General features: G+C 44.0%; 3 protein-coding genes and 1 long non-coding RNA gene across 5 annotated transcripts; 1 reads left to right on the plus strand and 3 right to left on the minus strand.

Moving 5' to 3' along the window:
- Positions 1-22924: 22924 nt before the first annotated feature.
- Positions 22925-30316, minus strand: LOC127313819 (putative disease resistance protein RGA4). Its single transcript, XM_051344283.2, has 3 exons — positions 28937-30316; positions 26638-28767; positions 22925-23161 (listed from the first exon to the last, which is right to left on the minus strand). The coding sequence occupies exons 1-3, from the start codon at positions 29996-29998 to the stop codon at positions 23111-23113; spliced, it is 3243 nt and encodes a 1080-aa protein (XP_051200243.1). The 5' UTR covers positions 29999-30316; the 3' UTR covers positions 22925-23110.
- A 4717-nt stretch (positions 30317-35033) lies between these two features.
- Positions 35034-39331, minus strand: LOC127313823 (protein phosphatase 1 regulatory inhibitor subunit PPP1R8 homolog). Of its 2 annotated transcripts, XM_051344288.2 has the most exons (4): positions 38668-39331; positions 37361-38282; positions 35545-35700; positions 35034-35217 (listed from the first exon to the last, which is right to left on the minus strand). In XM_051344288.2, exons 1-2 carry the CDS (start codon positions 39096-39098, stop codon positions 37481-37483), a joined length of 1233 nt encoding a protein of 410 aa, XP_051200248.1. In that variant the 5' UTR covers positions 39099-39331; the 3' UTR covers positions 35034-35217; positions 35545-35700; positions 37361-37480. The 2 variants fall into 2 exon arrangements, with proteins under 2 accessions (XP_051200248.1, XP_051200247.1); XM_051344287.2 differs by lacking the exon at positions 35545-35700.
- Positions 39332-39432: 101 nt separating this feature from the next.
- Positions 39433-48914, plus strand: LOC127313826 (uncharacterized). The gene is made up of 3 exons (XR_007859214.2): positions 39433-39606; positions 39948-40093; positions 48488-48914. It is a non-coding gene; the product is annotated as an uncharacterized lncRNA (long non-coding RNA).
- Positions 40103-44023, minus strand: LOC127313824 (uncharacterized). The gene is made up of 2 exons (XM_051344289.1): positions 40966-44023; positions 40103-40716 (listed from the first exon to the last, which is right to left on the minus strand). The coding sequence occupies exons 1-2, from the start codon at positions 44012-44014 to the stop codon at positions 40331-40333; spliced, it is 3435 nt and encodes a 1144-aa protein (XP_051200249.1). The 5' UTR covers positions 44015-44023; the 3' UTR covers positions 40103-40330.
- Positions 48915-72089: the final 23175 nt, after the last annotated feature.

Below are 72089 nucleotides of genomic sequence, written 5' to 3' on the forward strand. Positions count from 1 at the left end.
TATGGAGTGAAGAGTCGATAAATAAAATACGGACAAGAAACATCACATTTATTAATTCACACAAGACATTCTAGTAAACAACTTCCTCATATAACTCAACTTGAGACAGGTAAAGGGAAATCACAAATAAAGGTGCATAGGAAATCATAATTGGTGATGGCAAACTTCGTTCTTGGTCAAAGAACAATTAACAGATTGTACTTATCTTTTGAGCAGAGCCTTTATATTAGAGCTTATATGGCAGATCTTACATGCTCAATCATAACAATCTCCTCATAATCATTAATAACCTTCAAAGTCATATTCATTCAGATAAAATTTGTACTCAACAAGAAAGAATAAAAGACATGATTAAATAGATCACAATATAAATGGTTGGATCACAACAACTCAATTGCTTGCTTGAGATGGAGGGAAATAGGTTACTGACTCAACATAAAAGTAAAAGATAGGCCCTTCGCAGAGGGAAGCAGGGATTAAATCATGTGCTAGAGCTTTTCAAGTTTTGAAAAGAGAGCATAAAAGTAAAGTTTTGAGTGGTGTTTGTTGTTGTCAACGAATGGTAGTGGGCACTCTAACCCTCTTGTCAAACAGACTTTCAAAGAGCATCTCCCATGAAGGACGTTATCTCTACCAGCAAGGTAGATCATCCCTCTTCTCTTTTGTTTACACATGTACTTTAGTTTTATTTATGGATGACACTCCTCCCAACCTTTGCTTTCGCAAGCCATGGCTAACCGAATCCTCGGGTGCCTTCCAACATTTCACATACCATGGAGGAGTGTCTATTGCAAAATTAAGTTGCTTACTGATAAATCAGGGCAAAACATGTGAAAAGAATTATTAATGAAAGTTATTAATTGGGGCTGGGAACCCCGTTGCCAGCTCTTTTTGCAAAATTATTGGATAAGCAGATGTATATGCCACTAGTCCATTGGTGAAAGTCTGCCCAACAAGATTGAAAGATAAAACACCACATACTTCCTCATGAGCTATAAAACATTGACACAAATAAGAGATAATAACTTTTGAATTGTTTAAAGGTAGCACATGAAATATTTACTTGGAGTGGCGCAAAGTACCACATAGTAGGTAGTTATGCTGGACACACATGGCATGGGTTTGGTTTAAGGTTTTGGATGCACGAGAAGCATTCCCTCTCAGTACAGGGCTTTGGCTAGCAAGGTCGGTTAGCAAGCATAAGAGTTGAGGGAAACAAACAAATATACATGTGATAGAAATAATCATGCATTTTCCTTGTGAGCACAAACAATTTTAACTTCAGAATACTAAGCTCTTTAGCTAACAAGAAAGAAAGATAATGAAATAATATATCTACATGTATTTCCCTCTTTTCTACTTAAGCCTCAAAGTATTGTTGCTGTTGACCAATGCTAAGTTTGCCAAAACCAAATAGATTTACTTGATGCTCCCAAAGTGATACCAATACTAACAACAAGATTAATCATATAACAGAAATTGCAAACTAAAATAAGGTGTGCAAAAAGTAAATGATAAAACTTCTCATTAATATTCCATAACGATAACTCACACCAAGGGATACATAGATAAACAACTAAAAGAGAGATACTTCCACACTACAACCATCTTATATGATAACTTCCCTACTCATGATATGACACTACTTGATAGTAAAAAGGTAAAAGATAGTGATGATGTGATACCGTGGCACTCCCCCCAAGCTTGGAACAAACCAAGGGGGTGCCAATACCAACGATGAATTACTCCTTCGGTGGTGATGGTGAATTCTCCCCGTCATCAGACTTCCAAGGAAGAGGCTCTCCATCAACAAACGATGTCTTGGTCTCAGGAATCCAGAAACTGGCAGCATAGCTTATGTGTTTAAACCTGTTTTCATACTCACAGTTTTGATTCTGAACATCATAAAGTTGCGCTTGGAGTTTGTTGGTAGTGTTGTGAAGCGAGAGGATATCGTCCCACAGCTTTGTAGTCTCCTTCTTGTGTTCATCAATAAGTTCGGATACAATTTTGTGGAAGATGTCCACTTCACGTTCAGCCATATTCTTGTAGGTGAAGACCTCTTGTTCTAGCTTCTCCATCCTGTCCTCCAAGCTTTCTTCTCCTTTAGGACCCCGGACATTGATACGTCCAATTTGCATCAACATTTTATATCATAATTTGCTGTTATTCATTGATATATTTCATATTTGGATACAATACTTATGCTATTTCATCTATTTTGCATGTTTCATCATTATTGGAGGATCAAGCACCGGAGCCAGGATTCTGCTGGAAAAAGCACCGTCAGAACGCAATATTTCGGAAGATCAACTATGGAAGGAAATTATACCAAAAATCCTATTTTTCAAGATGACGAAGGAAGCCAGAAGGAGGAGCCAGCTGGACCCAGGGTGGGCCCACACCATAGGGCGGCGCGGCCCATGGCCTGGCCGCGCCACCATGTGGTGTGGGGGCCCCACAGCCCCTTTTGCCTCCTTTTCTTCGCGAAACCCTTCGTCCCAAAAACCTAAGCCACAGAGGGTACCTTGCGAAGAGTTACAGCCGCCTATGCGGGGCGGAGAACACCAGAGAGAAAAGAGCTCTCCGGCGGGCAGGAATCCGCCGGGGAAATTCCCTCCGGGAGGGGGAAATCGACGCCATCGTCACCGTCATCGAGCTGGACATCATCTCCATCACCATCATCATCATCTCCACCATCATCACCGCCGTCTCCACCGCTGGACACCGTCACCGCCGTAGCAATTTGGGTTTGATCTTGATTGTTTGATAGGGGAAACTCTCCCGGTATCGATCTCTACTTGTTGTTGATGCTATTGAGTGAAACCATTGAACCAAGTTTATGTTCAGATTGTTATTCATCATCATATCACCTCTGATCATGTTCCATATGATGTCTCGTGAGTAGTTCGTTTAGTTCTTGAGGACATGGGTGAAGTCTAAATGTTAGTAGTGAACTATGGTTGAGTAATATTCAATGGTATGATATTTAAGTTGTGGTGTTATTCTTCTAGTGGTGTCATGTGAACGTCGACTACATGACACTTCACCATTTATGGGCCTAGGGGAATGCATCTTGTATTCGTTTGCCAATTGCGGGGTTGCCGGAGTGACAGAACCTAAACCCCGTTGGTATATCGATGCGGGAGGGATAGCAGGATCTCAGAGTTTAAGGCTGTGGTTAGATTTATTCTTAATTACTTTCTTGTAGTTGCGGATGCTTGCAAGGGGTATAATCACAAGTATGTATTAGTCCTAGGAAGGGCGGTACATTAGCATAGGTTCACCCACACAACACTTATCATAACAATGAAGATTATTTAGCCGTATGTAGCGAAAGCACTAGACTAAAATCCCGTGTGTCCTCGAGAACGTTTGGTCATTATAAGTAAACAAACCGGCTTGTCCTTTGTGCTAAAAAGGATTGGGCCACTCGCTGCAATTGTTACTCTCGCACTTTACTTACTCGTACTTTATTCAACTGTTACATCAAAACCCCCTGAATACTTGTCTGTGAGCATTTACAGTGAATCCTTCATCGAAACTGCTTGTCAACACCTTCTGCTCCTCGTTGGGATCGACATTCTTACTTATCGAAAATACTACGATACACCCCCTATACTTGTGGGTCATCAAGACTATTTTCTGGCGCCGTTGCCGGGGAGTGAAGCGCTATTGGTAAGTGGAATTGGTAAGGAAAATCTTTACTGTTTGTGCTGATTTTATTTCTGCCTGCTGCTATAAGTCATTATGGAGAGATCTTCTCTTCAATTTTTATTTGGGAAGTCTACTACTACTGCAATGGTAGTGGATGAGGCGCCAGGTGAGGAAGTGATACCATATAAAATACCTATGAAAATTATTGAACGTGTTATGGATAACCGCTATGAAGGGGATGGAACTGTCCACCCTGGAGATCATTTATTGTTCTTACATGAATTATGCGGTTTATTCAAGTGTGCAGGTATTGCTATGGATGAAGTGAGGAAGAAACTATTCTCTTTATCGCTGTCTGGTAAGACGGCGCATTGGTATAAATTCTTGGATAATGGGGATTCTCTTGAATGGAATGATATTGTGCCCCGGTTTTATTCTAAGTTCTATCCTCCAAGTGAAATTCACAAGGATCAGAATCGCATATATAATTTTTGGCCTCATGATGGAGAGAGTATTGCCCAAGCTTGGGGGAGATTGAAGTCTTTAATGCTCAAATGCCCCATTCATGAGCTTCCTGGTAATGTTATTATTGATAATTTCTATGCAAGACTTTCTTTTCAAGACAAGACCTTGCTGGATACTTCTTGTTCTGGATCATTTACACGCAACAAAGAAGAGTTTAAAAGGGACCTTCTTGATCGGATCCAAGAAAATACCGAAGGTTGGGAGAACGACAAGGATAGAGAATCGTATAATTTATGATTATAAATGCATTGAAGCTTTTATGGATCTTGATAAATTTCGTAATATGAGTGCTACATATGGTCTTGATTCTCAAGTTGCTGCAAATCTTTATAAAGCTTTTGCCTCTCATTATGAATTGCCAAAGAAGAATTTTGATAAGTATCATGAACCGTATAAAGATAAAATTGATTCATCTATTAATAAATGCGTTATAGTTGAAACTGCTGATCATGTTATTCCTGAAGCTTATATTGAAAAAACCCCTTTCCCTGCTAAAATGAAGGAGTACTCTGTTATAAATAGTGCGGTTCATAAAAGTGAAAAGAAACCTGTAGAACACGAAGAACAAATAAAAGTTGAACCTGTTGTTGCAATAGTTAAAGATCTTGTGACTGAAAATGTGGAGGATGGTCATATTATTCTCTGTGAAGATGCTTCTAATATTGTTTCACATCCTAATAAACCCAAACAAGCTAGTGTTCCTATGCTATCTGTTAGAATTGGTGATCATTGCTATTATGGTTTATGTGATATTGGTGCAAGCGTTAGTGCTATTCCTTATGAGCTTTACACGGAGATTATGCACGAAATTGATTCTTGTGAACTTGAAGATATTGATGTGGTTATTCAGCTGGCTAATAGAGAAACTATTTCTCCAATTGGTATTGTTCGAGATGTGGAAGTTCTATGTGGTAAGATTAAATATCCTGCTGACTTTTTGGTACTTGGTTCTGCTGCTAGTGATTATTGTCCTATTATTTTTGGTAGACCTTTTCTAAATACTTGTGGAGCTATTATAGATTGCAAGAAAGAGAAAATTTTGACTAAATTTGCTGGTGAATCTTACGAGTTTAACTTCTCTAAATTTACCAAAACTCCTTATAAAGCTGATTTGCCTAATAATGATTTTAAAATGGAGCAGTGTGCATCTATTGTTCTTGTTCCTAATAATCCTTTGCAGCAACATTTGGAGAATAGCGAGAGTGAAGTTTTTAGGAAAGAAAGAGATGAGCTTGAGGAAATTTTTCTTCGCCAACCTATTCTTAAGCATGATTTACCGGTGGAAGATCTGGGTACAACACCGCCACCAAAGGAAGATCCTGTTTTTGATTTAAAGCCTTTGCCTGATAATCTTAAATATGCTCATATTGATGATAAGAAAATATATCCTGTTATTATTAGTTCTAAGCTTTCAGAGATTGAGGAAGAAAGGTTATTGGAAATATTGAAGAAACACCGAGGAGCTATTGGCTATACTCTTGATGATTTGAAGGGGATTTCTCCTTCTATTTGCCAACATGCTATTAATATGGATGATGATGCAAAGCCTGTTGTTGAACATCAGCGTCGTCTAATTCCGAAGATGAAGGAAGTGGTAAGGAATGAGGTATTAAGACTTCTTGAAGCTGGTATTATATATCCTATTGCTGATAGTAGATGGGTTAGTCCTGTGCATTGCGTTCCCAAGAAAGGAGGAATGACTGTTGTGCCTAATGATAATGATGAGCTCATCCCTCAAAGAGTAGTTGTAGGGTATAGAATGTGCATTGATTTTCGAAAAGTTAATAAAGTTACTAAGAAAGATCATTACCCTTTACCATTTATTGATCAAATGCTAGAAAGATTGTCTAAAAATACTCATTTTTGTTTTCTTGATGGTTATTCTGGGTTTTCACAAATTGCTGTTAAAGCTAAAGATCAAGAGAAAACCACTTTCACTTGTCCCTATGGAACTTATGCTTATAGACGTATGCCTTTTGGTTTATGTAATGCTCCTGCTACTTTTCAAAGATGCATGTCTGCTATTTTTCATGGTTTTTGTGAGAGTATTGTAGAGGTATTCATGGATGATTTTTCCGCCTATGGGAATTCTTTTGATAGTTGCTTGTGAAACCTTGATAAAGTTTTGCAGAGATGTGAAGAAACTAACCTTGTTCTTAATTGGGAGAAATGCCACTTTATGGTTAATGAAGGAATTGTATTGGGACATAAAATTTCTGAGAGAGGTATTGAAGTTGATAGAGCTAAAGTTGAAGCAATTGAGAAGATGCCCTATCCGAGGGACGTTAAAGGTATTCATAGTGTTCTTGGTCATGCTGGGTTTTATAGGAGATTTATTAAAGATTTCTCCAAGATTTCAAAGCCTCTTACTAATCTTCTTCAAAAAGATGTACCATTTGTTTTTGATGATGATTGTAAGGAAGCTTTTGAAACTCTAAAGAAAGCTTTAACAACTGCTCTATAGTTGAACCTCCTGATTGGAACTTACCATTTGAAATTATGTGTGATGCTAGTGATTTTCTTTGTAGGCGCCGTTCTTGGACAAACAGTAGATAAAAAACTGAATGTTATTCATTATGCTAGTAAAACTCTTGATGCTGCTCAAAGAAATTATGCTACAACTGAAAAAGAATTATTAGCTGTAGTCTTTGCTTGCGATAAATTTAGATCTTATATTGTTGATTCAAAAGTTACTATTCATACTGATCATGCTGCAATTAGATACCTTATGACAAAGAAAGATGCTAAGCCGCGGCTTATTAGATGGGTACTTCTTTTGCAAGAATTTGATTTACATATTGTAGATAGGAAAGGTGCTGATAATCCTGTTGCTGATAATTTGTATAGATTGGAAAATATTGCTTATGATCCTGTTCCTGTTAATGATAGTTTTCCAAATGAACAATTGGCTGTAATAAAGGTGAGCTCGCGAGACAGTCCTTGGTATGCTGATTATGCTAACTTTATTGTTTCCAAGTACTTGCCTCCAACCTTTTCAGCTCAGCAAAGGAGGAAATTCTTTTATGACTTGAGGCATTATTTCTGGGATGACCCACACTTATACAAAGAAGGAGTGGATGGTATTATGCGAAGATGTGTTCCCGAAAATGAACAACAAGAGATATTGAGTAAATGTCATGGTAGTGCTTATGGAGGACATCACGCCGGAGAAAGAACCGCGCAAAAGGTTCTACAATCAGGTTTTTATTGGCCAACTCTCTTCAAGGATGCGAGAAAGTTTATTTTATCTTGTGATGAATGCCAAAGGGTTGGTAATATCTCCAGACGTAATGAAATGCCTATGAATTATACTCTTGTTATTGAACCATTTGATTGTTGGGGATTTGACTTCATGGGACCTTTTCCGTCTTCAGAAGGTAACACTCACATACTTGTTGCTGTTGATTATGTTACTAAATGGGTGGAAGCAATACCTACAAAAAGTGCTGATGGTGAGACCTCTTTAAGAATGCTTTTAGACATTATTTTCCTAGATTTGGAGTGCCTAGATATATTATGACTGATGGAGGTTCTCATTTTATTCATGGAGGTTTTAGAAAAACTCTTGCTAAGTATGGTATTAATCATAGAATTGCTTCCGCTTATCATCCTCAAACTAGTGGTCAAGTAGAATTATCAAATAGAGAGATTAAATCTATTTTGGGAAAGACTGTTAATAAAACTAGAAAGAATTGGGCTAGTAAATTGAAGGATGCACTATGGGCTTATAGAACTGCTTATAAAAATCCCATGGGAATGTCACCTTATAAAATGGTTTATGGGAAGGCTTGTCATTTACCTTTAGAACTAGAACACAAAGCTTATTGGGCAGTTAGAGAATTAAATAAAGATCCTAAACTTGCCAGTGATAAGAGGTTGTTGCAATTAAGTTCTCTAGATGAATGGAGAAGTGAAGCTTATGAAAATGCTAAACTCTTTAAAGAGAAAGTTAAAAAATGGCATGATAGAAGGATTATTAAAAGAGAATTTAATATTGGGGATAAAGTCCTATTGTATCGGTCTCGTCTCAGATTCTTTGCAGGGAAATTACTCTCAAAATGGGAAGGACCATATGTTGTCGAGGAGGTGTATCGTTCAGGAGCAATCAAAATTAGCTCTCTCCAAGGCAATGCCACGCAAGTGGTGAATGGACAAAGACTCAAGCATTATATCTCGGGTGATTCTTATAATGTTGATGTTGATATTATTCAAGTGGAAACACCGGAGGCTTTCATCAAAGGGCAAATTGACAGTCCGCCAGAACTCGACTTTGAATAGGTAACAGTACTGGTAATGAAAAGTACGCAATTTACTTTCCGAACAATATTTTTGCTATTTTTGGAAAATATGAAAAATTACGAGATCGAAACGGAGTGGAAAGGACGCACGAGGGCGTGCCACCATAGGGCGGCGCGGCCTGACCTGGGCCCGCGCCGACCTATGGTCTGGCCGCCTCGTCGCCCCTTTCCGACTCTAGTTCGATCTGGTACTTTCCTTGTGTCGTGAAATTTTTTGCTATATAATCCCCCGGACCCCTGGAGGTCCGTATATCGTTTTCTCGACGTGTTTTGTTTTGAGCTGTTTCTGCCAGGATCTGTTTTCGGTCTAAAAGCACCATGGTCTCCAACAACAAGGGCAAGGGGCTTTCGGAGGAAGAAGTGAAGAGGGTGCCATCAAGACAAGAGCAGCAAGCCGTTGGGAGCAAGCAAATCTTGGTGGGATCTGTTGACACTCGACGTTCTTTTTCTCATAACTTGCAGGGACCTTTACCACCCGCTCTTAGCCTCGACTACTTCCCTGTGTTGGAAGAAGTTCTACGAACTACCGATGAGTTTTGTGATCAATATCGGGCTCTAAGAAGAGAAGTGGAGATACTCCAGGAGGAGAATTGTCGCCTCCGAAGAATGCTGGAATACCACTCGATTCACATCACAAGGTCATCACCGCCAACTTCAGATAACAATGAATCTCTTCGAGACTTAGTGCAGAATTGCCAAGCTGAGAAACTGAAGTTGAAGGAGTTTTGTAAGAAGCGCGGGAGGAGTTCATCACCATCATCGCCAAAGGAGTAATTCATCATCGGTATTGGCATCCCGGAGTGCCGCGGTATCACATCATCACTATCTTTTACTTTTTATTGTCAAGTAGTGTCATATCATGAGTAGGGAAGTTATCGTATAAGATGGGTTGCAGTTTGGAAGTATCTCTCCTTTAGTTGGTTATCTATGTATCCCTTGGTGTGAGTTATCGTTATGGAATATTAATGAGAAGTCTTATCATTTACATATTGCACATCTTATTTTAGTTTGCAATCTCTATTATATGATTTACCTTGTCGTTAGTATTGGTATCACTTTGGGAGCATTGAATAAATCTATTTGGTTTTGGCAAACTTAGCATTGGTCAATAGCAACAACACTTTGAGGTTTAAGTAGAAAAGAGAAATACATGTAGTTGTTTCATTGTATTTCTTTCTTGTTAGCTCATAGCTTATTATTCTAAAGTTAAAATTGTTTGTGCTTACAAGGAAGATGCATGATTGTTTCTATCACATGTATATTTGTTTGTTTCCCTCAACTCTTATGCTTGCTAATTAACCTTGCTAGCCAAAGACCTGTACTGAGAGGGAATACTTCTCGTACATCCAAACCTTAGACCAAACCTATGTCATTTGTGTCCACCAGACCTACCTACTACACGGTATTTTCTGCCATTCCAAGTAAATACTTCATGTGCTACCTTTAAACAATTCAAAACTTAGTATCTCTTATTTGTGTCAATGTTTTATAGCTCATGAGGAAGTATGTGGTGTTTTATCTTTCAATCTTGTTGGGCAACTTTCACCAATGGACTAGTGGCTTCATCCGCTTATCCAATAATTTTGCAAAAAGAGCTGGCAATGGGATTCCCAGTCCCAAATTAATTAAACTAAATAGACACTCCTCCATGGTATGTGATTGATGGACGGCACCCGAAGGATTCGGTTAGCCATGGCTTGTGTAAGCAAAGGTTGGGGGGAGTGTCATCATCATAATAAAACTAAAATAAAAAGGCACTCCTTCATGGTATGAGATTGTTGGCAGGCACCCGAGGATTCGGTTAGCCATGGTTTGTGAAAGAAAGGTTGGAAGGAGTGCCACATAAAATGAAAATAATATGGGAGCCGCTCTTTGGAGGTTGTCTGGCAAGGGGGTTAGAGTACCCGCTACCAGTCGTTGACAACAACAAACACCTCTCAAAATGTTACTTTTATTCTCTTTATATGATTTCAAAACTGAAAAAGCTCTAGCACATGATTTAATCCCTGCTTCCCTCTGCGAAGGGCCTGTCTTTTACTTTATGTTGAGTCAGTAAACCTATTTCCCTCCATCTCAAGCAAGCATTTGAGTAGTTGTGATCAAACCATTATATTGTGATTTGCTTCATCATGTCTTTTATTCTTCTTTGTTTAGTACAAGTTTTATCTGAATGAATATAACTTTGCAAGTTATCAATGATTATGAGGAGACCATTATGATTGAGTATGCAAGTTGTGCCTTATAAACTTTAACATGAGAGCGCTGCTCAATGAGATAAATACAATCTGTTAATTGTTCTCTGACCAAGAACGAAGTTTGCCATCACCAACTATGATTTCTTATGCACCTTTATTTGTGATTACCTTATACTTGTTTCAAGTTGAGTTATATTAGGAAGTTGTTTACTATAATGTCTTGTGTGAATGAATATGATGCTTCTTGTCCGTATTTTATTTATCGACTCTTCACTCCATAAACATGTGGTCCTGTTTACTGAGTTCATTTTCGCTTGGGGACAAGCGAAGTCTAAGCTTGGGGGGAGTTGATACGTCCAATTTGCATCACTATTTTATATCATAATTTGCTGTTATTCATTGATATATTTCATATTTGGATACAATACTTATGTTATTTCATCTATTTTGCATGTTTCATCATTATTGGAGGATCAAGCACCGGAGCCAGTATTCTGCTGGAAAAAGCACCGTCAGAACGCAATATTTCGGAAGATCAACTATGGAAGGAAATTATACCAAAAATCCTATTTTTCAAGATGACGAAGGAAGCCAGAAGGAGGAGCCAGCTGGACCCAGGGTGGGCCCACACCATAGGGCGGCGCGGCCCATGGCCTGGCCGCGCCACCATGTGGTGTGGGGGCCCCACAACCCCTTTTGCCTCCTTTTCTTCGCGAAACCCTTCGTCCCGAAAACCTAAGCCACAGAGGGTACCTCGCGAAGAGTTACAGCCGCCTCTGCGGAGCGGAGAACACCAGAGAGAAAAGAGCTCTCCGACGAGCAGGAATCCGCCGGGGAAATTCCCTCCGGGAGGGGGAAATCGACGCCATCGTCACCGTCATCGAGCTGGACATCATCTCCATCACCATCATCATCATCTCCACCATCATCACCGCCGTCTCCACCGCTGGACACCGTCACCGCCGTAGCAATTTGGGTTTGATCTTGATTGTTTGATAGGGGAAACTCTCCCGGTATCGATCTCTACTTGTTGTTGATGCTATTGAGTGAAACCATTGAACCAAGTTTATGTTCAGATTGTTATTCATCATCATATCACCTCTGATCATGTTCCATATGATGTCTCGTGAGTAGTTCGTTTAGTTCTTGAGGACATGGGTGAAGTCTAAATGTTAGTAGTGAACTATGGTTGAGTAATATTCAATGGTATGATATTTAAGTTGTGGTGTTATTCTTCTAGTGGTGTCATGTGAACGTCGACTACATGACACTTCACCATTTATGGGCCTAGGGGAATGCATCTTGTATTCGTTTGCCAATTGCGGGGTTGCCGGAGTGACAGAAACCTAAACCCCCGTTGGTATATCGATGCAGGAGGGATAGCAGGATCTCAGAGTTTAAGGCTGTGGTTAGATTTATTCTTAATTACTTTCTTGTAGTTGCGGATGCTTGCAAGGGGTATAATCACAAGTATGTATTAGTCCTAGGAAGGGCGGTACATTAGCATAGGTTCACCCACACAACACTTATCATAACAATGAAGATTATTTAGCCGTATGTAGCGAAAGCACTAGACTAAAATCCCGTGTGTCCTCGAGAACGTTTGGTCATTATAAGTAAACAAACCGGCTTGTCCTTTGTGCTAAAAAGGATTGGGCCACTCGCTGCAATTGTTACTCTCGCACTTTACTTACTCGTACTTTATTCAACTGTTACATCAAAACCCCCTGAATACTTGTCTGTGAGCATTTACAGTGAATCCTTCATCGAAACTGCTTGTCAACACCTTCTGCTCCTCGTTGGGATCGACATTCTTACTTATCGAAAATACTACGATACACCCCCTATACTTGTGGGTCATCAGACATCTTATATCTGCAACTCTCCATCTACTAGCAGCAATTCCTTGGGATGCATCTTCAGCTCGTTCATATACGGGTTGATGACGTTCTCAAAGAAGCTATCCTTTGGAGTTCCCGCCGAAGACATGGTGGCTCTAGATCTGAAAGCAATATCTGGCAGAAAACAGCTCGAAACAAAACATGACGAGAAGACGATATACGGACCTCGGGGGGTCCGGGGGATTATATAACAAGAATTTTCACGACAAAAGGAAAGTACCAGATCAAACTCGAGTGGGGGAGGGACTCCGAGGAGCCGTCCCCATATGGCGGCGCGTCCAGGGTGGGGCCCGCGCCACCACGTGGGGACGCGCCCTCGTGCGTCTCCTCCGCTCCGATTCGATCTCGTAATTTTTCATATTTTCTAAAAATAGCAAAAACATTGTTCGGAAAGTTAAACGCGGACTTTTTACTACCAAAACTGTTACCAATTCGAAGTCGAACTCTGCAGAACTATCAATTTGATCTTTGATGAAAGTTTTCGGAGTCATCACTAGAATAACATCAACATCTTCATTATAAGAATCTCCAGAAATATAATGTTTGAGTCTTTGTCCATTCACCACTTGTGTGGCATCACCTTTCAGCGAAGCAATTTTTATTGCCCCTGAACGATACACCTCCACAATGACATATGGTCCTTCCCATTTTGAGAGTAATTTCCCTGCAAAAAAACTGAGACGAGACCGATACAATAGGACTTTATCTCCAACATTAAATTCTATTTTAATAATTCTTCTATCATGCCATTTCTTAACTTTCTCTTTAAAAAGTTTAGCATTTTCATAAGCTTCACTTCTCCACTCATCTAGAGAACTCAATTGTAGCAACCTTTTCTTACCGGCAAGTTTAAAATCTTTATTAAGTTCCCTTACAGCCCAATAAGCTTTGTGCTCTAGTTCTAAAGGTAAATGACAAGCTTTTCCATAAACCATTTTATAAGGAGACATACCCATAGGATTTTTATAAGCAGTTCTATAGGCCCACAACGCTTCCTTCAACTTACTAGCCCAATTTTTCCTAGATTTATTAACAGTATTTTGCAAGATAGATTTAATTTCTCTATTTGATAATTCTACTTGTCCACTAGTTTGAGGATGATAAGCTGAAGCAATTCTATGGTTAATACCATATTTGGCAAGAGTTTTTCTAAAACCACCATGAATAAAATGAGAACCTCCATCAGTCATAAGATATCTAGGTACTCCAAACCTAGGAAAAATAACATCTAAAAGCATTTTTAAAGAGGTCTCACCATCAGCACTTTTTGTGGGTATGGCTTCCACCCATTTAGTAACATAATCAACAACGACAAGTATATGAGTATTACCTTCTGAAGAAGGGAAAGGACCCATGAAGTCAAATCCCCAACAATCAAATGGTTCAATAACAAGAGTATAATTCATTGGCATTTCATTGCATCTAGAGATATTACCAACTCTTTGACATTCATCACAAGATAAAATAAACTTTATTGCATCTTTAAAGAGAGTTGTCCAATAAAAACCTGACTGTAGAACCTTTTGTGCGGTTCTATCTCCGGCGTGATGTCCTCCATAAACACTACCATGACACTTACTCAATATCTCTTGATGTTCATATTCGGGGACACATCTTCGCATAACACCATCCACTCCTTTATATAAGTGTGGGTCATCCCAAAAATAATGCCTCAAGTCATAAAAGAATTTCCTCCTCTGTTGAGCTGAAAAGGTTGGAGGCAAGTACTTGGAGACAATAAAGTTAGCATAATCAGCGTACCAAGGACTATCTCGCGAGCTCACCGTTATTGCAGCCAATTGTTCATTTGGAAAACTATCATTAACAGGAACAAGATCATAAGCAATATTTTCCAATCTAGACAAATTATCAGCAATAGGATTATCAGCACCTTTCCTATCTACAATATGTAAATCAAATTCTTGCAAAAGAAGCACCCATCTAATAAGCCTTGGCTTAGCATCTTTCTTTTCCATAAGGTACCTAATTGCAGCATGATCAATATGAATTGTGACTTTTGAATCAACAATATAAGGTCTAAACTTGTCATAAGCAAAAACTACAACTAATAATTCTTTTTCAGTTGTAGCATAATTTCTTTGAGCAGCATCAAGAGTTTTACTAGCATAATGAATAACATTTAATTTTTTATCTACTCGTTGTCGAAGAACAGCACCTACAGCAAAATCACTAGCATCACACATAATTTCAAAAGGTAAATTCCAATCAGGAGGTTCAACTACAGGAGCAGTTGTTAAGGCTTTCTTAAGAGTTTCAAAAGCTTCCTTACAATCATCATCAAAAACAAATGGTACATCTTTTTGAAGAAGATTAGTAAGAGGCTTTGAAATCTTGGAGAAATCTTTAATAAATCTCCTATAAAACCTGCATGACCAAGAACACTACGAATACCTTTAACATCCCTAGGATAGGGCATCTTCTCAATTGCTTCAACTTTAGCTCTATCAACTTCAATACCTCTCTCAGAAATTTTGTGTCCCAATACAATTCCTTCATTAACCATAAAGTGGCATTTCTCCCAATTAAGAACAAGGTTAGTTTCTTCACATCTCTGCAAAACTTTATCAAGGTTTCGCAAGCAACTATCAAAAGAATTCCCATAGACGGAAAAATCATCCATGAATACCTCTACAATACTCTCGCAAAAACCATGAAAAATAGCAGACATGCATCTTTGAAAAGTAGCAGGAGCATTACATAAACCAAAAGGCATACGTCTATAAGCATAAGTTCCATAGGGACAAGTGAAAGTGGTTTTCTCTTGATCTTTAGCTTTAACAGCAATTTGTGAAAACCCAGAATAACCATCAAGAAAACAAAAATGAGTATTTTTAGACAATCTTTCTAGCATTTGATCAATAAATGGTAAAGGGTAATGATCTTTCTTAGTAACTTTATTAACTTTTCGAAAATCAATGCACATTCTATACCCTACAACTACTCTTTGAGGGATGAGCTCATCATTATCATTAGGTACAACAGTTATTCCTCCTTTCTTAGGAACACAATGCACAGGACTAACCCATCTACTATCAGCAATAGGATATATAATACCAGCTTCAAGAAGTTTTAATACCTCATTCCTTACCACATCCTTCATCATAGGAATTATACGACGCTGATGTTCAACAACAGGCTTTGCATCATCTTCCATGTTGATGGCATGTTGGCAAATAGAGGGAGAAATCCCCTTCAAGTCATCAAGAGTGTAGCCAATAGCTCCTCGGTGTTTCTTCAATATTTCCAATAATCTTTCTTCCTCAAAACCTGAAAGCTTAGCACTAATAATAACATGATATGTTTTATTATCATGAATATAAGCATACTTAAGATTATCAGGTAATGGTTTCAAATCAAAAACAGGATTTTCCTTTGGTGGTGGTGTTGTACCTAGATCTTCAACCGGTAAGTCATGTTTAAGAATGGGTTGACGAAGGAAAATTTCATCAAGCTCATTCCTTTCTTCTCTAAAGACTTCACTCTCATGATCCTCCAAATGTTGCTGCAAAGGATTATTAGGAGTAAGAGCAATAGATGCAAGCTGTTCAACTCTAAAATCATCATTAGGCAATTAAGCTTCATAAGGAACTTTGGCAAATTTAGAGAAATTAAACTCATAAGATTCACCAGCAAATTTAGTCACAATTTTCTCTTTCTTGCAATCTATAATAGCTCCACAAGTATTTAGAAAAGGTCTACCAAAAATGATAGGACAAGTCTTACTAGCAGCAGAACCAAGTACCAAAAAGTCAGCAGGATATTTAATCTTACCACATAGAACTTCCACATCTCGAACAATACCAATAGGAGAGATAGTTTCTCTATTAGCTAGCCGAATAACCATATCAATATCTTCAAGTTCAAAAGAACCAATTTCATGCATGATTTCTCTGTAAAGCTCATAAGGAATGGCACTAGTAATTGCACCAATATCGCATAAACCATAATAACAATGATCACCAATTCTAACAGAGGGCATAGGAACACTGGCTTTCCTACACTTACTAGGATGTGAAACAATATTAGAAGCATCTTCACAGAAAATAATGTGACCATCTTCTACATTTTCAGTCACAAGGTCTTTAACTATTGCAACAACAGGTTCAACATTTGTTTATTCCTCAGGTTCTATAGGTTTCTTTGCACTTTTGTTAACCACACTAGTTATAACAGAATACTCCTTCATTTTAATAGGAAAAGGAATTTTTTTCAATATAAGCTTCAGGAAGAATGTGATCAACAGTTTTAACTTCAATACATTTACCTATAGGTGAATCAGTTTTATCTTTGTAAGGTTCATGATACTTATTAAAACTCTTCCTAGGCAATTCAAAATGAGAGGCAAAAGCTTTATAATAATTTGCAACAACTTGAGAGTCAAGACCATAAGTAGCACTCATATTTCGAAATTTATCAGTATCCATAAAAGTTTCAATGCATTCATAATCATAATTTATACCTGAATCTCTACCTTTGTCGTTCTCCCATCCTTCAGTATTCTCCTGAATCCGATCCAGAAGGTCCCATTTAAACTCTTCTTTGTTGCGCGTGAATGATCCAGAACAAGTAGTATCCAGCAAGGTTTTATCTTGAAAAGAAAGTCTTGCATAGAAATTATCAATGATGATATTACTAGGAAGCTCATGAATGGGACATTTGAGCATTGAAGACTTCAATCTCCCCCATGCTTGGGCAATACTCTCTCCATCATGAGGCCAGAAATTATATATGCGGTTTCGGTCTTTGTGAATTTCACTTGGAGGATAGAATTTAGAATAAAATAGAGGCACAATATCCTTCCAATCAAGAGAATGCCCATTCTTCAGCAGTTCATACCAATGCGCCGCTTTACCAGACATCGACATAGAGAATAGTTTCCTCCTAACTTCATCCATAGAAATACCTGCACACTTGAATAACCCGCATAATTCATGTAAAAACAGCAAATGATCTCCAGGATGGACAGTTCCATCCCCTTCATAGCGGTTATCCACAACACGTTCAATAATTTTCATAGGTATTTTATATGGAATCACTTTCTCACCTGGCGCCTCATCCACTACCTTTGCAGTAGTAGTAGATTTTCCGAATAGGAATTCAAGAGAAGATCTCTCCATAATGAATTATAGCAGCAGGCAGAAATAAAAACAGCACGCACAGTAAAAGTTTCCCTTACCAATTCCACTTACCAATAGCGCTTCACTCCCCGGCAACGGCGCCAGAAAATAGTCTTGATGACCCACAAGTATAGGTGGTATATCGTAGTACTTTCGATAAATAAGAGTGTCGAACCCAACGAGGAGCAGAAGGTGTTGACAAGCAGTTTCGATGAAGGATTCACTGTAAATGCTCACAGACAAGTTTTCAGGAGGTTTTGATATAGCAGATAAATAAAATACAAGTAAGTAAAATGCGATAATAATAATTGCAGCAAGTGGCCCAATCCTTTTTAGTACAAAGGACAAACCGGTTTGTTTACTTATGATGACCAAACGTTCTTGAGGACACACGGGAATTTAGTCTAGTTTCGCTTCATATAGTTGATTAATCTTCATTGTTTTGATAAGTGTTTTGTGGGTGAACCTATGCTAATGCACCGCCCTTCCTAGGACTAATTCATACTTGTGATTAAACCCCTTGCAAGCATCCGCAAAAACAAGAAAGTAATTAAGATAAATCTAACCACAGCCTTAAACTCTGAGATCCTGCTATCCCTCATGCATCGATATACCAACGGGGGTTCAGGTTGCTGTCACTCCGGCAACCCCACAATTAGCAAACGAATACAAGATGCATTCCCCTAGGCCCATAAAGGTGAAGTATCATGTAGTCGACGTTCACATGACACCACTAGAAGAATAACACCACAACTTAAATATCAAACCATTAAATATTACTCAACATAGTTCACTACTAACATTTAGACTTCACCCATGTCCTCAAGAACTAAACGAAATACTCACAAGACATCATATGGATCATGATCAGAGGTGATATGATGATGGATAATAATCTGAACATAAACCTTGATTCAATGGTTTCACTCAATAGCATCAATAACAAGGAGTAATTAACACCGGGAGAGTTTCCCCTATGAAATACTCAAGATTCAACCCTAGATGTTATAGCGGAGACGAGGTGCAGCGGTGGAGATGATGGTGTCGGTGGTGGAGATGATGATGATGATCCCAATGAAGTCCAGCTCGATGACGGTGACGATGGCGACGATTTCCCCCCTCCGGGAGGGAATTTCCCCGGCAGATTTCTTCCTGCAGGAGAGCTCTTTTCTCTCTGGTGTTTTCCGCCTCGAGGAGGAGGCGGTGGCTATCCTCGATGATCTCTCGCACCTTCGGGTTTTCGGGAGATGAAGTACGAGAAAGGGCGATGGCCGAGGGGGTCGTGGGCCCCCTCCCCACATGGCGGCGTGCCAGCCCTGGTGGCCGCGCCGGCCTATGGGGAGGGCCCATGGCGGCCCTCCTCGGCCTCCCCTTTTGGCTGGCTCCGTCATCTGGAAAAATAGGAGCTTCGGTATATTTTCCGTCAATTGTTGATCTTCAGAAATATTGTATCCTGACGGTGCCTTTTCCAGCAGAATTCTGACTCCGGTGAGTAATTCTCCAATAATCATGAAACATGCAAAATAGGTGAAATAACATAAGTATCATCTCTAAATATGAAATATATCAATGAATAACAGTAAATTATGATATAAAATAGTAATGCAAAATGGACGTATCACCATCCCGGAGCTATGTGACTGCTTCGCTCATATGATGCATGGCGGCCACGTGTGGGGCTTCGCTGTTCTGGCAACCTGGCATTTGGCATCTCTTCTGTTGTCGGCCGGTAGCGTGAGGGCTACTAACTCGGCTACGAATAAAGGTGGTTGTCCTAGGGTTTCAATTCACGTGAAGGTGATGATCTGCCGGATGGGCATTTTCATTGATCTGGCTAGAGTGTTGTGTTTCGAAAGGCTCCGCCATTGAACTTCATTGGAATATTTATGCATGGAGTTTACTGGATTGGGTGGGATTCTGTTGGGCGTACCTGTGTTTTACTCTGCCCGTTTGGTTTCAGAGGGAGCGCTGCGAAGCTCTGCTGGGTATTACCATTATGGGGCACACTTTCTTGTTCCATTGTGAAGTCAGCTAGCGGAGAAGGTCATTTGAAGCCGAGATCTTTGGACAATGGTGGTTCTGGTCTTAATTTTCCGCGATGACAAATTAGCGTGGTGATTCGTGACTTGAAGCAGAAGATGAAAGTGGGGAAGACTGCACATGAGAAGTTCATAGCCTACCTTTGAAGGTGAAAATTCAATGTCTAACCTTAGTTGATTGTGCGTGACAATGTTCTTGTTGACGACATTGTTTTAGGAGGGAAGACTTTCTTCAGGGTGAAAAACACAATACGTAGAAAGGGACCGGCGATCCAAAGGATCACTCTCCCATATAGCATCGGCGTAGGACTGGAGCTGTAACGAGCTGGAACGAGGAAAGAAAAGATAAAAAGAGATAGTTCCACGTAATAGTGTAGAACACAAAGAAGGTGACTGTAGTGGACCGAAGTGGGAGTAGAGACAAGCTGGCTAAGAATATGGACATGATAAGAAATATCTAGGCGAGTAACAACCAAATAGATGAGACCAGATGAGAGAGAGGACCACCATCACAGGCATGAAGAGAAATATTGAGCTTCATATGAGTCTCAACAGTACGCTCATCCATAAGAGCGGCACGATCAAGAAGGTCCTGAATATAACGTTCTTGGGATATAAAGAAATCATCAGAGGTGGACGAAACCTCAATCCCAAGAAAATAGCGAAGTATACCAAGATCCGACATAAGGAACTGCTCACTAAGATGTGCTTTGACAAAGGCAATATACTCAAGGTAATCACCGGTGATGATCATGTCATCAACATATAGAAGAAGGAGAGTGCGACCACGGGGAGAACAATGAACAAACAACGTCAGATCATGTGTACTGAGCGGATAGCTTGGTACGTTCACGAGGAGCTAGAAGAACATAGAAAACACAACCAGACAGACGAAGACCATAATAGTCAGGAAAGCGATCATAGAGCCCCTCGAGAGGAATGCCACCCTAAAGGGCGGCAAAAGGCTGGATGGTAATGCGATAGGTTGAGGTAGTGATAGCCTCAGCCAAGAAATAAGGCGGAAGAGAGGAAGAGATCATCATCACATGAGCAGTCTCAAGAAGATGACAATGCGTACGCTCAACAACGCCATTCCGAGCATGCACACCGGGACAAGGGAACTGAGTGAGAGTGCCCTCCTCAGCAAGAACACAAAGCAAATGCTTAGAGATATACTCACTAGCAGAATCAACACGAAACACACGAATAGGTCTAGAGAAACCGAGTGTGAACCGTGGCAACAAAGCGCTTATAAATGGAGAGAAGCTCACTAGGAGAAGATATAAAGTAAATCAAAGTGTAGCGAGAGAAATCATTTATACAAGATAATATAGTATCGATGACCCCCTTTCGAGACGAAGGGAGCTGTACCCGAAACATCTGAATGAACAAGATCAAATAGACGCGCATACATAGAGTCACTATGAGGATATGGTAGTTGAATCTGCTTACCAAGCCGACAACCCATACAACCCAAAGAGGGGTTGCCAGAGACAGACCCAGAACACCACGATGAACTAGAGATGAGAGACGAGAACAACATAAATGGCCAAGACGATGCTGCCACTGCTAAAAAATACATGGTGGCCGGATGCGGCAACAGGGGCCGAAAGACTCGCGGTGGCGGTAGAGGAAGGAAGACGAAGCCAACCAAGCTCACAAAGGCCATCAGGGCGCCGGGGGCCAACACCATGCAGAGTGCCCGTGCAACAACAACATGAATCAAATTTGAGAGTGACCCTACAATGAGAGTCGACAATATGACTACCAGAGACAAGATTCTTGGTGAGTCGAGGAATATGAGCAACAGAAGGAACATGAAAAACGGAACTACTAAGAGTGCCGCGACTAGCAACTGGGAGGGCAGAACCATCAACGGTAAGAACAGAAAACAAGGGGATCGGTGGGGCGAACAGAGCTTAAAGCGGAAGAATCATGAGTCATATGAAAATATGCTCCAGTATCAAGAATCCAAGAGGATGTACCTGAATGAGAAGAATGTGGTCTCTTAGTGCAAGAAAAGTCAGTCACAAAACCAACAGAACTAGTCGGTGAAGAGTCCCAAAAGTAACAAGTAGGCATCGGAGTTGCTCAATCTCACGCGCATAGGCGGACCTAGCATCCCTCCAGCCCGGGCGGCCGCCCAGGCTTCCGGCCGGCCGACAGGCTTATTTTCATCCCTATTTTACATGTATTTGATACAAAATTAGCACATTAAGCCTATTTGCCCAGGCTTCAAAAAATTTCTGGATCCGCTTATGCTCAGGCGTACTCAGAGACGCAATTGAAGAGGTTGAAGCTTAAGCCAAGGAAGAGCAAGCGTAATCGCCTGTGAAAGCCGCATGAATAGTCGATGTAGAGCGGTCGCAAACGCGTGCACAAGCCGCGGGAGGTGTTGATGTAGAGTGGCGAGGTGGCGCAGACGAAGTCGATGGAGAGCGTCGACAACCATGTGCAGAAGCCACGAGAGGCGTCGATGTAGGGTAGCGAGGGGACATATATAAAGTCGACGGAGAGCGGCTACAATCACATGTAGAAGCTGCGGGAGGTGTCGTTGTAGAGCGGCGAGGCGCCATACCCGAAGTCGACGTAAAACATCCACAACGGCAAGTATCGACGTAGAGAGGCGGGTCCACATACCATTGTCACTGCCACGAGAGGGGACTGCGAGAGGTGTAGATGTAGAGCAGTCACCATCAATCATCATGTGTGAAAACCGACCAAGAAACCGAACGAGCACCAAGTACCGATGGATGGGACGCAACACCGTCACCATGCTGAAAGAACGTTTCCTGTTTTTTTAATTTCATTTTGAAGAGATCTGGATCGGGTTAACTCTTCCACATCAAACCAGGGAGGCCCGACTGGACAGACCACGACAGGAAAAGGAGAACAAGCGCCTCAGTTCGTGTGCGGAGACAAAGGCGGAGCGGCAGCAGCTCCAGTCAACCGGCGCGCGGCCGAGACGGGACCGGGACCAGGACCGGGGCAGCTACGGCTGGGACGGGTTGCGGTGAAGAAGCTCACTCAGCGGAGAAGATCAAGCCTCTCCTAAAGCAGCCAACCAATATTGGTGGTGGCGGCGCAGCGGAAAACAACCCTAGTTGCGACGCGTAAAAAACTTAGCTTCTGATATCATGTTAAGAATAATCAATTTGTATTTCACGGGGGTCAAAGGTCACAATATATAGTAGATGTATAGGTGTGCAATATGCAGAAAACCTCTAACTACTGAAGAAAATACAATATACAAATAGCTCGCTAACAACTCGTAATGTAGATGACACTGAAGCAACAAGTGACGATAAACTTCATGCTTCAAGTTTCTGCAAGCGTGGGATGGAAGACCACCTAGAATTATTTCTCCTGCCTCTGTTCTTGTTTGTATGCCATGTTCCTCTTCGTACTCTGAAACAACATATTTAAGGGAAATGAGAAGATAAGAAATATCCTAGCTAAAAGTCCTATACACACTACGGGAGAGATGGAGTATGCCGACGGCCGCTAGCCGTCGGCACAGCCCAGAAGGCCGTCGGCACAGGCTATGCCGACGGTGACCGTCGGCACAGTTCTGGTTGGGGACTGCCCAATCACCGTCGGTACAGACTGGCCGTCGGCACAGATTGTTGTGCCGAAAACCGTCGGCATAGTATTTCAAAATTTTCAAAATTATTTTCGAAAAAATATTCAAATTTTTTTTTGAAAAAAAATATTTTTTATTATTTTTTTCACTTTTCTTTTTCTACTTTTTTCCTTGTTAATCTTTCACAATCACACTTAGTACACTTAATCTTAGGTCAAATTGCACTTGTAGTCAAACTTCCCAATTGGTCACCCATCCTCACACTACTCCCACCCCGGCACGCTTAACTTCTTGGTTCTCTTCGGATGAGCTTCCATGAAAGAAATGACACATTGATATTAATATTATCATATCTATCATATTAACCATTTGACCGTGATGTCACACTTCTATATTTTTGAATTCTAAACAATTACTTAAGTAAACAACAATGAATATATATATATAATATAGAATTTGAAAAACAATTAAATGATTTTTTGTCTTTTATTTAATATGGAATAATTAATATCAGTAAATGCGAATTTGGTCAATAATATGTCTAAATTAATCAGAAAAATGAGAGGAATACAAATATGATATCCATATCATCTTTTGAACCTACAAAGTTAACTTACCCAAAAATCATGAGCATTAGATCAAGTACCTCTAGTTTAAATTTGACTGACTTTATCGAAAATGAGGTGGAAAACGGCCTCGACATGGCATAGTTTGCCGAAACAAGGTCATATTTGGCACGTGTGTGGACCCTAGGATGGGAAGCAAGACCCCGGACACGGATTGCTAATTCCACCCACGGACAGCCATCTTTTCATTTTTAGCGTGCCCAAACGATTTTTATTTGTGAAGCAGCTACATGAGGCGCATTTTAGTATGACGTGAAACCTCCGTGCGATGATAGTAGACCACCTACGGACCACCTATCACATGACATGTGCACGCGTTAGCTTTTTGGAACCCATGCGGCTTCCGGCGGTGTCCCGCCGAATTCGCTGGAAACTGACCGGATTTGAACTAGGGGTGAACTATCCGTCGCTCCAGAAATTCCGAAAAAAAAACATTTTAGTTCAACGACGCATCATTATATGTGCTAATTTTTGTCCTTTTAGTTTGTTCGCGAATGGATGCACCCGCACGCGACGATACCGCATGTCCCGGGGGTCCTGTTTTGACCATATGGCAATTTAAACGAAGTTAAAAAATCTCACGAGCCGCGTGACGTCATTTTATATGTCATAGTAACTATTCCGTTTGTCAAAACTGGGATACGGCAATTATTTTGAAAAACCCTTCACGAAAAGGGCTACACGTCCGGAATTCTATGGATTTCAGGGGAAATAAGGTGGGAAACGGCCTCGACATGGCATAGTTTGCCGAAACGAGATCATATTTGGCACGTATGTGGACCCTAGGATGGGAAGCAAGACCCCTGATGCGGATTTCTAATCTGACCCACGGACTGCCATCTTTTCATTTTTAGCGTGCCCAAACGGTTTTTATTTGTGAAGCAGCTAGATGGGACGCATTTTAGTATGACGTGAAATCTCTGTGCGATGATAGTAGACCACCTATGCACCACCTATCACATGAAATGTGCACGCGTTAGCTTTTTGGTAACCCATGTGGCTTTCGACGGTGTCCCGCCGAATCCGCTGGAAACTGACCGAATTTGAACTAGGGGTCAACTATTCGTCGCTCCAGAAATTTCGGAAAAATTGTTTTTAGTACAAAAACGCATCATTATATGTGCTATTTTTTGTCCGTTTAGTTTGTTCGCGAATGGGTGCACCCGCACGCCCGGTACGGCGATACCGCATGTCCCGAGGGTCCTGTTTTGGCCAGATGGTAATTTGAACGAAGTCCAAAAATCCCACGGAGCTGCGTGACGTCATTTTATATGTCATAGTAACTATTCCGTTTGTTAAAACTGGGATACGGCAATTATTTCGAAAAATCCTTCACGAAAAGGGCTATCACCCGTAGGGAGTTCTATGAATTTCAGGGGAAATGAGGTGGAAAACGGCCTCGGCATGGCATAGTTTGCCGAAACGAGATCATATTTAGCACGTGTGTGGACCCTAGGATGGGAAGCAAGACCCCGGACGCGGATTTCTAATCCGACCCACGGACGGCCATCTTTTCATTTTTAGCGTGCCCAAACGGTTTTTATTTGTGAAGCAGCTACATGGGGCGCATTTTAGTATGACGTGAAACCTCTGTGCGATGATAGTATACCACCTATGCACCACCTATCACATGACATGTGCACGCGTTAGCTTTTTGGGAACCCATGCGGCTTCCGGCGGTGTCCCGCCGAATCCGCTGGAACTGACCGGATTTGAACTAGGGGTCAACTATCCGTCGCTCCAGAAATTTCGGAAAAATTGTTTTTAGTACAACAACGCATCGTTATATGTAATTTTTGTCCGTTTAGTTTGTCCGCGAATGGGTGCACCCGCACGCCCGGTACGGCGATACCGCATGTCCCGAGGGTCCTGTTTTGGCCAGATGGCAATTTGAACGAAGTCCAAATTCCCACGGAGGCGCGTGACGTCATTTTATATGTCATAGTAACTATTCCGTTTGTTAAAACTGGGATACGACAATTATTTCGAAAAATCCTTCACGAAAAGGGCTATCACGTAGGGAGTTCTATGGATTTCAGGGGAAATGAGGTGGGAAACGGCCTCGGCATGGCATAGTTTGCCGAAACGAGGTCATATTTGGCACGTGTATGAGCCCTAGGATGGGAAGTAAGACCCCGGACACGCATTTCTAATCCGACCCACGACCGACAATATTTTCATTTTTGGCCTGTGTGAAAGCCATGAAACCTCGAACATTATAGCTCATTTCTAAAAAGATTTGTTTAGGTATTTGAAATATTCCATTTTTTATATTTTTCTATGATAGATCTTGTTTTTCTGCAAAATTTAATATATTATACTTATTTTTCTCAATTAGAATGATTTAGTTATGCTTTTTTGAAGACTGTCGTGCAGAAATAGAAAAAAGCTATGCCGACGGTATAACCGTCAGCACAGGTCCGTAGTGAAAAAAAATGGAAAAAAAATGTTGCGCCGACGGCCAGACTGGTCCTGTACCGACGGCCATTTTAACGCCGACGGCCATCCTTATTGCCGCGGTCCGGAGCCTTCTGTGCCGACGGCCCCGATATTTGGCCGTCGGCACACACGACGGCCGTCGGCACATCTGTGCTCTCCCGTAGTGACACACGTGAGAATGTAAAAAAAAAGCTGAACAAGGAGAGTAATCGAAAAAGATTACTATGTTAGTTTACCTGCAGTTGTAGAAGAATGTTCGTCTCCAAGCTGTAGGGTTCTCTCGTGTACAACACATACCAATTCCTTTCGTTGTCTCCCTCCTGCGCATATGCCTTTATACGCTCAACATGGCTGAACTTTGCCCACTCGGGGCCAGATTGCCCCATGCTGATGGAAGTGAGCAGCGCTAAACTGCAGTCCAGATTCAGCTGTCTTGGATTGACATCTCTCATGTATTCCGGGAGTGCTTCAGCGACATAGTCCTTTAGCACAAGGGTTTGGAGTAAAGGCACACCCTCTAGTACCTTCATCTTTGGACACATGATGATGGAAAGCTTCTGCAATATAGGGAAATTACTGATTCTTTCCAGGTCAGGGTTTTGGGAGACTTCAAGATCGACAACGGAAGCAAAGTTCTCAAGTGAACTGAGGTGTTGGATGTTTTTCGTAGATAGTTTTCTCAAAGCCCTTGCATGGAATGAAAGGCCTGGAGGAACATGCCTCAGTTTGCAGCCCTTGACCTCAAGCTGCTCCAAAACGGGCATGGCTTTCACTTGCTCCCCCCACTCCCATTCCTCCCATTCCACCATTCCTTCTAAGACTAGCTTGTTCAATCTGGGAAATGCAGCCATTGTCTTGGAAGGATGATGGCTACTGTGATGGTACAGTTGCATGAAATCAGGACCAACACGCTTGATAGCCGGAGCGTGGCGGATATGAATGTTTTGTAAATACGGGAGCTTGCATAAGCCATCAGGTAGTTGGGTGCAAGAAGTCAGATTAGTCATCCACAGAGTTTTCAAGCTCTCGAGGGCCACCGCAGATGTTGACATCATCCAGCTTGGAAGCCATTGGCCAAAATATCCCACGATTTCCAGGAAATCTAAGCACGGGGGAGGGCACAACTTATCAAACAATTCAACAATTTTCCTTTCCTCTTCTTCGTCTTTGACCAGCCCATCATCTGTCCTACTGCTGCAACGTAAGATCAGGTCAGTAAGATGTACCTTCTCACAGAGCCTTGCCATTGTTGCGGATGAGGGATCGTATACATTCTTCAAACTATTTAGTCCAAGCTTCCTAAGCTCACAAAGAGGACCCAACTCTTCTAAACTACACCACTCACCATCCATGTGGGCTGGAAACCCATACAGTATCCTCATATTTGTTAGGCCACCAAACCCTCGAGGTATGGTGGCATCTTTACTAGTTTTGTTCATGTTAATATACCTCAGATGCTCTAGTTTTACAATGCTATCAGGAAGCTTTGTCAAATTTCTACAGCTTCTAACATCAATGAGCTGCAAAAATTTCATTTTTCCAATGTTATCTGGTAGCCTAGATATGTCACATTGTCGCATTGACAAAAACCTCAAGTGCTTGAGTTGATATACATAATCAACTAATGCAGCAATTTTTGCAGATTGAATGTGCAAAGTGCGTAGACTTGGAAAAGAAATCAATGAATCATCGGGCCTGATCTTGAATTGACCAATTGATATTAGCGTCCTCAGATGTTTCTGTTCTTGTAACATACTCCACTTCCGTCTACCTGATTCTGATCCTCCGGTTTCTATAGATAGCCGGAAAACCTTTTGGGAATTAAGTTCACTAATAGTTGAAGTTTCTCCAGTATGAGCTATTCTTGCTTCATCTCGTGACAGATACTGACCAAATGAGCGAACAATATCATGCATTATGCAATTATATTGACCAGTAGTCTTGTGCGGCTCTATGAGGTTTCGCAAGATTAACTCTTCATAGTATTGTCTCCCAAATTCTTCTAGGTCATCTGATAAGCTTCCATTGACAAATCCTTCGCTGATCCACATCCCAACAATTATATTCATACCAAACATTATGTTTTTGGGGAGAAGGGAGTAGTGCAGAAAGCATTGCTTCAAGCAAGGAGACAAATCTTCATAGCTTACATATACAACATAGTTCAGCTCTTCAGGCATACCGACAACCGACCATGCAGAATCATGCAAGACCTTCCCCCAATCACTGTGATTTCTCTCTTTCTGGCGCAAGAGTCCTCCCATCACTTTGACTGCAAGTGGCAAACCATCACATTTTGATATAATTCCCACTCCTATATCTTTCAGTGTAGCAATCTCAGACTCATCTATCTCATTTAAGACTACCTGCAGAAGCCCACATAAGTGACAATTAATAATGGGTAAGTTTCTATTTTTGTTGATTAAATGGAGTAGTGGATTGAATAAATATGACAGAATTAAGGTTAAGGGCGCAAAGGAAGTAAATTGATGAAGTCTTCTTTTATAAAAGGGTTACTAGTTAATTTATATAGACCTGTTTCTTGAGCAAGGACCAAGCGTCATCGTCGTCTAATTTGTCGATGTGGTGGTAGGGCGGCACAGATCTCATCCCTCGGGCGACTCTTTCATCTCTAGTGGTGACGAGAACTCGGCTACCTGGAGCGGCCCCATTAACAAGCGGTGTTTTGAGCACATCCTCCCATGCTATGTGGTTCCAAACATCATCCATCACTAGCAAGATCTTCTTCCCTATCAAGGTATCCTTGAGGACTCGTTGAAGCGTCGCTTTTGCATTTCCAGCATGTTGATGGTCTCCCCCAGCTTCGATGATGGCTCTCCTCAGTAGCTCAGCCTCATTAAAGTCTTGATTCACGCTAACCCATATTGTCTTGTCGAATTCACTTTGGATGGCCTCGTCATTGAAGACCTTTTGGGCCAGCGTGGTCTTGCCAATCCCACCAACACCCAGAATAGCAAAAACCATGACTCGGTTGTCTGCACGGCTTGTCGCCCCCTGGATTCCTGTCAACATCATCTCCACCAGCTTTCTTGTGTCTTGTTCGATTTTCTCCCCTACGACACCTGACCAGTCGACCAGCCCTGACGTCTCCCGGCCGGCAAAGGCAGCCCGAGAGGCATGTACTTTGCTACCACGGTCATCGTAGGAGCTGTGGTTGATGAAGCAGCTGAAGGCAGCACTCCGCTCCTTAATGCTGTCAAGCCTCTGGTTCAGCACCTTGATGCGGCTGCCGATGTCATAGTTGAAGAGGGGACTGCTCAGGCAGGAGAGTAATTTGTTGAAGCACCCCATGTGTGATGCTAGTGGACTCTGCTCCATGGCCTTGAGCTGGCAGAGGTCAAGGATATCGGCTGCCTCGTACATGGTGCCCTTGAGCTCTGTCACCCACCCCTGCACGCTCTTGTCGGTGATGCGCCTTCTCTCGGCATCGGCCAGGAAGTTCTTGAGGTCATGAAGCTGGACGCTCAGCCTATCGATCTCACCGGAGACTCCAAGCAGCAGGCCAACCTCCTCTTTCGCCATCTGCGTTAACATGCTGAGCACGTTGGAGGCTAAGGCATCCAGAACCATTGCCATTCTTCGATTATTAACATGAGAAACAACAAATTAGGGAGGCTAGAAAAAAATAGGAGAACAGTGGTATGGATGCAATCATTTTTTGAACCATAACAAGCTTGGGGCGAGAGATCAGAGAGAGATACAAAAATAACCTTGAAGATGGATATGGATGTTAGGCCGTGCTCTGGAGCAACTTGTGCTGATGGGAATGAGAAGAGTGTTCTGTCTGTAGAACCAAGGGAGAGTTAATTAAGTATTCAAACTGAATCAGTCGTTACCCTAACCAACGAGGCTAAGAACCTGATGTTGAATCGTTGGCGTGACATGCAAGTTGTGAGTATTATTAACCCAATTTCTATTTCATGCCAGGGCACTCCCGTGTCTTCCACGGTGCCCACGGCTCGCGCGCGTTAGATCGCGATCCAACGGCTTAAAACTACCGCAGGCGTGCATGTGTGACATGATGGGTTTTTTTTGCGGGGACCACAAGCACGTGGCGACGGCGACCGCACAAATGCTAGTCGTAGCTTATCCATCTCGATTCTCCTCCCCTGTCGTTCCCATCCCCATCCCAACTCCATGAATTTGAGCACCCCGTCGAGAGGATCCCGATGCCAGCACCTCCGCTGCTCCGCCTTGACCGCCTCCCGGCCTGCCTCCGCCGCCGCGGCGACGGCACCTGCCGAGGCACCCTGCTTCCCCTACCTCGCCCCAATCGCCGACCAGCTCGGCGCGCTGCAGCCGTACCTCGGCCCCATCGCCGAGAGGCTCAGGGTGGTCCCCGTCCCTCACGGCGCCGGCGCGGACGCCCTCGTCAAGTTCCTCGGCGGCGAGGTGTTGACGGCGGCCGCCATGCTCGAGGCGTCGGGGGCGCGGCCGAGGCACCCTGCTGCCCTACCGCGCGCCATTTCGCCGACCCGGACTCGGCGCCGCTGCGGCTGCCTCGGCCCCATCGCCGAGCGCCTCGGGGTGGTTCCATCTCTCATGGCGCCGGCGCGGACGCGCTTGTCAAGTTCCGGCGGCGAGGCGTTGACGGTTGCCGCCATGCTCAAGGCGCTGTGGAGGCGGTGGCCAAAGTCCTCGCACAAGACATCGCGCCGCGATGCGGTCCGGGGAGGCAGCCGCGATGCTCAGGTTTGTGCTCCCCGCGTGCGCCGTCGGGCGGGAGGAGGCCACCGCCCCGTTGCTGTTTTGTATAATGTCCACATTCAGGAATCTCCTCTTCAGTTATCACACGTCAAGTAGCCCCCAGTTCTGGTACTAGTAATTTTTTGCAGCAAATGATGTATTTCTTTCCTTTTTCTACATCTAGTATCTTGATTATTAGGTTCCTGGAGGATTTTAGATGTAAGAAATAATATGTTCTTCTCAATCTGAATGTATTTTTTTTTCATTTTTTACATTTAGGATCTTGATTAGTAGGTTTCTGAACGACTTTGGATGTAACAAATGGTGGATCTAATTTTTCTTCCTTTTCTACATCCAATCTGGTTCAGGCTAGTTTTGACTTTGGATGTAACAAATGGTGGATGTAATTTTTCTTCCTTTTCTACATCCAATCTGGTTCAGGCTAGTTTTGGATGTAAGAATATTAGGTTCACCTTTTAAAAAATTACATCTGGAACGATGGCAATTTTAGATGTTTTCTTGTTTATTTTTTCTACATCCACTAATCCAGAATCATTTACTTGTTTTCATCTCGAGGTAGAAAAAACAAGTAGATGACAGATGCGGTTTTTTGGCGTGAGTTTGCGAACGATTTGGTATTTTTTTTCTTGTCATGGATTTGGGACGGAACCCACTGATTTGCACGTCCCATGACTCGTGCCGCAGCCATCCCACGCGGAAAGAAGAAACGTGTAGGACTAGAACTTTCTATTTTTAGAACGTGAAAGATGTTAGATTAGTTTATTTCTATTTTTGGGTGGGTGACTTTCAGACTAACCTAGGTCTTTAGAGCAGAAGCAACGTCCTATTATTAAGTTGATGACACTAGCCAATTATCCCCACCCTATCTCCTAAAAGGTACTAATATTGATTAGATGGAATCAGTAGAGATATAGGTAAGCAGTCTCAACCATCAGCACTGACGCCTTAGTACGCTAATTCCTTAACGGTGGATGAGGCATCATGTGGTACCATAACAAGCTTGGGGCGAGAGATCAGGGGGAGATACACAAAATTACCTTCAAGATTGATATGGGTGTTAGGTCGTGCTCCGGAGAACCTTGTGCCGATGGGAATGAGAACATAGTTCTGTCTATGGAACCAACAAGGGGAAGTTAATTAACTAGTCAAACTGAATCAGTCATTACCTAACCTAAAACTTGAATCGTTGGCGTGAGATGCAAGTTGTGAGTATTATTAAGTTGATGACACTAGCAGAGAGAATCAGGAAGAGGTATAGGCAAGCAGTCTCAACGATCAGCACTGACGCCTCAGGGCATCTACAACGCAGGCGCTAATAGCCGGCGCTAGGATCGATTTCCTGGCCGTTAGCCCCGATTCCCAGTCGATCCTGGGATTGTAGCTTGCGTCGACGCAAGATGAGACGTCGACGCTTCGTGAATTTTTGGACCGCAGAAGAAAAAGCGGAGGCGACGGGCGCTATGGATCCTCCCCCATGCAATTGGATTATCCCGTTTCGTTCGGTGTGATCGAGCCCGTCGATGTGGGTGAAACGCGGACAGTGTGCGGTAAGCACCACCCCCTGTCCCGCCGCCTTCCCCGATGAGCTTATCCCCATGACCACATATTGCATCGACTTCATCCTCCTCCGCCGCTGCAAGGGAAATCCGCCTCGAATGTCACGGAGTCGAGCTCAATCGTTCTAATTGGAACCAAATCGCCTCCTTCCACTTCGTCATCATCATGCTCCACTCCATCGGATTCCATGCTCGATTTGGGCTCTGGATAACCGGCCGGATTGGGGGGCACGCCTGTAGGCGACACCGTGTTCAGAGATGAGAGGGGACTGTGCAGCGACGGAGATCCATGCAGGCTCGGCCGGAATGTCAAGGTGACAAGGTCGCTGGAGACCTGGAGTAGCAGGCGGCCGGCTTCAGAGAATTGTGGAGGGGCGGAAGAGCGCTAGTAGTCTAGCGTTGGAGGACAGGGGCGCTTCTCACTTTTTTTAGCGCCCACATTAGCGCTCTGCATTGCTGTTACAGACTCTTGTCTGTGTATTTTACAATAATTAATTTTTTTTGGCTACTTAAGCGTCTCCATAAGAGTCTACCATTGTACATGCCCTGAGTACGCTAATTCCTTAATCGTTTCACCTAACTTGAAGCCTTCTCTATTTTTTAGTAGTTTAGTCGACTGACAGAAGACCCAGAACATAAGAAGTACTAGAAGCCCTGGAGTCTGATGCGGCGGATCCAGATCTGAATTCCGAGGCGGCTGATGGTGCAGCAAGGGAGCAAGGCGACTGGCAGCGCAGGATGGAGGCTCTCCGGAGTTCGAGGACCGGCGACTTCCCGTCCGTAAGGGGTCATCTTCGTATCCAAGGCGACTGTGAAGGTGCGGCGGCGGCGCGCCGCCGGAACGTGCTGCTCTGTGTCGGTGGCTTTGTTCTGCAGAGGGACTTGGGTGTATTTTTGTTCTTCGTGGAGGTCCTCTCTGTAAAAGCCTTGTTGTAATGTCAGCTGTTTCCTGCAAAAAAAAAAAAAAATTGGTATAATCTGCTCGTCTGCGGTATCGCCAAGTTAGTCCAATAATACATCCTGTAATAGGAAAAGTAACTGTTAGCAAGTCAGCCCATTCATGAATTTTGTTAGCAACTGCTGATCTGAACTCGGACGTGTGAGCATCAAGGAAGCTTAACTCAACCTGAATATTTGAGGGCAGTTCTCTGATTTTCCTCCTGCATGGCCTAGACTAATTCCACCGAGGAAAACGGTGCAATCAGTGGAGGAAAACTGGGATAGCATTGAACTTCTGTTGATTATGACAGTCCCAGGCTGCTGAAACCTGGGAAATCCTGCATGGTTTTCGTGCTAACAGCTAACCTGAAACGACACTAAGTACGATCCCCAAAGAGAGCATCATCCTCCAAATCCTCTGACACTACTCCAACTGAACGCACTCCAGCTCCCAGGTACAATCCATGAACCAACGCAAAGAGTCGTACACAGTTTGGGGGAAAAAAATCGAATTCATCCCAAAACACCAGATCTTGCTGAGCTCGGATGCAGCAACAGTGAGATGCAGCAACAACAGTGCTAGTGGTCGAGTGAACTTGGGCCTGGTTGACGGAGACCAAGCAAGGATGCGGCGGCAGGTTCCAGGGATTAGCAGAGCTGCCATAGCGGAGCAAGACATGAGAACCCTAGGAGATCACAGAGCCGTGGCCAGCAGCGGGCGACGAGGTCGGCCATCCGCAGGCCCAGCACAGCACCAACATCGACCATTTGCCTCGTATCCTGTAATCAGAGCCTGAGGCTCCGGGTGTGGAGGCAAGTACGCAACCAAACTGCTCCAGCAGCGGCAGCACGGGAGGCATTGGGGCGCTGAGAAATGAAGGCACCAGACTGCTCTGTGGCAATGGCGGCACTGGGTTACCCACGCTACACGCAGTGGTCGCTGAACAGAGAAACCAAACCGAAGAGGGGCTGGTAGCCTGGTACACCGAAAACAAATCATGCCAGCGGCACCGGCCAGGCGTGCATATGATTGGTTTCTCATTTAATCTCTCTACTTTAAACACACACGTTTACACAGCTCTATGTTGCAACCCCAGATTTGTACAATGGGATCAGTTTAGTCTCTCATCTCTTTTTTCTAGGCTAGTACAGTAATTAGCAATGTAAGACATCAGGATAAAAACATCTGATATGCAAATCTTCAAACTGAAGTCACTGAACCCATATTTATCCCACACATATTTGCATCATAATTAGCACAAACTCGAGCTGCAGATCCATCTCACTTCATTTTCCATGACCTGTATTGCAATGGAATTGGAATTTTAACCCCCGCAAAGCAACAAAAGATGCACTAAGTGGCGGACCTTACTCTCCAAAATGCAGTGAAGTTTCAAAAAACGAGTATGAGAGGGCAGGTACCAAGACAAAGCTACCAGCAAACATGGAAACCAAACACACAATATGTTGCGAACATATTTTAATGAGTTTTACATGATTCGGCTGATCCGGAATTCTTTTCCGTTCATTGTCCTGTTACAAAAGGATGAGTATGTGGTGCTTGCAAGAACAAGCTTGTCTGCATGTGATTCCCTGGAGAGAAGAAAACATGGTTTAGAGATGTGCCAAAATGTTTGAACTGTGAAAAAGTCTTGAGAACTTCCAGAAAAATATTGAAGTCAGTACAAAATAGAATTTTGTTTTATGGAAGTTACAAAATTTTGTCGTCTAGGCTATGCGTAACGTACGCCTGATGTCCCTCCAAGCGGTAGGGAGTCTAGCAATGGTGCATAATATGGTCAACAAAGATGCATAAAATGCTCTCACATACTCATCCCTAAAATAATATAGGAAGTGACAAGAAGATGTTTGTTCATGACACAGCAGCCATTTTAATCCAAAGTGCAAGGGGATACTTACTTCCACCAGAATCGACCTGCCAACAAGGAGCACAGAAGCAAATAGACACATTGTAGAAACCAGTATCACACAAGCAGTTAGGGGGCCAGAATAGCTGTTTCCACTTTGAATCCAGCAGTAAGAACCATATTCCTCGAGCTACCTATTGATTACCATCTAGAATTATTATGTTAATTAGCATCCTAAGGTTTGGGAAAAACATACTGGCCTATATCATGTTTACAAACAACTGGTAAATCATGGTTTTTTTAAGGCGTTCGCCTTAGGACGCTTAGGCAATAGAGCACCCCCCAACATCTTACCATTCCAGCGCTTTAGGACACCTTAACGCCTTAAAAACCATGTGGTAAATATACAAATGCTAGAATGCATCCTTCTATAAATAATGATTATATCAATCCTCTCCTTGATTGCAAGGATATCAGCAATTCAATAGTTTGAGGAAACGCATAGGGAGGGGCAAATATGTCAATTCTTCAGGCTCCATACCAAGGAAGAGATGGAGCACTATTTTACACGAAATATCATCGTAAAAGAGGGAACTGTATCTTACTTAATTCCTTCCATTTGCACGTAATGTAACTAACTACGTAATCGTCACGATCCGGCGATTTTCTCCCCCATTATGGGTGCACTCATTTTGAAGAGCTGGATTAGTGTTCACACTCTCCTTTTGCTGTTTTGTGACCACGAAAACTGAAGAAGCCCCCAAGCTTGATTACAATGTTGGAATTGAGGCACTCGTCCCAATATCATGTTATAGAACGCAAACTATGAATGATTTAAATCCCTTTATTATTCTTTTCAAGCTAAACCTCCAACATTTCTATACAGTAAATATACATTTATTCTGCCACTTAACAGGAAGCCCTCAAGGCATGTATCCCTTGGAGACCAGCGATTGCTGCCTAGAGTGCAAATAATGTGCTATTTTTTCATAAGAGAAGATACGTGTTCTGATCATGTTCATTTATTCTGATCTATTTACTCCTGTATCAGGATATGTAGGTTTATTTATATTAGTTTTGTCGTAAGAGGGGGAAAACAAACATGGTATCATGCTACGCTTCTACAGTAGATGTTTTCACATATAATGTTGTTCAATACGAACACATGGGTATCTTAATTGTTAGGCTTAAAAAGGGAAAAGCTACCAACCTTATGCAGTTTGAACATAGTTCCCACAAGGATGACAAGATCATGATGGTTAACTACCATCCAGTAGAGGGCTTGAAGAGGAACTACAGTGGGTGATTTCTTTATTTATTTTTTATTTTCTTATAAGAAGGAAGACAATGACTTCTTACATTCTCCTAGTAGATGAGAATATGGCAGTACACAATAATATTATGTATCTAGTTGACCAGATGAACATGAATACAGCAACAATTCAGGCTACAAAGCAAAGCTATAGCTTTCATATTAACTGTTAAGCATTTAAATCAATAGAGGTCCAATAAGAGTTAAAACCATATTTTTTATTTCAAAAAAGTACATCATATTGCACAAACAAGCTAAGAAAGTAAGACTCAAGAAACTATAAGAAATCTGGGCAGGGTAAAGGATTTAATGATCGAACATCATGCTTAAAAAGGGCGCTTCTAGGCGTGCGATTAAACGCACCTAGCACTTAATCGTGCGATGTGTGAGCTTAGGTGCTAGGCAGAGGCAAAACAATGAATTAACGCCTAGCGCTTTTTTGAACCTTGTTAAAAATCACCACACAAGAAAGAGTTAAGAAATGGTGAAACAAGGTAGGACTCACCAACAATAAGAAAGAATGCCCTAACATTTAACATTAGGCAAAAGAGCATACCTTGATTTGCAGCAGGATACAATCATGTAGAACAACCAAAATACCCAACCGACCAACACATCTGCTGCCATGCGTTTGTGAGTAATACAAGTTCGCTACTTATTGGAAATGGGACAATCGCTAGTGTCCAAACAAGTCATCATCACTATCATCAGCTGAAATTTTACCCAAATTCTGGCTCGACTTCTTTTCATCAACAGCTTTGATTTGTGCTGACTGGTTATCTGATTTATATGCCCATGATGAGCCCAATTTTGCTGGAACAGAATCACCATACAGGTCATCATACATACCCCCTCTGGTTGTGCTTTTAACTTTGTCAAGAACCTGCTGTAGCTTAGATGTTACTCCACTCTGAGAGGCACTATCATTTGGTAAAGTTGGCTCCTTCCCTTTTGGTATGACAGTAACATGTACAAGAGACTCATACTTCCCAACAAGACTGCCTTCCTTTACGCCTACTGGGCCAGGTTCAGTTTCAACATCTGCACCATCAGAAATCCCAACCACCTGAATAAGCTCTCCACCAACCTGATCTCTAAATGACACTCTTCGCTTTTTGCTTTTCTTCAACGGTCTGCCAACTGCCTGGTTGCCATCATTTTCACCAGAAGCATCTCCTGAAGAACTTCTTTTCCTCAATGGCATATCTGATTTACTAATGCCATAGCGGTTAAGTATTGTATTGTATGCCACAACAGCATCTTCATCATTGGGGTCTGGAGGAGACGGCAAGCTCACATCTGACGGGAGACTACGCGTGGGGGTAAAAGCAGCTGTGTTCTTTCGTAGAATATATGCTCGGGTTGATGCAGCAAAGCGAAGTGACTGTCCAACTTCAAGCTCAACAGGGTTGTCTTTAGTTAGTCTCTCATTTGCAACAAATGTACCATGAACAGATCCTAAATCGATAACATAGACGCTGAAAGAAAGCAAAGCATGGAGGGGCTGTTAGTCATGCACCTAAGACACAATGTAGATAACAGAAAACAAGCGAAAATCTGTTAAAGGGGAATATGAATAGCTATTAAGACTGCCATTTCAATGTAAGATATCAACATCAAAGGTAAATGGTTTTGTTCTTTCTAACAAGGTTGGTCATCATATTTGACAAAAGATGCAGGAGAATTGAAGTTCAATATAGCATATAAATTCAGTTACAGGCACAAGCCATTGTCTATTGAGATAAGAACAAATCCATTTGCTACCACATTTAACATTCAGGTTGCTAATACTAGCTAAGGAGACCTCTAATTACACATAAAAACATAAACTCATCCGACATCAAACATCAGCAAGTCTCTAACCTTCCATTCTTGTGCGGAACGACAGCAGCATGCTGGCGCGAGACAGACTGATGGTCCAGCACAAACTCGCAAGCAGGCACCTGCCTCCCAAAGATATGCCTCTTCTTGTCCAGGTTGATCCTATCAATGACATCCCCATCCTTCAGCACCTCAAGATAGTAAACCCCAGGGCGCGGCTCGACCGCCCAGTCCGGCGGCTGCCACGTCGACTGCCCCCCACCCAGCTGCGTCCCGGCAGGTCCGGTCTCCTGCCCGGCCATGCTCGAGCCCGCACCCTGTGGAGCATGGCTAGGACCAAGACGTGAACTCTGCGGCGGCACCAACGGAGCCGGCTGCACTTGCGTGCTCTTTGCGCCGGAGCGGGACTGCTGCACTGAGAAGGGCTCCAGGGCCTCCGCCTTCTTGAAGCGGTCAAGCCCGCCGCGGTACATCTCCCCTGAGCTCACGGCTGCCGCCGGTGCTTCTCTCTGTCGCTGGATGGCTCTTTGTCAGCTGATGATGAACCAACACAGATCCGCAGCAGCTGAGCAGGACGGCGAGCGGCGGTGGCGCCTATTTTCCAGGATTTGGCCCTGGCGGCGGCGGCTGGCTCCGGTGGTCGCGGGACGGGAGCAGGGGATTGCGGGCGTGCGGAGGAATCAAGGCGATTAGGCAGTGGGGAATATTTTGTGGGCCGAGGCCCAGTTCTGGATTGTTTTTGCGCTCTCCTATATGGGCCTATACAGGCCGATCCTAAAAACGAGCCCATGCTGTGTGCTAGGCCGTTTGTCCGTGCCCATCGTCGTCTTCCCATTCGTTCTGAACATCTTGCCCCGAAGTTTCCTCCCGCGGCGGCGCGGTGCTGAGGAGAGTGCTACCGCCGTCTGCGGCTAGGGTTCAAGCCGACAGATTGGGGAAGAGACACGCTTATCCTGCACCTGCGTCATGGAGAGAACACAGGTCATAACTTCTCCGCTCCTGTGAAATCCGTTGGGGAAGAGAGAGAGAGAGAGAGAGAGAGGTTGCTTTACGATCGATGTTCCAGTTTCGTTTCTTCTGATTCTCATATCCATCTATATAATCGCATGAACACTAGAGAAAAATTATTGGAATTTCTCGAAATTACGTCGCATTAGTTTTCTCACGCAGTACAAACAGGGGTTTGCATTTATGATTAGTGTTCCATACGCCAAGACGAGTTGTGTGCAAAGCACAATCCCGATATCTGTAGAATGCTTTATATTTGAGGATTATTTTTCAAATGTACGATGCTAGTATAAATGTTATTCTACTATTGCTAGGTAAAGTTCTCCACTCAAATGCTGTGAAGTCACCTTTGCAAAGGGAAAAAAATACCGTGAGGGTCAGCAGTAACTTATATGAGGAAACAAAGGAAGAGAGCAATTGAACAAAAATAAGACTACAGCGGAAAATGTTTCCTTTTCAGGTAAGAGTTGCTTTGGACCCAGTATTTCAGAAGAGTAAAGTCTGAACTATGAAATAGGTTAACCTTCTCTATCTGTTTCTTCCTATCCAATATCTTTTTTCTTTAACTCAAAGCCACACGTCCCACACGCATCATGAGCATACAAATTGGAGTACAAGTGATGAATGCTCTTGAGAATGAAAATTTCGATGATTTTTTTGCTCAGCCAAAACGGAATGCAGATATTGCTTCCGTTGCTCAATCACATAGTGCCAAAAAAGTTTCTTTGATTGACATAACTTCAGTATAAACTTCTTGCATAGTTGGTCGGCCTTTTGGTGAATCCACGGAGCATTTTAGACCAAGTTCTGTCAATCGCTTTGCACAGTTTTTCATGCCGACCATTACAGGTGTCCAATCGCCTGAAATTTTACTTGTTTGTTCGTCCTGGTATTGTTGAACGAGATTGGCCTCCAAAATATTGCCATTCTTGTGAGGAAATGCCAGTTCCACAAACTTGTGGAGACCATGTCCATCCTTAAACATCTCATCTGTTGGCCTCTTTCCCGTCAGCATTTCTAACAGAATGATTCCGTAGCTGTATACATCGCCCTCAATAGACATTCTGCTACCCATGCCATACTCTGCAAAATTTGCAAATTTGTTCTGTAAAATTATTTCGGTTTCTTAATCAACTGTAAGTAATATTATTTTTTAAATGATCCTATTTGTTTTCTCGAACCATGTTATATTTAATACTTAAAACTTAGGTATACATGAGGCTGGTTCTCACAATACATTATAAGCTTTTGTATAAAGGGTAAATAGATCTGTCAAGAAAGTACAACTTCATTTAAATATATTGACGTTATAAGAATGGTATGCATGTTTACCTGGTGCAATGTATCCAATTGATCCTCTTGCCCCTCTCAAGCTTTCGGATGGATGGTCGTAAAGAAACTGTGCTAATCCAAAGTCACCAACACGAGCACACATGTCATTGTCCAAAAGGACATTGCTTGGCTTGAGATCACAATGGATCAAAGGAGGTGTGCATCGGTTATGGAGATAGTCCAAGGCAGCAGCTATGTCTGTCACAATTGTTATCCTTAGCCCAAGACTGAGTGACCTTTTTGAGCCATGTTTTTCCAATTCTGGATGGAGCCAGCTTTCTAGGCTACCATTCGACATGTGCTCAAGAACTAGAGCTTTGAATTCATTCCCTGATGGATCAGACGTGGAGCATAGGCTTATCACCCTTATGAGATTTCGATGGCGTGTGTTCCTCAAGGCATCACACTCAGCAATGAAACTTTTTGATGCTCCATCTTGATCAAGCCTGAATACCTTGACTGCAGCTATGCGTGGTTCGGCCACAAATGTACCTCTATAGACGGATCCAGACCCTCCCACACCGACCAAGTTATCAGAAGAGAACCCCCCTGTTGCCTTGTACAGATCGTGATATGAAAATCTCTTCCACCTCTCTGAAGACTGGTTAATTGGATGTTTAGGTGCTTGTTTCTTCCTTTGTATAATTGCTATGGCACATATGAGCGAGATTACAACAACGACAATAAGCGGAACCAGCACCATGACAACATATGAAGTCCTTTTTCTTTTGGATGTTGATGTAATGCAAGGTTGTAGTTGTAGTATCGCAGAATCTGTGCATAGATTTTTGTTTCCTTGGATGAACACTACACTCGAATTGCCAAACACACCAGTTGCAGGTACTGTCCCTTGAAGGTTGTTGAAGGACAGATTCAGAAGCTGCAAAGAGCTGAATGACTCAAAGAAGCTTGGAATTTCTCCAGACAAGTTGTTCTGCGAGAGATCCATCTCAACAATGCCTCGTAAGTTCATCAAAGAGGCAGGAATGCTTCCTTCAAGATAATTTGCATCCAAGCAAAGTGATTGCAAGTTAAGGCACTGGCCAAGACTGGCAGGAATTTTTCCAGATAGCTGGTTGTTGGAAAGATTAAGGAGTTCAAGATTTTTTAAGCTGCTAATTTCTGATGGTATTGGTCCTATCAGTTGGTTATATGACAAATCCAAGCCTTCAGAAAGTGAGGAAACTGAAAACAGCTTAGGAGGGATGCTTCCGTGAAAGCTATTACAAGAAAGGTTCAGTCTAGTCAAGCTTCTGCATCCTGCTAAACTGGCAGGTATCAACCCACTTAATATATTTTTTTCCAAATAAAGTTCACTTAGATTGCCAAGGTTTCCAATTGACTGTGGGACTTCTCCAGAAAGATTGTTTTCTGCTAAATTCAGGACAAACAAAGTCTGAACATTTCCAAGTGTAGCAGGAATATGCCCTGAGAGGAAATTTCTCTCCATATGAATAAGAGTGAGACTGGTGAGATTTCCTATATCTGGAGGTATAAAACCAGTTATTTGGTTATCATTCAGAAGCAACCATTGTAAGCCTTTTGGAAGTTTGCCAATGGAAGTAGGCAACTCTCCTTGAAGATTATTGCTATGCAAGTATAATATCTGCAACTGGGTGCAACTTGTTAACGAGGACAAGAAAGTCCAATCACCAGCTTCAAGCAGATTCTCGCCCAGATCCAGTGTGACCAGGTTTGTCAAAGACCCCAGGAAAGGAATGACACCACTGAACATATTGCTACGAAGGCCAAGGTATTGAAGGTTCAAGGCGTTGGCCAAAGAAGGAGGGATTGGGCCATCAAACTGGTTACGTTGCAGTACCAACATCTGGATTCTGGGGAGTGTATAGCCAATGTTGGCTGGAATTCTCCCAACTAGATGATTGGCTCCAAGTCGAAGGTAAGTGAGGGATGGGATTGCATAAATAGCTGGAGGAACTGTGCCCGACAAATTGTTATATGTCAGGTCTAATTCTTGCAAACCTACAAGGCTACCTAAGCTCTCTGGAATGGTCTCTTGCAAGTTGTTTAGAGCAAGCAATAGGAAAGATAGGGAAGAAAAATTCCCTAGTGAGCTAGGTATGATCCCTGAAAGGTTATTGCTAGTCAATCTAAGATAATTCAAAGGCGAGGATGCATGAGAGAATTGTGGGATTGACCCGTAAAATCCATTGTAAGAGAGATCTAAGGTGTGGAGCAATGAGCTATTGAATAGTGAAGGAGGGATCTCTCCACTCAGCCCGTTTGCTGCAAGGTTAAGGTATGAAAGCGAGGAGGAATTCGCTAGGAAGCACGGAATTTCTCCGGTGAGCGTGTTGTTGTCTAGATCAACCTTGGTAAGACGTGAGCTCCTTCCTAGCAACTGGGGAATGGTGCCTGAAAGCTTGTTACTATAAAATGATAAGACAGAAAGGTTCTGAAGCAAGGCAAGCCCAGGTGGGATGTGCCCCTGAAGCAAGTTGTCACTAAGAAAAAGCTGCTCCAGGGATAAACATTGACCAAGAGCTGAAGGGATCCCACCTTCTAGGAGGTTGCTTGACAGGCTGATGTTCTCGATGAGGGAGCACATTGACAGCGCATCGGGGATCACGCCACCAATGGAGTTGATGCTGAGGTTGAGGTACCTGAGTTGTGCCAGCTGGCCTATCTCTGGAGGAATGTTGCCGCTGATCTTGTTGTCTGGCATGTGTATCCTTGTCAAGACACTGAGGTTGCCGATGCAAGGAGGTATCTGACCGGTCAGGTTCAGCGAAGCGAGGTCTAGCGCAACAACGCGAGGCGCTGCGCCTTGCATGGTCCTGCACGTCACTCCACGCCATTGACAGAAGCTCTGGGAGTCGTCTCGCCATGTCGCCAACGCTGTGGTGGCGAGGTTGTTGGCGAGGCGAGACTTGAGGCAGAGGAGCGTCTGCCGGTCGGATTCAGAGCTGTTCGAAGATGGTGCTGTGGCATCGAGGGAGCGCGTGTTTGGGAAGAAGGCCACCAAAAGGATCAGCAGAAGAAGCAATGGACAGAAAGATGAATTCATGTGGGATGAAAATTGTTTCATCTGATTGTTTTTGCCTGATTGATTTGGATTTAAGAACAAGAGAGTGGTTTCTGTACGTGGGGTGGGGTAGGTACTTCTGAGTCTCTAGTCGAGATGGCAACAGTTGGCAAGTTGGTAATTAACTAATTAATTTGGTCTCATTAGGACCCAAAGTCAGCACTGGTAGCTTGAATACTTGAGTAGTTTCCATGCCATGTGTTTGCCAATCACGAGTCAGAGAATTATTTTATATAAGCCCTCCCTTGAAATCTTTCTCAAGCCGCCGGAATTGATTAGTCAAACTCGAAGTAGAACCGAATAAAGCTGCTACGCAATAACCCAAATATGATGAACTCCTGGACAACAACAGGACAAGGGATGGCGAACAACTCCCAGTCATAACTTATCTGTTTACCAATAACAGATACCAAACCCAAAAGAATTTAGGTGATTTTGTGGCTCATAAGACAAAATTCAAAAGTAAGCCTAACCAAACACCCTTAAAATGGCGCTGTCTTTATTCTGCATTTTTAAATATTTTCCAATACTTGTACGAGTTTTCTGTGCAACTGTGTTAGTAATAGTTGGGGCATGGAGAAACCAATTTAAATTTCCCTTTTCAGTACTTTGATCGTAGGGAACTTTATCAGAATATCTTAATCTTGAAAACACATGTTTATATGAGTCAGTGGCGTCACCGATCAGTGTAAGAACGGATGTTTGTCGCACATGCCAAATTGATAATCCAGGAAGGTACCAAGATGGTAGTATGGTTGGTTTGCCCATCTAACCACTTGGATTAGCTGACTTTGACTAAATGGATGGCTGCCCAGCGCCCGCCCTCCATGGGACGATGCACATGATATATACACAAGCTTGGAGCCTGGTGTTTGCTCGTCGCTCCCCTCAGGCTAAACCACTCAAACTCTAAAAAAGAGGAGCTCCGGGATCGACGACGATGGCAACGACGCCACCAGTTGGCTCTGCCTCTCCTGCTGCTCAAAGCACACCTGACCCTGGACGACTTCCCAGTGGTGCTGCTGCGCAAGCCAGCCCTGCACCTAGCCCTCCCAGTGATCCTGCCGCTCAAAACAAATCCAATCAGGATGGTGGCCCTCCCACTGGCAGCCGTGAGTACATCTTTCTTCCTTAGATTCTCAGTGTTCTTTATTGTTTACCACTAGTTTAGTTAGCTCATTACAGTGGATGTGCTTCTCTTGAAAGACACGCCCAAATGCATGCCGTTTAGTATTGGAAAACAAACATCAAGAAAGAAGAAAAACCAAAAGAGTAAACTACAAAACGGAAAGAAAAGCCAGAAACCCCAAAACTGTACAGCCCTTCCGCTGATGCAATAGATGTATTCTTATTCTTATTCTTATTCTTGCTGTATCATACATGTCCATGCTAGAGCTCAGAACCCGGCCTGGGGATCAAAACTTCCCAACCCTTGGGTCCTTAGAACAAACCACTCTGGGCCGTTACTTAAATCATGTCCAGTTCTGACTTAAACCCCACTTTTACTCCATTGAAGCAATAAAAAAACGGTTTGAGTAAGAATAAAAAGGAAAAAGATTGTTGGACACGGATGTTGCCGGAGACTCATCAGAGACCTCACTACAGTAATAGCCGGAGCACCGTACTTCGCTGGAGAACCCCTCCCAACAAATATTTTTGTACTAAAGTAGCAAAACAGCAAAACAATGGTAGCACAAAAGTTATATTATTGTAGCATTGTTTGTTATTGTAGCAAGAATTTAACATTTTAAATATAAATTTTATGTTACATAAATTATATCATTGCATTCATGTTTGAAAGAGGTTTCCATCAATATAATTTTTGTGAAAAATAAATTATATTTATTGGTTAATTTTATGGTCAAAGTGAGGCTCAAATTTCTAGGAAGGAGAGAGAAGATTAGAGTAACATAGGTAGATACCGTATCATAGCGCAGACAACAAGAAAAGTTAATGCTAAATAAATCTTGTACACAATTTTATATTGAGATTCTAAAAAATAATAAATATAGCATGACTATGATACTACTCCATGATACTACCCACTATGGAGATAGTATCATATAGTAGTATCATGATACTACTATGACCAACCTAACTGAGGTAGTATCGTAGCAAAAAGGCTTAACAATTGTAAAAAAATAGTAGCATTGGTAGTCTTTCCTCGAAGCATCGCCGTCCCCTGCTCGTAGAACCTATCTGCTTTGGTAGCACCTTGGCTTCTTCGCTCCTAGCACAGCCGTAATGGCCTGGAAGCACCGCCGGCGTAAATGGCCATCCTATATTGGTAGCATCCGAGCTCACCGCTCACATCAGCTTCTGGTGCTCCATGCAGCGCCGACAACAATAGTTCGCAAATGGAGGTTCACCGAGGCAGACACGTGCAATCCAGACCCCTACCCATGACCGCCGGCCAGGGCGCCAGCCACTGGCTCGACACCACAGCCCACCGACTCGACGAAACTCAGAGGACGCCCCGCCGCCGCACACCACCACCCGCGCTGCCCGGAAGACATCTCCCCCCCCCCCCCCCCATGCGAAGGGAACCCGTCAGGGCGCGCCCACCCCCACCCGCCATCTTCGACAGCCAGGCGCGGCCGCCACCACCGGCAGCGACTAGACGGGGGAGCTCAAGGGGAACTTTTGGTTTTTAGGGTTAGGGCTCTCAGGAGCCGCTTGTGCCAAGCCCTAGCACTTCAATGGGAGCCTACTCTCTGCTTAATTTTTTGCACTGGCTAAGCACCAAATTTTCGCTTCATCTTTGATTGTAGTGATGACCATGTTTGTGGTAGAAGATGTTTGGCGGAAAACTCTTGCATTTCGCTCTTTCCATATTCCCAAGAGAAGATCATAACGCGCCTTCCTCTCCTTTCTCCTTTGAAGCGCAAGTTTGGTCCACCAATCGTTGACGAATGTTCTATTTACCCAAATCTCTGAAGCCATGTTGTGAATACCACACAAAGCAAGGATATCCTTCCAAACTAGGTGGGCCGCCGATTCTTGGTCTTGGTTGCAAATTGGTAATTTCACAATTTAGCCATCCTTCCGTTGTAGACTATTCGCCATCCAAATCCTAGTTTGCATTACCAACTAAACAATTGAATTTTTGTTGCTAATTTTTAAAGCCGTGTTTTGATTTAGCATGGTCTCTCGAATTTTTCTACGCTATATTCATATAAACTGCAATCATGTTACATGAAAGTACGTACAAATACAAATGTAAAGATACTATTGTTTTATTATCTTCCTTGGACTTGTTAGACTAGTTCGTCTGTACACGAATGAGCGGTACTTCTATGTTTTGTGGTAAGTCAAAAAAATTCATATTTGATTAAATATATAGAAAAGAGAAACAACATATATGATGGCAAATTGGTCTATTATGAAATAACATTTCAAGACGGATTTAGCTATACTAATTTCATATCATAAATGATGCTACTTTTTTCTATAAAGTTGATCAAATTTTAATAAATTTGACCCACAACAAAATCTAAAAGTACACTTAGTTGCGGATGCATGGGGTAATTGTCACCACACCATTTTGAATCTCATCGGCACCTTATAAATAGCACACCACGAATTGTTTTTTTTTTTGTACTTCATGCTAGCTTCCCTAGGGCCTTAATTAGCTATAGGTAGAGTACAAAATGATTAATAAGATCTATCAAGGAGAACGTGCGTGAAAATAATGGGAGTTAGCCTTCTAAACAATGGAACTAATGCCTTTATGCATGAAAGTAATCTTTCTAACGTTCCAAAATTTACAATCAATTTTCTCTTAAACCGTCAATTCAATTGACGATTTGTGTTCACCGTTACAGTCATCTAGGCGAGAACTTTAAAACAAAATTCAATCTTAATATGTTTTGATGGAAAAAAAATCATTCCCGGCTGCCAGGTTATTGTACTGAAGCTATCATGCTATTAGTTAATAGTTACCACCCAAGTGATACACAGTTATCATATAATTTTTACATTTATTTTTGTCATACTATAATGTACTTGTCCAGATAGTGGGTATTTGGTCCACTCTAAACACATAAATGATGGTATTACCATCATGCAAAGCTTACATTAGTGAGGAGGGCGAAGATCTGCTGACCAAGTGACTAATCTAGCAACTACGGTAAAAAAGACTTTGTCAAATGTAGAGTGGATTTTGTACAAACCATATATTCCTCGAGATTCCTGCTCAAAATATATTAATATAAAATCTAGTTTCGAAGATCTAGTCGTAACAAAGCTAACCGTGAAAACATATATGAATTTGGAGTTACGATTTGAGAGATTAAATATTTTAAAGTTTGAAAACCGAAAAGAAGCTCACTTGGCTACTTGCATGCATGGCTAGGTTATCATATTTTGCCGGTACACATAGAAAGATAACTTAAGGCATGTGCCTTTATTAGCATGATTTGTAATTAATTGTAGAAACCGCATCTAACTTTTACTTTGTTGGATGCTTATTTGCAGATAATCCATTTGGTGGACCTTCCGTCTCCCAAACAGGACCAGGCCACGCATAATTCTGAACACCAAAAAGATGGCAAAAGGATAATATTGTTTGTTGCGTCTTACATGAATCATAATTGAGCAAGCAAATTTAGAAAATAAGAGGGAAAACAATCTACATGACGGTTTTCAATAGCCTCTCCTACATTTTTCCCTTTTGTTTTATACCTTTATTTCCTGTATTTTTATCTTTGACTATTGTAATGTTGATCTTCACTTTCTTTTCTTTCACTTGTATTGCATATCTTGAAGCCTTTTGCTCTTTTCATATGTTCCTTGGACATGAGATCATGGATATTATAAAGGACACGAGCGTATGCTCACTTGGCCTGGAAACAAAACTATAATTACAAAATTCCAAAGAGAAATACAAGCTTGTATGTTTTTAGCACGGTGTATGCTTCCAGTAATTTTTGTAAGCAATACTCTGCGTGGCTAATGTTTTCCGGCGAGCCACATAAATGCTACTTTCACAATGTGCCCACACACTGTGTGCTCGATCATGTACTTGTTGCACCCGCCTGGGAGACAGCGTTTCCTTTGTGCTCGCTCCGGGGATCACATAGGATCGGACCACACACCCCTTCTCCTTTTCAGTGGGGAAGAGTCCAGGCGTATTCAACCAAGGTTCTTCTTTCAGACCTGGTGGTTTGGAGTCCCAGGGTTTGGGGAGCTGGTGAAAAACAAATTGCAGAGCTTCATCACAGATCTTGGGCCCCACAGGTGCTGCATTGAACTCTGGCAATGTGTGGCTCGCAACTCCCACTAGTAGGGTGGGGAGCTAACTTGGGACAGGAAAAATGGGATTTCAGATCCAACCTCCTCCTCCTCCAGGTGTCTGACCTAGATAGAGTGGCGTATTCCTCCAATTTGGGTGAGGAGGGCTGGGTACTCCGGTACCCCCTTAAGGACCATCTCTTGGCTTTGGATAGGGCTGACGAGGAGTATTGGCATCAATGCAGCCGGGTGCAATGGATGCTTAGGGGAGACTCTTGCACTGCTTACTTCCATGCAATTGCGAATGGGCGCAGGAGGAAGTGCTAGATTCCTAGGCTTAGCACGGACCAGGGGAAGTCCACGAGCAGCAGGTACTGACGGACCATATATATCAGTTCTACCAAGACCTGATGGGATCGGAGGGCGAAATGAGATTGTTTTCTGTGGGCCAGCATCTTTGGGAAGACAACCAGCTTGTTTCGGATGGGGATAATCATGACTAAGAGCTCACGTTCATGGATGAGGAGCTGGATGAGATCCTCATGAGCATGAAGCAGGACTCGTCCCCTGGCCCGGATGGCCTGCCGGTCCTATTTTTTAATAGATTGTGGGGAATCTTACGAGGGCCCATTCTCTAGATCCTTAACGACTTCACCCTAGGACGGGTGGACATCGCCCACCTTAACTTTGTGATCATTACCTTCATTCCCAAGGTGAAGGGGGCTGACAGTATCAGACGGCTTAGGCCTATTCCGCTCATTAACGTTATTTTTAATTTTTTTTGCGAAGGCCTATGCGATTAGATTAGCTCGCATTGCGCATAGGACGATAGATCGCTGTCAGATAGCTTTATCAAAGGTCGATGCCTACGCGAGGGGGCGGTTGCCTTGAACGAGATTGTCTATGAGATGTGCTTTATGAAGCAAGAGGGCTTGCTGCTAAAGTTGGACTTCGAGAAGGCTTATGATAGGGTAAACTGGTACTTTCTCCGGGAGATCCTCTTTCGCAATAGTTTTTCTATGATGATGGTCCATAGGCTCATGCAGTTGGTCAAGGGTGGCCTAACCGCGATTAATGTTAAGAAATCGGGCATTTCTTCCGTAACGCGAGGGCGTGCGGTAGGGAGATTCGCTATCGCCGATCCAGTTTGATTTCCTGGTGGACGGCCTGGCGGCCATCTTGTCCAAAGCCAGTGCGGATGGACATATTTAGGGTCTGGTGCCCCACCTTATACCTGGGGTGTGACGCATCTTCACTATGATGATGACACAATGATTTTGATTGAACCTACAGGGGTAGGGATTTCTAATCTCAAGACCCTACTCCTATGTTTTTGAGAACATGTCGGGTCTGAAGATTAACTTTGACAAGAGTGAGGTGGTGGTGATCGGGGTCCCATCGAATTCACAGCGTCGGGGTTGCCAATATGCTCAAATGTCGTCTCGGCAAGTTCCCGATCACTTACTTGGGCCTACCAATAAGTGACAAGCCACTAAGGGTTGCGGATTGGGAATTCCTCCTGGAGTTGGTTGGGAATAGGGTTGACCCGTGGTAGGGCCTTTTCCTTGGGGCGGCGGGATGGCTCGAGCTCACGAACTCATGCCCGTCGAGCCTCCCATTGTTTGACATGAGCTTGTAACTTGCTCCACGATGGTACACATACGAGTATGGACAGACCCCAAGCACGCTTTTTTGGGAGGGTGTGGGGGAGAAGAGGAAGTATTCCATGGTGGATTGGGCCACCGTGTGTAAACCTAAGGATTTGGGGGTTTGGGGGTCCTTAACACCAAATTAATGAACATTGCCCTCATGTTGAAATATAATGGATTTGGAAACTCTATCAGGGTGCGGAGGGTCCTGTGGGCAGACATCATCCGAGTTAAGTACCTACGGGGCATGGACCTTTATGCGGGCGAGGTCCCAACCTGTGGCTCCCAGTTTTGGAATGCTATACAAAAGGTTAAATGGCACTTCAAACTTGGGGCCAAACATAAGATTCGTAGTGGGAGGCAAACCTATCGGGATGTCATGGTGGGCATAAAACCCAAAACCCGAGCCCCCAACCCGAAATACCCGGACCCGGACCCGAAATACTCAAAACCCGAAAAATCGGGTGTTAAAATGGGCGCTAACTTCAGAAACCCGAACTTAATACAGGAAAATCAGGTGTATGTGTCGGGGACCCAAATTACCCACTTAACCCGGAGTACATACAACATCTTAGCCCAGCCCAGACGCCCAGCTAGTTTAGTCCCGAACAGACACAACCCAAGGCCCAAGAGGCCTAGACAAAAGGTTGCATCGCACCAATTCCTTAGTGCTGGCTCAATCGATCAACCCTAACTCCCGCAGGCACAGGAATAGGACACCGGCTCCGATTTGGCCGCCGCCGCGCTCTCCCCTACCTGGCCTCCGATGCCCTTTCCCCGATCTGGCCACCGGTGCACTCTGTCTGAACTTGGCGCGGTGCCTACGACTCGGTCGACCCCCTCCCGTCGCCCCAGCCTGAGGGCGCAAGGAGCAGCTCCGCGCCTGCCGCCTCCAGTGACGGATTGTTGTGATGCAGCACCGCGAAGGCCGCCTCCTCGACGGCGTGATGGACTAAAGTGCCGCGACACTCATCGTCTGCCCCCTCCATCGATTTCTCCCACAGATCTTGACCATCCTTTGCATCTCGTAGTACTCTGTTCAGGCTAATCGGGGAAAACCCGAACCGGACCCGAATTTCCGGGTACCCGAATCATCGGGTAGCTATTTCCTGGCAAGATATTCGGGCGCCTTTTCTTCAAACCCAATTTTCCATTTACCCGAGAACCCCGACCCGAATAATTCGGGTTACCCGAACGCCAAGCGTGATCTGGATGAACTGGTGGTCGGGACCGGGCCCCTCTGTGCTAGGTTCCCTAGACAGTTTAGTTGTTGTGAAACGTTGTTCATTACGGTTTTGGGGGCTAGGGTACTTGATGGGGAGCCCAGGGAGTGGCACCTTCGGTTCCAACGATAGTTTGTGTTGGTGGAAGTTGTGGAGTGGAACAATCTCTGCAGGGAAGTTCGGGCACTTCCCACTAAGCTGGCTGGCGACAGTGTGTCATGGCCACCCTACGGGTTCGGGAATGCGTAGACATGATCGATACATCTCTCCAATCAATAACCACCAGGGGTTCTGGAAAACCATAACGATCCCCACGCACTCCATGAATTTAACTTTATCACTTGAACCTCAACGTCGAATCCCATCCCTTTGTTACACGATACCTAGTTTGCCCGGGACTTGATCATCGGTATCCGCTGTACCTTGTCCCGTCTCGTTTTCGACAAAACATGTTCAACTCGTTCTAGTGATATCATATCCTTGTGACCTAGTGATAACCCCCAAGTGCAGGGGATCACCGTAGTACAATTCGATAAGTATTTGAGTGTCGAACCCACGAGGAGCTGAAGCTAAACTATCTATTCTCTAAATTCCTATAACCCAATTATATGGCCTTCTATGCAAAGCTAGGATCTATAATGTGTTTGTGTGTGTGAAGAGGTTTCTACTATAAAACTACATGTGCTGAAATTAAAATGCAATAAGTGAAACTAATGCAAGAAAAGTTAAATGATATGAAGTGGAGTAAAGTGTGGTAATTCAAGGAAGTAAATGTTCAGGCAAATTACTATTTAATTTGGTTGGTTGTAACAATTATTGAAGCACAAAGATGGTCTTTTTTTATTGTTTCTTCTAAGGAGGAGCCATGAATAAGTGCAGCTATATACATGAGCAAATACACCCCTAGTGATTGATCCCAAGGCCAATTAAGAGCAAACAATCGAATTATTAAGACATAAAGTCTAACCACCACATTTAGATCTAAGGTCCCCATGATAATACCCTCGTTGATTAACCATGAATTGATACAACATGTATCTCTAAGACTTGGGATTCAGTTTCTGTCAAACTTCAACTATCCCTCATCCTATCAACATGCAACAGTGACAACCTTGTGCATCCCCCAACATATGCGTGCACTCGTATGTTAGTACAACAAGATCATCATAGAAAACATATACTTGTATGCAACCAACAATAAACTATATCACAATTGCCAGGAACAAGTCCTACTCAAACATCAACATAGATATACAATAGATCATGGTAAAACAATATATTGCATCATACATCATGTTTGCCAAGAGATTACAAAGGGTATATGAAGATGGTGCAGAGGGTGTTAATGAAGATGAAGATGATCACCACACCGGAGGAGGTGGAGTCCACCAGAGGCGATTTCGGCAGCGTTCCCCCCTATCTCCACCGGCACCGGTAGAGGCTTGCTGACTCTCTGTTTATGTGTTTTTGATCTCCTCCGCCGTAGCCTCGATGAAACCCTGGAGGTCATATATATAGGGTTTTTTTGGTCAAACAAAGTCTGTGGGCGCGAGATTGAGGCGAATCGGATGGACGAGGGCGAAAAGGCACCTGGTGGCGCCCAGAGGCCCTATTTCCCAGCATGTTGACTTCTTGGTGTCCCACTTTAGCTCATTTTTTCGTCTCAAAATTTCTTAAGCGTGGCCCCTAACACTGTCCTTTTTCGAGTCCCGTAGCTCTTGGAAAGTCAAAAATACTAACAGAAGGTTTTTCTGCCAGACAGAGTTAGAACTGGAGGAGAGGGGATTTTTTTTTGAAAATCCCCGAAAACAATATAAAACATGAAAATAAAATTATATAATATGCAAATATGTGGTAATATGTGGCAATAAAGTGCAAAGTTCATCTATGCATTTTACATGCATCAACATCCCCAAGCTTATCTATGCTCATCCTCGAGCATAAAGGTGATAAAACTAACATGGAATTTGGAGTTTATTACATTAATTCTAAAATACTTTAACAAGATATTTTCTCTATGCATGCATAACAATTGAACATGGCAAGTATTTTAAACATAGCTTATTTAATGAATAGAGATCCACTATGTCGGTGTCCTGCTGTTTATACATAGTGCAAGGGAGATAATATATTGCAACACTACTTGCGCATGATTAATTGATAGTAGAAACAAATAGAGTTCTCACATCGCATTTTATTGAATCAGGAGTAAGGTTTTTGATACCTTTTATTTGTTCAATTTTTGACTAGTAATTCATCATGCTTGCGCTGCAAAACAAATAATGTGAGGATGTCGTATCCTTCCAGTCCTTTAACATTTAAACACTCATAGAAGACTCATACATGCGTAAGTAGTTAGTTCTTTAGTTGACCAAAGGATACAGCGGAAATGGGATAGGCATTTGCTTCTTAACTTTAACACCTTATATGAGTGGCTGGGTACTACCCTTTGATTTGCCTTTGGGCACAGACTCATTGGGTTCATCCCTTTCTCTTTTCTTTTTTTCTTTTTTTTCTTATTTTTTTTCTTTTTTTCTCTTTGTCCTTTTTTTCTTTCTCTCTTCTTTTTTTCTTCTTTTTTCTAGGTAGTGCATCATTGGTTCAAAGGCTAGCAGGAGGTTGGTTGGTCAACTAAAGATAGTATCAACCGAGTTACATATGCTTCAACGATGAGGTTCACCATTTAAAAGACTGGACCGTCACACAAACATCAACCTTCATATTCTAAAGACACATAGGAATATAATTATTCATCATTGAATATGTGCCAAGTCCACAATAACAAGCATAATGGGATGCATAGACTTTTATTCAAAGCTACTATCTCTCAATCAAGTATAAGTAATGTTTCTCAATAATATCTCATTTGCATCATATATAGCGATGAGAACACAAATATAGTGAACATCTAATATCACTTCCACAAGTATTGATGAAAATGTGCACAAGTAACAAAGCTAATAAAGGACGCTCCAAGTTTTTGCGATCATTCTATGTCGCTCAAAAAACAAGGTTTAGGGTTGTGCAAACCGAGAGTTGAACGATGAGTCCAGTGAGGTGCCTTGGGCATCCCCAACATTATAGTAATCAACATTCTTGGATAGCTCTTGGTGTGATGTTCCTCCATACCCTCTGAAAAAACTTCAACAAAATTTTCTCCGACTTCTTATCTATGGGGTGACATTAGTGGTACAAGAATAACATGCTTGGTGCTATTTCCTTCAAGGATATATATAACATTATTTTATTTATGAACCAGAGAGCACATAATGTCCTAACCATTTAAGAGAATGGTTCTAACATTAAGAGGCAGAAACCCGGCGGGGGGGGTCGTATATTTAGGGGTTTTTAGGTCAAACAAAGTCCGTGGGCGCGAGATTGAGGCGAATCGAACGGACGAGGGAAAAAATGCACATGGTGGCGTGCCCATAGGGGGAGAGTGCGCCACAGGCCCTCTTTCCAAGCCTGTTGACCTCCCGGTGTCCCACTTGAACTCAATTTGTTCGTCTCGAAATTTCTGAAGCGTGGCCCCTGATCTTGCCCTTTTTCGAGTCTCGTAGCTCCTAGGAAGTCAAAAATACTAACATAAGGTGTTTTCTACCAGACAGAGTTAGAATTAGAGGAGAGGAGATTGTTTAGAAAATCCCTGAAAATAATATAAAACATGCAAATAACATTATATAAGATAAAAATATGTGGTAATATGTGGCAATAAAGTGCAAAGTTCATGTATGCATTTTACATGCATCACCTAGTCACATGCTTGCAAGCGTTGTTGACATAATATCACTGATTGGGACCATGGTATCTTTATGTACACGCGAATGTACAAATCCCGCTATTGACACATACGCCTCAACCTATCCCATTGTAATACCACAGTAGCACCTTTATGACCACCCTGTTACGATGTAGCGATTGATGATGTTAAAGCAGCTGCTGGTGACAGTGATTCTAATATGATCTCATGGTCTAAGGATTAGGTTACAACATTTCATTATTAGCATTGCAAAGTTGAACTTTATGACATGATCACATTGCAATACCTTATATGGTGTGTGTCCACCATGTCATTCATCCAACAACATGACCCCATTATTAATGGACGGTTGGTTTCCATGACTAGGAAACCTTGATCATCTTACTAATCAATGGACTATTTCACTAGGGACTAGGTTTTTGTTCAATACCACACATGAATTAATGTTTCCACTTAATATAGTTATAGCATGGCATAAAACTTATATGAATAATATAGATGTGGCAGTAAAACTATCTTTATTTATTTGCCTCTAGGGCACAAATCCAACACCAGTGGCATACCAAGATAGGGTACGCCAGCGGTATGGGGCGGGCTGCAACTCGGCCTGCACTTACCCTTGGTGTACCTCATCGCTGGTATGCCAGCGGTAACTAGTACCGTTGGCGCACCAAATTAATGGTACACCAACGGTAAGTAGCACTGGCGTACCACTAATTTGGTGTGTCTGCGTCACCGATGCTAGTATAATCCTTTTCCTCCTAGTGCATGATGGCTTCTATAAGCTTAAATCGAAGGAAGGGATTCATAGGGGCTGCCCTCGCGACCTTGATGTTGTTTGATGTGAACATCCTCATGGTCCACTCTATCGTCCGTGTTTTGCGAGGTCATGAACGGTAAGAAAGAGTGACATGGATCACTTGACACGCAAGTTAAAGCACCATCCAAGTCAAATCGAGGTCGCTTCCATCATGGAGCACATCTTAGTTGGCAACTCATTCATGAAAATATGCAAAGAAGATCAATGAGGTCAATCCATTGTCAAATCCCAAGCAGGATAAGTATGCACTCCGCACCTCGCCGCAACGGCTTGGACCTCAGATTGAGACGATATATGCATCCACAAGGTCCATTGAGCGGGAGGTCTTCGGTGAGTGACGACCCAATCATTGACGTCCACCGCAAAGTGGCTCTCCATGGTGGTAACTTCCAAGGTATGCCTATCAGAGTATCCATGGACAACACTAGGCTAGCTATCGCGGCGATCGGCAAGCTAATCTTCACATAGTACACTGAGTTTGTCAAAGACTTGCACAAAAATGGGTTGACACCAAACCTTGCAGATGGGCAGAACCTTAGTTTGGACTTCGGTTTCAAAGCCAGCGAGATTGGGATGGCCACCTACTGCTTTGAGCTCCAGTACCCAGCGAACCCGATGACGAAATGAGCCATGTTCAGAGCATGGAGCGGAACACTCAAAATGTTAACGCTCTTGGCCTCCGCAAGGAAGACTACCGAGTTTGTGGTCGTATTGAAGCCCATGTGCTCCACGTTCTTGATCGGCTCTATGTCAAACCATCGAACTACACCACCTCGAGGAGAACTTGGAAAATGCATGAAGGAGTTGATAGTGCAGGCAGCAAACAAGGCACCCACTGTGTTTATCTATGATGATGATGCCTACAATGCCGACAACCAGCTTATGCAGAAGCTATGTCTCGTGCTTCTCGACCACCTCTTCACTACGGGAGAATATGTGAATGAATCTAGCGCGTCAAATATCACCTTATTAATGGAGGACTTGTGGATGGTACTACCAATGGAGATGGATGCGATGCGAGGTCTTTTCGGTATCCCCGATAATCCCTTCCAATCTCCTGTAATACAATAGAAGTAAATAAGGTCTCACGGAGTGCCGCTCGTATCTGTGTACCGTTTTGTTCGCCAACACCTTGGTTGTGTGTGCCTTATTAGTGAGAATGAGCGGTTGTCAAGAGGTTCTCATGGCCATTAACCAAGGAAAGCTCATTGACGCTCTCCATGAGTGCCTCAACACTAGTAGGGAAAACGCTATAGGTAAACGCTTATTAGAAGCGGGCTACCATCTCCGCACGCGCGGGTGCTATTATTTGTTGCGCATCCGAAAGTGGCACGCGAGTGGTGTGCTCCTACTGGTAGCGCAGAAAGAAGTATGGCACGCGATTACTATGTGTGCTCCAGCTGCTAAATGTAGATGTCTTCCAAAAGTGATGCAAAAGGAGGGCTAAAATATCACTCAGGACCAGGTCCCCTCTGTATTACTGATTTTTGCATCCGTCTTTGGATTTTTTGTTGTTGTTTTAGTATGATCCATCTTTCATGTATAGGACGGCTAGATGGGAAAGATTTTGATATGTGACCAGAACGGGTTTTTTCTGTATGTCGCTGAGGACTCGTGAATACCTCTGGCCACCATCGTTTTATACTTCTGCAGTGCAGTCACCCACTCAGGCACTGAGGATGGCCACGACAATAGATTGGCATAGTTTGTGCTCTCTAATGACTATGCAGGTAAAGCTTTCCATCAGGATTAAGAACCTGCTGAGAACTTGAGATGGACTCCAAAACTGACAAACTATAGAGCGAGATTGACTACAAGACCCTATAGTAAGTATATTTCTCCCAGTATATTTCTCCTTGTGGCTTTACTTATTTTGTTTTAGCCGGACAAAACCTCTGCGGTCGCATGCACTGAGTGCGACTTGATCTGTCGGTCGCTGCCGCAAGCATGATTGAACAGCTAATTAATTCCGTAGAAATAGCATGATTCTTGAGCCCATCACTTGAAAACTCCGTCAATAATTTGGACCGTAAGGATTTCTGCTCAGCTCTAAGCAGGTATTAGCTATAATTATTTCTTTATAATATCAGCTCAGTTCTATGATGATTTCTAGATGATAAATGTGAATATATTCACAATATTTGTTGAAATGCATATTGCAAGATGTCAATATAATCTGCATTCTACTTCAAGCTCACACTTCTAATTTATTGTTCAAATTTTCAGATTTATTTGACATAGAAGGGATGCATGGCAGTCAAAGATTAGCAATTCTTTTATTTCCATTTGTCATGTGAGGATAAGAATATTGAAACTTCGTACCTATTGGTATCCTGATTCGAAGACTCGTGTAAACTGTGTGTAAACAATATTGTGCAATCTAAATTGGTTAATCCCCAAATAGTATCCCCTCATAGTCTGTGTAACTCAGGGCTGTAGAGAGCGCAGGTAGGTTTCCACCCTCGCCGCCGTCGCCGCCGCTGCGTCGCGCCGGCGCTGCTTTCCCCACCTCCATGGACTCCACGGCGTCTCACCCGCCCGGTTTCTCGCATCGTTGGGCCCCGGAGAGCCCGGAGGCCTCGTCGGCGTCGCCACGGCGGGACGACCATGTCTCCGGCCTGGGGATCTCGTCGGCGTCGTCGGGAGGCAGCGTAGCTCCGAGGCCGGAGGTGAGGGAGCCGGTGCAGCCGGAGGGGCGAGCGCGGGTGCAGGACCGCTTGGTCTGGGAGTTTCCCAAGCCCTCGCGGGGCAAGATGTGGACTCGGCGTCTTGAGGCAAGGAACGAAGCGGGTGGCTCGGGCTGGGGCGCGCCGGCGCCGGAGATGAGGGGGCTCTGTTTCCGCTGCTATCTGCCGGGCCACCGCAAGAAGGACTGCTCCAACGCGGAGGTATGCATGAGATGCTGGCAGAAGGGCCACCCGGCCATGGAGTGTAAGCAGCCGAGGAGCCCGTCGGGAGAAGAGGAGCTCCGGCAGCTTGCGCTCGCCAAGATGGCCCGTCGCAGGTCGCCGGAGAGGGAGAGGCAAGATCGTCAGGTTGGGAGGGGCATGAGGCCTCCTTCACCGCCACTGCCGCCGCCACCACCTCGGGCACAGGCTCCGCCCCCACCCCCGCCACCGACGCGTGGAGTCTCCAAGCTGCCGCCCATGGAGGAATGGCCGCCGCTTGCAGTTGAGCCAATCCGGGAGCCTGTGCGTGTGGTTGGTGTGGAAGAGGTAGCTGAGGCGCCGTTGTTGTGTGTGGTTCGGAGGACGGCGGCCATGTGTGACATGGAGCAGAGGCTCCAGCTTGCCATGGTGGCCACCGTCGGAGGGAGAAGGCCTCGCGTCTCCAGTGAGCAAGTTTTAGCGGCACTCACGTGGCGCGGGGTGCCTGAGGGAGCGGTCTCGGTGCACGCTTTCGCGCCGGAAGATTTCTTGGTTGTGTTTGAGTCGCCGGAGCTTCGTAACCATGTGGCGGCGATGCCGTCTGTGCTGGTCGCTGGCGCGCCTCTGGCTTTCCGTCCGTGGACTCGCCAAGCGCAGGCGGAGCTCGTTTCCATGAGAAGCAGGGTGTCGCTAGTGCTTGAAGGGGTGCCGCCGCACGCGTGGGACATCTCTGTGGTGGAGGATCTACTGGGCAGGAGTTGTGCGGTGGAGGAGGTCGCGCCGGAGACGAAGGCGAGGTCGGACATGGCGCTTTTCAAGCTGTCTGCTTCGACCTCAGACTTGGAGGCTATTCCAGTGGCGAGAGTGTTGGTGGTGTCGGAGCCTATCCCTGGTGGTGCTGGAGCTGGGGCGTGCGCGGCGCCGGTGCGTACGGCGGCGGCCGTGGTATCTGCGGCAGCCAAGGAGTCGGAGGAGATCAGGACCCTGAACTATCGAGTGCTCATCCACATTGCGCGAGTGGAGGAGGATGTGCAACCGGAGCTTGGCCGTGTCCAGGGCTCGCATGGAGGCGGGCACGGTGGGCTGGGGGAGTTCGATGGAGGCAGAGCAGGCGATGGCGGAGGAGGCCGCGGTGGTACGCCTCGGAGAACCTCTAGGATCCTTGAGTGGCGCCGGGGTGTCCCTGATCAGAGGCGCGGGCTGGGAGGCGCGGTTCATCGTGCATCCAGCTGGAGTTTGGCGGCGGCCGCGGCGGCGCCGGCACCGGAGACGAGGGGGCGCCTGCCGGGCATGGACAGCCCTGCTCCGTTGATTCAAACTGTGGAGGCCAGTCAAAAGGTGGGCCAGGGCGTTCCTGCCAAAGGAGTTGTGGCTGACGGTGCGCAGCAGGATTTCTCTGAGAGGGAAAAAAGGAAAGTCTCTTTTGACCAGCAGGAGATAGGGAGTGGACTGTCCAAGCTGCATGCAGTGGTGCAGGTGGGCCTGGCAGAGGAGAGAGCCGTTAAGTGTGGAGAACGTGGCAGTTTCCCAGGCGCACGCGGAGGAAGTGGGACAGGAGCGTGCGAGTGCGCTGCGGGACGGGGGCGACGTGGCAGTTCCGGACTCGCGCACGGCAGTGGTTGAGCAGGTGGAGTGGGCTGACGCGTCCGACCACCTGCCTGGCGATGATCCAGAGGCTGTGGGACCGGTTCGGGCGGCGCTCCTGGACAAGGATTTGGAGGCGAGCGGGAGCTCCTGGTCTCCGACCGCCTTGGCCAGCGGGCCCAGCCTCTTGTCACCTGGTGTGGGGTCTGGCGCGGGAGCAGAGGAGCGTGGCAGCATGGCTGAGAAGCAACACGAGGATACGGAAGGTTTTTTCTGTGTCTCCGTTTCTAACGGGAGGCCACAGGAGAAGTTTGCTTCGGGCCCATCTGAGAGCGAGGATGGGCGGGCAGCGAGGGACAGCAGTCAGGAGGCTCTGAGCAAAGAGACCACGGTCTATACAGGGCCTAACAGCCAGATGCAGATGTATCCTAGGGATCTGGGTCGTCAGTTGGAGGATGCACAGCAGTCCACGTCGACATCGAGCGAGGAGGTGCCGCTGAGGATTCATACTGAGCCGGCACAGGAGTTTGCCGAGGCAGGTGAGGTGCGCCAGGGGGAGGGTCTGGAGCTGGCTCGAGTGAAGAGCTTCTGCGCTTCGATCCTCAAAACCCTCGTGCCTCCGTTGTTGAGCGAGTTCGAGAGGACCACGGGTCTGAGGGCGGATGCGGAGCCCTTCACGCCGAAGAGGGTGACGAGGAGGTCGGTGGCTGCGAAGGCGGGCACACAAGTCAAGATGGCCTCGGCGGCAGAGAGTTCCCTGCTCAAGGCTTTGGGTTTCTGCCCAGAGAACCTCTCTGTTAGTGATGATGATCTTCGATGCTTCAAGGAGTTCTTTGACTCGCCGATCCGGGAGGCGCACCTTCGAGTCCTAGCGGCCATTTTTGGCAAGGAGTTGCCCGCGAGCTTCGAGAGGGAGTCGCACTGCGTGAGGGTGCTGCCGGTGCAGTAGGGTGTTGAGGTTGGAGGAGCGTAGCTAGCTTTCCATGGATTGTTTGTTCGAGATTCTGTGCTGGAACGTTCGTGGTCTGAACGACCCAGCCAAAAGAGATGCAGTGCGTGAGTTCATAGCTAGTCTTAGAGTTAGTATAGTTTGCCTCCAGGAGACCAAGCTGAATGTAATTGATGACTTTTTGGTTATGCAATGTTTGGGACCATCGTTTGATGGTTATTTGTATGTGCCTGCGGTGGAGACAAGAGGGGGGATCCTTCTTGCTTGGAATAAGTCCATGGTGGACATTGAGAGAGCGAGTTTTGATACCTATGCGATCACTGGGGAAGTGATTCCTAGAGATAATAATAGATGGTGGATCACCACCGTCTATGGGCCACAAACGCAAGAGGAAAAGGTTAACTTCCTTCGGGAGCTTGGTGAAAGGAGGAGTCTATGTCCGGGGCCATGGCTTTTGCTTGGAGACTTCAATATGATCATGTTTGCGGAGGAGAAAAGCAATAATCGGCTAGACAGGTCTATGATGTCGAGATTTAGACATTTTGTACAGGAGCATGAGATCAAAGATCTCTACCTCCATGGCAGGAGATTCACTTGGAGTAACGAGCGAGAGGTGGCTACTCTTACGCGCATTGATCGGGCCATAGTTTCGGTGGATTGGGACCTTTTGCACCCGGACGCCTTCTTGCAGGCGCTGTCGTCTTCGGTCTCAGACCACGCCCCGATCCACCTTTCTTTGAGTGCGGCTTTTAAGCCAAAGAGGAGGTTCAAGTTTGAGGCTTTCTGGTTGAACCTTGAGGGTTTCGATGAGGCTCTGAAGGAGTCTTGGGTATGCGATCCTAGCATTGTAGACCCTTTCAGACGTTTGGACGCACTGTTCCATAACGCCGCGGAGTTTTTTCAGGCTTGGAGTGAGAGGAAAGTAGGAAACATTAAGATCAGGATGGCCATGGCTAACATCCTGATTTTAAGATTGGATGTGGCGCAAGAGTCGAGAAATTTATCGCCGGCAGAGAGGTGGTTCAGGAGTACGCTTAAGCATGCGGTTCTGGGGATGGCGTCCCTTGAGCGCACTATTGCTAGACAGAGGTCGAGGTTAAGATGGCTCCAAGAGGGGGATGCAAACACCAAACTTTTCCACGCAGTGGCGAGCGGTAGGAGAACCAAGAACTTCATTGCGGCCGTGAGGGTAGAGGACGTGATGGTTACAGCGCAGGAGCGAAAGAATGAGGTGTTCACAGAGGCCTATGAGGAGCTGATTGGGAGCATTCATCCTAGAGAGCACACTATTAACCTGGAGACTCTAAACATTCCTGCTGTGGATCTGAGTGTTTTAGATTCCATGTTCACTGAGGAGGAGATCTGGAACACGATACGTGAGATGCCTAGTGATCGGGCGCCGGGGCCGGATGGTTTCACCGGAGCTTTCTACCAGAGGGCATGGCCAGTTATAAAACTCGATATTCTAGCAGGCCTGATGAAGCTTGGAGTGGGAGATGGGAGAGGTTTCGCCAGGCTTAACCGGGCGCTGATCACTTTGATCCCCAAGAAGCCGGACGCCTTAGAGATTAAAGACTATAGACCCATTAGCCTTGTGCACAGCTTTGCGAAGCTTTTCTCGAAGATCATCGCGAATAGGCTCCGCCCTAGGTTGGGAGAAATTGTGAGCATGAACCAATCGGCTTTCATCAAGCGTCGGAGCTTGCATGATAACTTTGTGCTTGTTAGGAAAGTGGCCAGGAAGATTAACATGAGGAGGCAAACCGGAGTGCTCCTAAAACTTGACATTGCTCGAGCTTTTGATTCCATCTCTTGGAGTTTCCTCTTTGAGGTGTTGAGGAGAATGGGTTTTGGAGAGAGGTACTTGAAGTGGGTGGCGTTGTTACTCTATACGGCCAACACAAGAGTGATGGTAAATGGTATGCCGGGAGACCGCATATATCATGCCAGGGGCTTGAGACAGGGCGACCCCACATCGCCCATGCTTTTTGTGGCGGCCATGGAGGCCTTGACCGCGGTGGTCACTAAGGCCGTGGAGGAAGGCTTATTTGGGGACCTGGCCTTCATCTCTCCCATACAGAGAATCTCCGTATACGCGGATGATGTGGTCCTCTTCCTTAGGCCGGAGTACGGGGAGCTGTGGGCGGTGAAACACATCCTGAGCCTGTTTGGTGAAGCTTCAGGTCTGCATGTGAACTTTCGAAAAACTACCGCCACTCTGATTCATGGCGCTAGAGAGGAGGAGGAGAGGACAGCTAGGGTCCTGGGGTGCGAGCTGGCAGCCTTCCCGATACGATACTTGGGGCTCCAGCTTGCACTCCGACCTCTCACCAAGGCAGAGTGGCAGCCGATGCTAGATCGGATCACCAAGAGTGTACCAGCCTGGCAGAGGGGGCTGGTGAGGAGAGAGGGAAGGCTTGTTCTGATTAATTCAGTAGTGGCGGCTAGAGCGGTGCACCAAATGGTGGTTGCGGAGGCTCCGGTTTGGATGTTGGAGGAGATAAGCAAATGGATGAGGGCGTTCTTTTGGGCGGGAAAGGATGAAGTTCAGGGTGGTCAATGTTTGGTTGCTTGGAGGAGCATCTGTAAGCCTAAGAGGTTTGGGGGTCTGGGGGTGATACGTCTCAAACGTATCTATAATTTCTTATGTTCCATGCTACTTTTATGATGATACTCACATGTTTTATACACATTATATGTCATTATTATGCATTTTCCGGCACTAACCTATTAACGAGATGCCGAAGAGCCAGTTGCTGTTTTCTGCTGTTTTTGGTTTCAGAAATCCTAGTAAGGAAATATTCTCGGAATTGGACGAAATCAACGCCCAGGGTCCTATTTTTGGACGAAGCTTCCAGAACACCGAGGGGGAAAGGAAGTGGGGCCACGAGGTGGCCACACCACCAGGCGGCGCGGCCCAGGCCCTGGCCGCGCCGACCTATGGTGTGGGCCCCTCGGGCGGCCCCCTGACCTACCATTCCGCCTACAAATAGCCTTCGTCGCGAAACCCCCAGTACCGAGAGCCACGATACGAGAAAACATACTGAGACGCCGCCGCCAATCCCATCTCGGGGGATTCTGGAGATCACCTCCGGCACCTTGCCGGAGAGGGGAATCATCTCTCGGAGGACTCTACACCGCCATGGTCGCCTCCGGATTGATGAGTGAGTAGTTCACCCCTGGACTATGGGTCCATAGCAGTAGCTAGATGGTCGTCTTCTCCCCATTGTGCTATCATTGTCTGATCTTGTGAGCTGCCTATCATGATCAAGATCATCTATCTGTAATGCTACATGTGTGTTTGTTGGGACCCGATGAATAGAGAATACTATGTTATGTTGATTATCAATCTATGTGTTGTTTATGATCTTGCATGCTCTCCGTTGTTAGTAGAGGCTCTGGCCAAGTTTTTGCTAGTAACTCCAAGAGGGAGTATTTATGCTCGATAGTGGGTTCATGCCTCCATTAAATCTGGGACAGTGACAGAAAGTTCTAAGGTTGTGGATGTGCTGTTGCTACTAGGGATAAAACATTGATGCTATGTTCGAGGATATAGTTATTGATTACATTACGCGCCATACTTAATGCAATTGTCTGTTGCTTGCAACTTAATACCGGAAGGGGTTCGGATGATAACCTGAAAGTGGACTTTTTAGGCATAGATGCATGCTAGATAGCGGTCTATGTACTTTGTCGTAATGCCCAATTGAATCTCACAATACTCATCATGTCATGTATGTGCATTGTCATGCCCTCTCTATTTGTCAATTGCCCAACTGTAATTTGTTTACCCAATATGCTATTTCTTATGGGAGAGACACCTCTAGTGAACTGTGGACCCCGGTCCATTCTTTTACATCGAATACAATCTACTGCAATACTGTTTTACTGTTTTTTGCAAACAATCATCATCCACACTATACATCTAATCCTTTGTTACAGCAAGCCGGTGAGATTGACAACCTCACTGTTTCGTTGGGACAAAGTACTTTGGTTGTGTTGTGCAGGTTCCACGTTGGCGCCGGAATCCCTGGTGTTGCGCCGCACTACATCTCGCCGCCATCAACCTTCAACGTGCTTCTTGGCTCCTACTGGTTCGATAAACCTTGGTTTCTTACTGAGGGAAAACTTGCTGCTGTACATATCATACCTTCCTCTTGGGGTTCCCAACATCACAAGGAAGCTACTACGCCCACATCAACTGTGCGCAAGCAGCTAATTTTCTGGCGCCGTTGTCGGGGAGATCAAGACACGCTGCAAGGGGAGTCTTCACAATCCAATCTCTTTACTTTGTTTTTGTCTTGCTTTATTTTATTTACTACTTTGTTTGCTGCACGAAAACAAAACACAAAAAAATTAGTTGCTAGTTTTACTTTATTTACTGTCTTGCACTCTATATCAAAAACATAAAAAAATTAGTTACTTGCATTTACTTTATCTAGTTTACTTTATTTACTGTTGCTAAAATGAGTAATCCTGAAGTTGAAGTCCGTTCGTTTAAACAACAAGGTGGAGAAAGTTTTAAAGATGCTTGGTATAGAATTAGTGATGCTCATCATAGGTGCACTAAGAAACACTCCACTATTATCCTACTTAGGAACTTTTATGTTGGTATATCTAGTTGGAATAGGTATGTTCTTGATACTCTTTCGGGGGGTAATTTCCTAGGTACTCCTGCTTTAGAAGCTAGTTGCATCATTGAGAGTCTAGTTGGAATACCACCTGTTAATGAAACTAAAAGCGAAATCTCTCTTGAGGATGTTATGAAAAAATTGGAAACCATAGAGAAAAATTTTCCAAGTGTTGAAACTAAATTGGAAATGTTAGTTGATAAAACTGATAAACTTGATAAATCCTTAGAAGGAATTGATGAAAGAATTAGTGTTCTAGGAACTTGTGTTGTCCAAGATAATCAAATCAATAGGATTGGAGAACTTGAAGAAGCTATGGGAACCTTGGGTTCAACTTTTTCTTCTCTTAAGTATAAGGAGAAAGCTTATGTGGGTAAGGAACAAAAGTTTATGTATGTCTCTAAGGTGCCTAAACCAAAAAAATATTATTATAGGCCTAAAATTGACAAAGCCCTTAGTACCACTACAAATGGGGGAGCTAATGATATCAATGCTTCGTCTCTTGATAATACTTGATATACACTTTCTGCGCCTAGCTGAAAGGCGTTAAAGAAAAACGCTTATGGGAGACAACCCATGTTTTTACTACAGTAATTTTGCTTTATATTTGAGTCTTGGAAGTTGTTTACTACTGTAGCAACCTCTCCTTATCTTAGTTTTATTGCATTGTTGTGCCAAGTAAAGTCTCTAATAAAAGTATGATACTAGATTTGGATTACTGCGCAGAAACAGTTTTCTTTGCTGTCACGAATTTGGGTCTAATTCTCTGTAGTTAACTCATAAAATTATGCCAATTTACGTGAGTGATACTCAGATATGTACGCAACTTTCATTAGTTTTAAGTTTTTTCATCTGAGCAAGTATGGTGCATGTTAAAAATTCGTCTTTACGAATAGTTCTGTTTTGACAGATTCTGCCTTTTATTTTGCATTGCCTGTTTTGATATGTTAGATGGATTTTTCGATTCCAGTGACTTTCAGTAGCTTTGTGCAATGTCCAGAAGTATAAATAATGATTGTGTCACCTCTGAATATGTGAATTTTAATTGTGCACTAACCCTCTAATGAGTTGCTTTGAGTTTGGTGTGGAGGAAGTTTTCAAGGATCAAGAGAGGAGGATGATACACCATGATCAAGGAGAGTGAAAGCTCTAAACTTGGGGATGCCCCGGTGGTTCACCCCTGCATATATCAAGAAGACTCAAGCGTCTAAGCTTGGGGATGCCCAAGGCATCCCCTTCTTCATCGACAATACTATCAGGTTCCTCCCCTGAAACTATATTTTTATTTCGTCACATCTTATGTACTTTGCTTGGAGCGTATGTTTGTTTTCGTTTTTGTTTTGTTTGAATAAAGTTGGATCCTAGCATTCATTGTATGGGAGAGAGACACGCTCCGCTGTTGCATATGGACAAATATGTCCTTAGGCTTTACTCATAGTATTCATGGCGAAAGTTTCTTCTTCGTTAAATTGTTATATGGTTGGAATTGGAAAATGATATATGTGGTAATTGGTATAACATCTTGGATAATGTGATACTTGGCAATTGTTGTGCTCATGTTTAAGCTCTTGCATCATATACTTTGCACCCATTAATGAAGAAATACATAGAGCATGCTAAAATCTGATTTGCATGTTTAGTTTCTCTAAGGTCTAGATAATTTCTAGTATTGAGTTTGAACAACTAGGAAGACGGTATAGAGTCTTATAATGTTTACAATATGTATTTTATGTGAGTTTTGCTGTACCGCTTCATCCTTGTGTTTGTTTTAAATAACCTTGCTAGCCTAAACCTTGTATCGAGAGGGAATACTTCTCATGCATCCAAAATCCTTGAGCCAACCACTATGCCATTTGTGTCCACCATACCTACCTACCACATGGTATTTCTCCGCCATTCCAAAGTAAATTGCTTGAGTGCTACCTTTAAAATTTCCATTCTTTACCTTTACAATATATAGCTCATGGGACAAATAGCTTAAAAAACTATTGTATTATTGAATATGTACTTATGCACTTTATCTCTTATTAAGTTGCTTGTTGTGCGATAACCATGTTCCTGGGGACGCCATCAACTATTTCTTTGTTGAATATCATGTGAGTTGCTATGCATGTTCGTCTTGTCTGAAGTAAGAGTGATTTATCATGATCAAATGGTTTGAGTATGCATATTGTTAGAGAAGAACATTGGGCCGCTAACTAAAGCCATGATCCATGGTGGAAGTTTCAGTTTGGACAACAAACCTCAATCTCTTATGAGAATATTATCTGTTGTTGAATGCTTATGCATTAAAAGAGGAGTCCATTATCTGTTGTCTATGTTGTCCCGGTATGGATGTCTAAGTTGAGAATAACCAAAAGCGAGAAATTCAATGCGAGCTTTCTCCTTAGACCTTTGTACAGGCGGCATAGAGGTACCCCATTGTGACACTTGGTTGAAACATGTGCTATGCTATGATAATCCATGAAAATCCAAGCTAATTAGGACAAGGTGCGGGCACTATTAGTATACTATGCATGAGGCTTGCAACTTGTAGGATATAATTTACATAACACATATGCTTTATTACTACCGTTGACAAAATTGTTTCTTGTTTTCAAAATAAAAGCTCTAGCACAAATATAGCAATCGATGCTTTCCTCTTTGAAGGACCTTTCTTTTACGTTTATGTTGAGTCGGTTCACCTATTTCTCTCCACCTCAAGAAGCAAACACTTGTGTGAACTGTGCATTGATTCCTACATACTTGCATATTGCACTTGTTATATTACTCTATGTTGACAATATCCATGAGATATACATATTACAAGTTGAAAGCAGCCGCTGAAACTTTATCTTCCTTTGTGTTGCTTCAATACCTTTACTTTGAATTATTGCTTTATGAGTTAACACTTATGCAAGACTTATTGATGCTTGTCTTTAAGTACTATTCATGAAAAGTCTTTGCTTTATGATTCAGTTGTTTACTCATGTCATTTACCATTGTTTTGATCACTGCATTCATTACATGTGCTTACAATAGTATGATCAAGATTATGTTGGTAGCATTGTCACTTAAGAAATTATCTTTGTTATCGTTTACCTACTCGGGATGAGTAGGAACTAAGCTTGGGGATGCTTGATACGTCTCAAACGTATCTATAATTTCTTATGTTCCATGCTACTTTTATGATGATACTCACATGTTTTATACACATTATATGTCATTATTAGGGGGTCAAGGACCTCAGATTGCAGGGCCTTGCCCTTAGAGTGCGCTGGCTCTGGCTTAAACGCACAGACCCGGAGAGGTCATGGCAAGGGTTGCCTGGGCTGAATGATCCAGAAGCAGCAGGAGTGTTACAGAGCCTCGCAAAATTCACAGTGGGAGATGGGCGTTTGACCTATTTTTGGAGGGACAGATGGATCGATGGGTTCACAGCGGAGGAGTTGGCGCCAGAGGTTTTCGCCTTGGTGCCCACCAGGAGGAAGAACACCCGTCTGGTGGTGGAAGCGCTGCATGAGGATGGATGGATGGATGACATACAGGGGGAAATGAATGTGGAGCTTTGGAGGCAATGCCTGACCTTATGGGAGGCCGTGGAGACGGTGGAGAGAGATGACACGAGGCCAGACCGTATATCTTGGAAAGGGGTGGAGTCGGAAGTGTATACGGCGAAGGGCACATATAAGGTGCTCTGCCTTGGGAGTATACGGTGGTGTATGAGCGAGCCGGTGTGGGGATCCTTCTCTCCCATGAAGTGCAAAATTTTTGCTTGGTTGGCCCTGAAGTATAGGCTTTGGACTTCAGACAGGAGGGCAAGACATGGGCTCCAGGAGCACCCGGACGCGTGCTATACCTGTTTGCAGGAGGAGGATAACGTTGATCATATCCTAGTCAAGTGCCCCTATGCTAGACAGGTGTGGTGCAAGGTTCTACGAAGCGCGAACCTTCGGATAGCGGATCCAGGGTACACAGGGAATTTGCAGCGCTGGTGGACGGAGGCTCGCAAACGAGTGCGGAGGATTGACAGGAAGCGTTTCGACTCGATGGTCATTAGCACAACATGGACGCTCTGGAAGCAAAGAAACGCTAGAGCTTTTAGGAGTGTGAGGGAGCAGAAGACGGTAGACCAAATGTTAGTGGAGATTAGGGAGGCGTTCCTGCTTTGGGAGAGAGCAAAGAGAGGAGGGAGGCTAGGTCTAGCGAGAGAGTAGGCCTAGGCGGAGCGTGGAGTGTGTGTGTGTGTCTTAGCACTGGAGTGCTCTCTTGTACCTGTTTTGCTTCTTCTTCCATAAAGATAAGGCACGCTTTTCGCGTGCTCTCGAAAAAAAAATAGTCTGTGTAACTTTTCTTTGCCCACCAGTTATGTATAGGTGTGTGATACGTCTCAAACGTATCTATAATTTCTTATGTTCCATGCTACTTTATTGATGATACTCACATGTTTTATACACACTTTATGTCATTATTATGCATTTTCCGGCACTAACCTATTGACGAGATGCCGAAGAGCCGCTGATTCGTTTTTCTGCTGTTTTTGGTTTCAGAAATCCTACAAAGGAAATATTCTCGGAATTGGACGAAATCAACGCCCAGGGTCTTATTTTTCCACGAAGCTTCCAGAAGACCGAAAGGATCACGAAGTGGGGCGACGAGGCACCGCCACACTAGGGCCGCGCGGCCAGGGCTGGGCCCGCGCCGCCCTGGCGTGTGGGGCCCTCGTGACGCCCCCTGACCTACCCTTCCGCCTACTTAAAGCCTTCGTTGCGAATACCCCAGTACTGAGAGCCACGATACGGAAAACCTTCCAGAGACGCCGCCGCCGCCAATCCCATCTCGGGGGATTCAGGAGATCGCCTCCGGCACCCTGCCGGAGAGGGGAATCATCTCCCGGAGGACTCTTCATCGCCATGATCGCCTCCGGATTGATGTGTGAGTAGTTCACCCCTGGACTATGGGTCCATAGCAGTAGCTAGATGGTCGTCTTCTCCTCATTGTGCTATCATTGTTCGATCTTGTGAGCTGCCTAACATGATCAAGATCATCTATTTGTAATGCTACATGTTGCGTTTGTTGGGATCCGATGAATATGGAATACTATGTTATGTTGATTATCAATCTATCATCTATGTGTTTGTTTATGATCTTGCATGCTCTCCGTTGCTAGTAGAGGCTCTGGCCAAGTTGATACTTGTAACTCCAAGTGGGAGTATTTATGCTCGATAGTGGGTTCATGCCTCCATTTAATCTGGGATAGTGATAGAAAGTTCTAAGGTTATGGATGTGCTGTTGCCACTAGGGATAAAACATCAATGCTTTGTCTAAGGATATTTGTGTTGATTACATTACGCACCATACTTAATGCAATTGTCTGTTGTTTG

This window comes from Lolium perenne, chromosome 7 (genome assembly GCF_019359855.2).
Source record: "Lolium perenne isolate Kyuss_39 chromosome 7, Kyuss_2.0, whole genome shotgun sequence".
NCBI classification, from domain to species: Eukaryota; Viridiplantae; Streptophyta; class Magnoliopsida; order Poales; family Poaceae; genus Lolium; species Lolium perenne.

Bases quoted from the DNA above. Each gene is read 5' to 3' on its own strand.
- LOC127313819 (XM_051344283.2), bottom strand. From the start codon at position 29,998: ATGGCAATGGTTCTGGATGCCTTAGCCTCCAACGTGCTCAGCATGTTA. The intron at 28,768-28,936 runs GTCTATATAAAT...GGGCTTCTGCAG, and splicing joins GGTCCTTGCTCAAGAAACAG to GTAGTCTTAAATGAGATAGA. The intron at 23,162-26,637 runs GTAAACTAACAT...ATGTTGTTTCAG, and splicing joins ACATTCTTCTACAACTGCAG to AGTACGAAGAGGAACATGGC.
- LOC127313823 (XM_051344287.2), bottom strand. From the start codon at position 39,098: ATGTACCGCGGCGGGCTTGACCGCTTCAAGAAGGCGGAGGCCCTGGAG. The intron at 38,283-38,667 runs GTTAGAGACTTG...GCTTTCTTTCAG, and splicing joins GTTCCGCACAAGAATGGAAG to CGTCTATGTTATCGATTTAG.
- LOC127313824 (XM_051344289.1), bottom strand. From the start codon at position 44,014: ATGAAACAATTTTCATCCCACATGAATTCATCTTTCTGTCCATTGCTT. The intron at 40,717-40,965 runs GTAAACATGCAT...CAAATTTTGCAG, and splicing joins AATTGGATACATTGCACCAG to AGTATGGCATGGGTAGCAGA.